The sequence below is a fragment of the Salvelinus fontinalis genome, unplaced genomic scaffold (assembly GCF_029448725.1).
Source record: "Salvelinus fontinalis isolate EN_2023a unplaced genomic scaffold, ASM2944872v1 scaffold_0004, whole genome shotgun sequence".
Classification (NCBI taxonomy): Eukaryota; Metazoa; Chordata; class Actinopteri; order Salmoniformes; family Salmonidae; genus Salvelinus; species Salvelinus fontinalis.
Window position 1 is genome coordinate 1,061,009 of NW_026600213.1, and position 62,148 is coordinate 1,123,156.

At 42.9% G+C, this 62,148-nt stretch overlaps 1 pseudogene; it reads right to left on the reverse strand.

Moving 5' to 3' along the window:
* Positions 1–31,409: 31,409 nt before the first annotated feature.
* On the reverse strand, positions 31,410–60,708 carry LOC129841952 (adhesion G-protein coupled receptor G7-like; annotated as a pseudogene).
* Between the last annotated feature and the right edge of the window lie 1,440 nt (positions 60,709–62,148).

Consider the following 62,148-nt stretch of genomic DNA (forward strand, 5'->3'; position numbering starts at 1 on the left):
AGAGTCAGAACAGAGGGAAAGAGAGAGAGAGGGAAGGTAGAGAGTCAGAACAGAGGGAGAGAGAGAGAGGGAGGGGAGAGAGTCAGAACAGAGGGAAAGAGAGAGAGGGAGGGGAGAGAGTCAGAATAGAGGGAAAGAGAGAGAGAGGGAGGGTAGAGAGTCAGAACAGAGGGAAAGAGAGAGAGAGATGGAGGGTAGAGAGTCAGAACAGAGGGAGGGTAGAGAGTCAGAACAGAGGGAAAGAGAGAGAGGGATGGTAGAGAGTCAGAAGAGAGGGAAAGAGAGAAAGCGAGGGTAGAGAGTCAGAACAGAGGGAAAGAGAGAGAGAGGGAGGGTAGAGAGTCAGAACAGAGGGAAAGAGAGAGAGAGATGGAGGGTAGAGAGTCAGAACAGAGGGAAAGAGAGAGGGAGGGGAGAGAGTCAGAACAGAGGGAAATAGAGAGAGGGAGGGTAGAGAGTCAGAACAGATGGAAAGAGAGAGAGGGGGGGGGGTAGAGAGTCAGAACAGAGGGAAAGAGAGAGAGGGAGGGGAGAGAGTCAGAATAGAGGGAAAGAGAGAGAGAGGGAGGGTAGAGAGTCAGAATAGAGGGAAAGAGAGAGAGGGAGGGTAGAGAGTCAGAACAGAGGGAAAGAGAGAGAGGGAGGGGAGAGAGTCAGAACAGAGGGAAAGAGAGAGAGAGGGAGGGGAGAGAGTCAGAACAGAGGGAAAGAGAGAGAGGGGGGTATAGAGTCAGAACAGAGGGAAAGAGAGAGAGAGGGAGTGTAGAGAGTCAGAACAGAGGGAAAGAGAGAGAGAGGGAGGGTAGAGAGTCAGAACAGAGGGAAAGAGAGAGAGGGAGGGTAGAGAGTCAGAACAGAGGGAAAGAAAGAGAGAGGGTAGAGAGTCAGAACAGAGGGAAAGAGAGAGAGAGGGAGGGGAGAGAGTCAGAACAGAGGGAAAGAGAGAGGGGGGGAGTCAGAACAGAGTGAAAGAGAGAGAGAGAGGGTAGAGAGTCAGAACAGAGGGAAAGAGAGAGAGAGGGAAGGTAGAGAGTCAGAACAGAGGGAGAGAGAGAGAGGGAGGGGAGAGAGTCAGAACAGAGGGAAAGAGAGAGAGGGAGGGGAGAGAGTCAGAATAGAGGGAAAGAGAGAGAGAGGGAGGGTAGAGAGTCAGAACAGAGGGAAAGAGAGAGAGAGATGGAGGGTAGAGAGTCAGAACAGAGGGAAAGAGAGAGAGGGAGGGGAGAGAGTCAGAACAGATGGAAAGAGAGAGAGAGGGGGGGTAGAGAGTCAGAACAGAGGGAAAGAGAGAGAGGGAGGGGAGAGAGTCAGAATAGAGGGAAAGAGAGAGAGAGGGAGGGTAGAGAGTCAGAACAGAGGGAAAGAGAGAGAGGGAGGGGAGAGAGTCAGAACAGAGGGAAAGAGAGAGAGAGAGAGTGAGGGGAGAGAGTCAGAACAGAGGGAAAGAGAGAGAGAGGGAGGGTAGAGAGTCAGAACAGAGGGAAAGAGAGAGAGAGGGATGGTATAGAGTCAGAACAGAGGGAAAGAGAGAGAGAGGGAGGGGAGAGAGTCAGAACAGAGGGAAAGAGAGAGAGAGGGAGGGTAGAGAGTCAGGACAGAGGGAAAGAGAGAGAGAGGGAGGGGAGAGAGTCGGAACAGAGGGAAAGAGAGAGAGAGAGCAAGGGTAGAGAGTCAGAACAGAGGGAAAGAGAGAGAGAGAGAGAGGGATGGGAGAGAGTCAGAATAGAGGGAAAGAGCGAGAGGGAGGGTAGAGAGTCAGAAGAGAGGGAAAGAGAGAGAGGGAGGGGAGAGAGTCAGAACAGAGGGAAAGAGAGAGAGAGAGAGGGAGGGGAGAGAGTCAGAACAGAGTGAAAGAGAGAGAGAGGGGGGGTAGAGAGTCAGAACAGAGGGAAAGAGAGAGAGATGGAGTGTAGAGATTCAGAACAGAGGGAAAGAGGGAGAGAGGGAGGGTGGAGAGTCAGAACAGAGGGAAAGAGAGAGAGGGAGGGTAGAGAGTCAGAACAGAGGGAAAGAGAGAGAGAGGGAGTGTAGAGAGTCAGAACAGAGGGAAAGAGAGAGAGAGGGAGGGTAGAGAGTCAGAACAGAGGGAAAGAAAGAGAGAGGGTAGAGAGTCAGAACAGAGGGAAAGAGAGAGAGAGGGAGGGGAGAGAGTCAGAACAGAGGGAAAGAGAGAGGGGGGGGAGAGTCAGAACAGAGGGAAAGAGAGAGAGAGAGGGTAGAGAGTCAGAACAGAGGGAAAGAGAGAGAGAGAGGGAAGGTAGAGAGTCAGAACAGAGGGAAAGAGAGAGAGAGGGAGGGGAGAGAGTCAGAACAGAGGGAAAGAGAGAGAGGGAGGGGAGAGAGTCAGAATAGAGGGAAAGAGAGAGAGAGGGAGGGTAGAGAGTCAGAACAGAGGGAAAGAGAGAGAGAGATGGAGGGTAGAGAGTCAGAACAGAGGGAAAGAGAGAGAGGGAGGGGAGAGAGTCAGAACAGAGGGAAAGAGAGAGAGGGAGGGTAGAGAGTCAGAAGAGAGGGAAAGAGAGAGAGCGAGGGTAGAGAGTCAGAACAGAGGGAAAGAGAGAGAGAGGGAGGGTAGAGAGTCAGAACAGAGGGAAAGAGAGAGAGGGGGAGGGTAGAGAGTCAGAACAGAGGGAAAGAGAGAGAGAGGGAGGGTAGAGAGTCAGAACAGAGGGAAAGAGAGAGAGAGATGGAGGGTAGAGAGTCAGAACAGAGGGAAAGAGAGAGAGGGGGAGGGTAGAGAGTCAGAACAGAGGGAAAGAGAGAGAGAGGGAGGGTAGAGAGTCAGAACAGAGGGAAAGAGAGAGAGAGAGGGAGGGTAGAGAGTCAGAACAGAGGGAAAGAGAGAGAGAGGGAGGGGAGAGAGTCAGAACAGAGGGAAAGAGAGAGAGAGAGCGAGGGTAGAGAGTCAGAACAGAGGGAAAGAGAGAGAGAGGGAGGGTAGAGAGTCAGAACAGAGGGAAAGAGAGAGAGGGAGAGGAGAGTCAGAACAGAGGGAAAGAGAGAGAGAGGGAGGGTAGAGAGTCAGAACAGAGGGAAAGAGAGAGAGGGAGGGGAGAGAGTCAGAACAGAGGGAAAGAGAGAGAGGGAGGGAGAGAGTCAGAACAGAGGGAGAGAGAGAGAGGGAGGGTAGAGAGTCAGAAGAGAGGGAAAGAGAGAGAGGGATGGTAGAGAGTCAGAAGAGAGGGAAAGAGAGAGAGCGAGGGTAGAGAGTCAGAACAGAGGGAAAGAGAGAGAGAGGGAGGGTAGAGAGTCAGAACAGAGGGAAAGAGAGAGAGAGATGGAGGGTAGAGAGTCAGAACAGAGGGAAAGAGAGCGAGGGATGGGAGAGAGTCAGAACAGAGGGAAATAGAGAGAGGGAGGGTAGAGAGTCAGAACAGATGGAAAGAGAGAGAGAGGGGGGGTAGAGAGTCAGAACAGAGGGAAAGAGAGAGAGGGAGGGTAGAGAGTCAGAACAGAGGGAAAGAGAGAGAGGGAGGGGAGAGAGTCAGAACAGAGGGAAAGAGAGAGAGGGAGGGGAGAGAGTCAGAACAGAGGGAGGGTAGAGAGTCAGAACAGAGGGAAAGAGAGAGAGGGATGGTAGAGAGTCAGAAGAGAGGGAAAGAGAGAAAGCGAGGGTAGAGAGTCAGAACAGAAGGAAAGAGAGAGAGAGGGAGGGTAGAGAGTCAGAACAGAGGGAAAGAGAGAGAGAGATGGAGGGTAGAGAGTCAGAACAGAGGGAAAGAGAGAGGGAGGGGAGAGAGTCAGAACAGAGGGAAATAGAGAGAGGGAGGGGAGAGAGTCAGAATAGAGGGAAAGAGAGAGAGAGGGAGGGTAGAGAGTCAGAACAGAGGGAAAGAGAGAGAGGGAGGGGAGAGAGTCAGAACAGAGGGAAAGAGAGAGAGGGAGGGGAGAGAGTCAGAATAGAGGGAAAGAGAGAGAGAGGGAGGGTAGAGAGTCAGAACAGAGGGAAAGAGAGAGAGGGAGGGGAGAGAGTCAGAACAGAGGGAAAGAGAGAGAGAGGGAGGGGAGAGAGTCAGAACAGAGGGAAAGAGAGAGAGGGGGGTATAGAGTCAGAACAGAGGGAAAGAGAGAGAGAGGGAGTGTAGAGAGTCAGAACAGAGGGAAAGAGAGAGAGAGGGAGGGTAGAGAGTCAGAACAGAGGGAAAGAGAGAGAGGGAGGGTAGAGAGTCAGAACAGAGGGAAAGAAAGAGAGAGGGTAGAGAGTCAGAACAGAGGGAAAGAGAGAGAGAGGGAGGGGAGAGAGTCAGAACAGAGGGAAAGAGAGAGGGGGGGGAGAGTCAGAACAGAGGGAAAGAGAGAGAGAGAGGGTAGAGAGTCAGAACAGAGGGAAAGAGAGAGAGAGGGAAGGTAGAGAGTCAGAACAGAGGGAGAGAGAGAGAGGGAGGGGAGAGAGTCAGAACAGAGGGAAAGAGAGAGGGAGGGGAGAGAGTCAGAATAGAGGGAAAGAGAGAGAGAGGGAGGGTAGAGAGTCAGAACAGAGGGAAAGAGAGAGAGAGAGGGAGGGGAGAGAGTCAGAACAGAGGGAAAGAGAGAGAGGGAGGGTAGAGAGTCAGAACAGATGGAAAGAGAGAGAGAGGGGGGGTAGAGAGTCAGAACAGAGGGAAAGAGAGAGAGGGAGGGGAGAGAGTCAGAATAGAGGGAAAGAGAGAGAGAGGGAGGGTAGAGAGTCAGAACAGAGGGAAAGAGAGAGAGGGAGGGGAGAGAGTCAGAACAGAGGGAAAGAGAGAGAGAGAGAGTGAGGGGAGAGAGTCAGAACAGAGGGAAAGAGAGAGAGAGGGAGGGTAGAGAGTCAGAACAGAGGGAAAGAGAGAGAGAGGGATGGTATAGAGTCAGAACAGAGGGAAAGAGAGAGAGAGTGAGGGGAGAGAGTCAGAACAGAGGGAAAGAGAGAGAGAGGGGGGGTAGAGAGTCAGAACAGAGGGAAAGAGAGAGAGGGAGGGTAGAGAGTCAGAACAGAGGGAAAGAGAGAGAGGGAGGGGAGAGAGTCAGAACAGAGGGAAAGAGAGAGAGGGAGGGGAGAGAGTCAGAACAGAGGGAGGGTAGAGAGTCAGAACAGAGGGAAAGAGAGAGAGGGATGGTAGAGAGTCAGAAGAGAGGGAAAGAGAGAAAGCGAGGGTAGAGAGTCAGAACAGAAGGAAAGAGAGAGAGAGGGAGGGTAGAGAGTCAGAACAGAGGGAAAGAGAGAGAGAGATGGAGGGTAGAGAGTCAGAACAGAGGGAAAGAGAGAGGGAGGGGAGAGAGTCAGAACAGAGGGAAATAGAGAGAGGGAGGGGAGAGAGTCAGAATAGAGGGAAAGAGAGAGAGAGGGAGGGTAGAGAGTCAGAACAGAGGGAAAGAGAGAGAGGGAGGGGAGAGAGTCAGAACAGAGGGAAAGAGAGAGAGGGAGGGGAGAGAGTCAGAATAGAGGGAAAGAGAGAGAGAGGGAGGGGAGAGAGTCAGAACAGAGGGAAAGAGAGAGAGGGAGGGGAGAGAGTCAGAACAGAGGGAAAGAGAGAGAGAGGGAGGGGAGAGAGTCAGAACAGAGGGAAAGAGAGAGAGGGGGGTATAGAGTCAGAACAGAGGGAAAGAGAGAGAGAGGGAGTGTAGAGAGTCAGAACAGAGGGAAAGAGAGAGAGAGGGAGGGTAGAGAGTCAGAACAGAGGGAAAGAGAGAGAGGGAGGGTAGAGAGTCAGAACAGAGGGAAAGAAAGAGAGAGGGTAGAGAGTCAGAACAGAGGGAAAGAGAGAGAGAGGGAGGGGAGAGAGTCAGAACAGAGGGAAAGAGAGAGGGGGGGGAGAGTCAGAACAGAGGGAAAGAGAGAGAGAGAGGGTAGAGAGTCAGAACAGAGGGAAAGAGAGAGAGAGGGAAGGTAGAGAGTCAGAACAGAGGGAGAGAGAGAGAGGGAGGGGAGAGAGTCAGAACAGAGGGAAAGAGAGAGGGAGGGGAGAGAGTCAGAATAGAGGGAAAGAGAGAGAGAGGGAGGGTAGAGAGTCAGAACAGAGGGAAAGAGAGAGAGAGAGGGAGGGGAGAGAGTCAGAACAGAGGGAAAGAGAGAGAGGGAGGGTAGAGAGTCAGAACAGATGGAAAGAGAGAGAGAGGGGGGGTAGAGAGTCAGAACAGAGGGAAAGAGAGAGAGGGAGGGGAGAGAGTCAGAATAGAGGGAAAGAGAGAGAGAGGGAGGGTAGAGAGTCAGAACAGAGGGAAAGAGAGAGAGGGAGGGGAGAGAGTCAGAACAGAGGGAAAGAGAGAGAGAGAGAGTGAGGGGAGAGAGTCAGAACAGAGGGAAAGAGAGAGAGAGGGAGGGTAGAGAGTCAGAACAGAGGGAAAGAGAGAGAGAGGGATGGTATAGAGTCAGAACAGAGGGAAAGAGAGAGAGAGTGAGGGGAGAGAGTCAGAACAGAGGGAAAGAGAGAGAGAGGGAGGGTAGAGAGTCAGGACAGAGGGAAAGAGAGAGAGAGGGAGGGGAGAGAGTCGGAACAGAGGGAAAGAGAGAGAGAGAGCAAGGGTAGAGAGTCAGAACAGAGGGAAAGAGAGAGAGAGAGAGAGGGATGGGAGAGAGTCAGAATAGAGGGAAAGCGCGAGATGGAGGGTAGAGAGTCAGAAGAGAGGGAAAGAGAGAGAGGGAGGGGAGAGAGTCAGAACAGAGGGAAAGAGAGAGAGAGAGAGAGAGGGAGGGGAGAGAGTCAGAACAGAGTGAAAGAGAGAGAGGGGGGGTATAGAGTCAGAACAGAGGGAAAGAGAGAGAGAGGGAGTGTAGAGATTCAGAACAGAGGGAAATAGGGAGAGAGGGAGGGTAGAGAGTCAGAACAGAGGGAAAGAGAGAGAGGGAGGGTAGAGAGTCAGAACAGAGGGAAAGAGAGAGAGAGGGAGGGTAGAGAGTCAGAACAGAGGGAAAGAGAGAGAGAGGGAGGGGAGAGAGTCAGAACAGAGGGAAAGAGAGAGAGAGAGAGGGAGGGGAGAGAGTCAGAACAGAGGGAAAGAGAGAGAGAGGGAGGGTAGAGAGTCAGAACAGAGGGAAAGAGAGAGAGAGAGAGGGAAGGTAGAGAGTCAGAACAGAGGGAAAGAGAGAGAGGGAGGGTAGAGAGTCAGAACAGAGGGAAAGAGAGAGAGAGGGAGTGTAGAGGGAAAGAGAAAGGGAGAGATTAGTCAGCAGTAATTATTCAGGACGACGTTCGTCTTTAAATGTACTTCTTTATTTCTCTCTAAAAAAAGGACACACACACGTGTTTATATCACCTTCTGGGGACACCTGTTCTCACACCACCTTCTGGGGACACCTGTTCTCACACCACATTCTGGGGACACCTGTTCTCACACCACATTCTTGGGACACCTGTTCTCACACCACATTCTGGGGACACCTGTTCTCACACCACATTCTGGGGACACCTGTTCTCACACCACATTCTGGGGACACCTGTTCTCACACCACATTCTGGGGACACCTGTTCTCACACCACATTCTTGGGACACCTGTTCTCACCACATTCTGGGGACACCTGTTCTCACACCACATTCTGGGGACACCTGTTCTCACACCACATTCTTGGGACACCTGTTCTCACACCACATTCTGGGGACACCTGTTCTCACACCACATTCTGGGGACACCTGTTCTCACACCACATTCTGGGGACACCACTTTCCTGACAACCTGGAGACAAGATGAAAATATCAACAAATCTTAAACAACATCTATAATAAATACACCCCTTCAAATGTAATTGATTCATTGAAATCGGGGTAGATGACATTGTGGGGACTGGGAAGGTGATCAATGTGGGGACACAAGAGGAAACTCCTTATTTGGTGTCAACAGGAAGTCCCATCTGGGGACCAAGTTCCGACCAACTAGTACCATCTGGGGACAATAGGCTGTTGTTTAGGGCACAAGGGGAAGATGGACTCTAATCTAGATCAGTTTGAATGGCCTTTCAGCATATCAGAACCCACTAGAGAATGGATTCTAATCTAGATCAGTTTGAATGGCCTTTCAGCATATCAGAACCACTAGAGAATGGATTCTAATCTAGATCAGTTTGAATGGCCTTTCAGCATATCAGAACCACTAGAGAATGGATTCTAATCTAGATTAGTTTGAATGGCCTTTCAGCATATCAGAACCACTAGAGAATGGATTCTAATCTAGATCAGTTTGAATGGCCTTTCAGCATATCAGAACCCACTAGAGAATGGATTCTAATCTAGATCAGTTTGAATGGCCTTTCAGCATATCAGAACCCACTAGAGAATGGATTCTAATCTAGATCAGTTTGAATGGCCTTTCAGCATATCAGAACCCACTAGAGAATGGATTCTAATCTAGATCAGTTTGAATGGCCTTTCAGCGTATCAGAACCCACTCGAGAATGGATTCTAATCTAGATCAGTTTGAATGGCCTTTCAGCATATCAGAACCCACTAGAGAATGGATTCTAATCTAGATCAGTTTGAATGGCCTTTCAGCATATCAGAACCACTAGAGAATGGATTCTAATGTAGATCAGTTTGAATGGCCTTTCAGCATATCAGAACCACTAGAGAATGGATTCTAATCTAGATCAGTTTGAATGGCCTTTCAGCATATCAGAACCCACTAGAGAATGGATTCTAATCTAGATCAGTTTGAATGGCCTTTCAGCATATCAGAACCCACTAGAGAATGGATTCTAATCTAGATCAGTTTGAATGGCCTTTCAGCATATCAGAACCCACTAGAGAATGGATTCTAATCTAGATCAGTTTGAATGGCCTTTCAGCATATCAGAACCCACTAGAGAATGGATTCTAATCTAGATCAGTTTGAATGGCCTTTCAGCATATCAGAACCACTAGAGAATGGATTCTAATCTAGATCAGTTTGAATGGCCTTTCAGCATATCAGAACCACTAGAGAATGGATTCTAATCTAGATCAGTTTGAATGGCCTTTCAGCATATCAGAACCCACTAGAGAATGGATTCTAATGTAGATCAGTTTGAATGGCCTTTCAGCATATCAGAACCACTAGAGAATGGATTCTAATCTAGATCAGTTTGAATGGTCTTTCAGCATATCAGAACCCACTAGAGAATGGATTCTAATCTAGATCAGTTTGAATGGCCTTTCAGCATATCAGAACCACTAGAGAATGGATTCTAATCTAGATCAGTTTGAATGGCCTTTCAGCATATCAGAACCACTAGAGAATGGATTCTAATCTAGATCAGTTTGAATGGCCTTTCAGCATATCAGAACCCACTAGAGAATGGATTCTAATGTAGATCAGTTTGAATGGCCTTTCAGCATATCAGAACCACTAGAGAATGGATTCTAATCTAGATCAGTTTAAATGGCCTTTCAGCATATCAGAACCCACTAGAGAATGGATTCTAATGTAGATCAGTTTGAATGGCCTTTCAGCATATCAGAACCACTAGAGAATGGATTCTAATCTAGATCAGTTTGAATGGCCTTTCAGCATATCAGAACCACTAGAGAATGGATTCTAATCTAGATCAGTTTGAATGGCCTTTCAGCATATCAGAACCCACTAGAGAATGGATTCTAATCTAGATCAGTTTGAATGGCCTTTCAGCATATCAGAACCCACTAGAGAATGGATTCTAATGTAGATCAGTTTGAATGGTCTTTCAGCATATCAGAACCACTAGAGAATGGATTCTAATCTAGATCAGTTTGAATGGCCTTTCAGCATATCAGAACCACTAGAGAATGGATTCTAATCTAGATCAGTTTGAATGGCCTTTCAGCATATCAGATATCACTAGAGAATGGATTCTAATCTAGATCAGTTTGAATGGTCTTTCAGCATATCAGAACCACTAGAGAATGGATTCTAATCTAGATCAGTTTGAATGGCCTTTCAGCATATCAGAACCCACTAGAGAATGTTGCCGGGCCTCTTTAGCATCAGATGCATATCAACCTGCAAGGTGTGCAAACACGCTTGATAAATAAATGCTTTATAAATAGTGCATAAACTATTGTAAACGATTAATTGCATGAAGAAATATTAATGGGAAAATATCAATAACAATAGTTATTTGTTTAGAGAGTCAAGGATATGTTTTGTATAATTCTACAGTCCTAGAAAACACAAAGACCTACAGCCTATTTCTGTTTCCCTGACAATAAAACACTACAGTGGAATCCATTTGATCAACTTTATGTATAGGTTCCATTAGTAACAGAGTTATAGCCATTAATATAATGTTTATTTATAGATTTGATTAGTAACAGAGTTATAGTATTAATAAAGTCTAGTTACAGCTTCTAACAGAAACTAACAGATAATAATATTAATACTTTAACCAGCCAGGTGAATTTCTTCTCTTTAAGTTTCGGGTCCACAGCTTCGGGGATTTGTGTGAACAAGCGCCAAAAACAAATCAGTTGCACTGCAAACAGTTTATGGGCCTTGTTTCCTGTACACCTGCCAACTTGACATTATGTCTTATTTTTATGGTTTAAAATAAAGGCTCCCGCCTTTATTTGTTCACTATTCCGAGAAGGCTCGTCTTCTTTGCAGTCAACAAGTCTGCCAGGGGTAATTAATGTGAAGAAGTTGACCATGGTCATATTCCTGCCTTTGTCCACGAGTTTCAACACTAGTATCTCACCCGCTGGCCTGGTTTCATCTTTCACCAGATAGGGAAAGACATTGAGCAAGTACTTGGTTTCGACCTTGGCGCAAACAAAAACTTAACTGAAATCACATGCACCATTATTCGTTTATTTCTGGTTGCTGGCGCCCATTCATCAATTAACAACAGAATAGCATATTTTAATGTTACGTTTATTATGTTACTAGTTTTTGCTTAGTAGCCAGAGCAATGCTGCCGAGTGGTCATGAGCTGAATGCAGGGACAGCACGAATATTCTTGGAAAAAGTTACATTTGAAAAAAAGAGCTGCCCCTCTTGAACTCAGTTATTTATCAAAGGTACGTGTCATAAAAGGTACGTGTCATAAAAGGTACGTGTCATAAAAGGTACGTGTCATAAAAGGTAAGTGTCATAAAAAGTGCAGAATATGCTTTTTCAGATACTATATAGAAATCACAATGTTTTACCTGCATGTGGCGGATTTGATAAAGCGATGCGCCCATCTCTTCATGTACAATTTGACAAATAATAGGCCTAATATATTGTCACTCATCCGACTGCCAATGTAAACGTGTCTACAGGCTAACTCTTATGTGTGAACATGTGGTATCGTTTCAGGTGTCGTTTCAATCAGCTGATCAGGTTGTCTGGCATCGATTGTTTCCCGCCCAATATGAATTATTTAGAAGGCCTAGTGCAACATTTAAAATGTTCTTATTTACAATAAACGTGATAAATATTAAAGAGAGTTGGAGTAAATAAAACAGTCCCATAACTGTTTTTTACAAAGTAAAATGTAAAAGTTATGGTATCAACCCACAAGTCATGCTGTCAAATTATTTACTGCTGATAAATACGCATAACAAACTCATCAATACACTATTGTTCAAATTAATTCAACCTCTTCACCCTCCTAATCACTCAGGCCTAATTTAAATGTAATTGTGAAGATGCACAATTATCTCACCATTCATCAGTTTGTCATTCACTCAGTCAGGAGAGTTGCATCAGCACCTGGCTGGGTACCAACTTCCTACAGCACATTGTCTCGGCGGATTCAGTTTTAAAAAGGAAAAAGGCTCTAAATACTTTTGCTTGAGATTTCAAAATTCTGACAAATGAACAGTGTAACATACAAACATTCCGGAAAAGTCAGGGAAGGATGAGGACAGATTTTTGATGGTCAGATTTTTTTATTTACAAAATCAAACAAACAGGGAGGCGGGCAGGCAGGAAGAGGGACAGACGGGCGGACAGGCAGGAAGAGGGACAGACGGGTGGACAGGCATACAGACACGTAGAAATAAGGGTACAGTATAGTTCCCTGGAGTACAAAAATATCAAATGTACATTCAGAGTTATGTATGCTGCTCTCACTTTCACTTTCTGTTCCTAACACATACTCATCTTCTGTTATTTCGATGTTGCTGATTGAGTCTTCAGAATCATATCCAAGCATTTGTTTGAGCTGAAATCATAAGAACAAATCAGAATTGATACATTTGTTTTACTGAATAGATTGTCTGATCACTGAAAACCTGACCTGTTTCACTCCAACATATCAACTCTTATTTACCAAACCAATAACTGTACAATCATGTCCTGATTATTTGTAATCATTCCATTACATATTTTGTAGGCTAATGCTCAGTACACACCCACAATCCCATGGGGCAGAGAGAGCCAAAGAACCCTTTTAGGTTCTAGATAGCGGTGTATAAAAATGACATCCACAGATTTTGGCCTGAGCTTAGGGGAGGGTAGCTGACTGATGGACATTCAGCATGAAACATATCCAATGGGGTGGGGGCAGGCAAAAGGGTTTACAAAACATTAGTCTTATTTAGAATAAAGAGGACTCCAAAATTGCACAATATACACTGCTCCAAAAAATAAAGGGAACACTTAAACAACACAATGTAACTCCAAGTCAATCACACTTCTGTGAAATCAAACTGTCCACTTAGGAAGCAACACTGATTGACAATAAATTTCACATGCTGTTGTGCAAATGGAATAGACAATAGGTGGAAATTATAGGCAATTAGCAAGACACCCCCAATAAAGGAGTGGTTCTGCAGGTGGTGACCACAGACCACTTCTCAGTTCCTATGCTTCCTGGCTGATGTTTTGGTCACTTTTGAATGCTGGCGGTGCTTTCACTCTAGTGGTAGCATGAGACGGAGTCTACAACCCACACAAGTGGCTCAGGTAGTGCAGATCATCCAGGATGGCACATCAATGCGAGCTGTGGCAAGAAGGTTTGCTGTGTCTGTCAGCGTAGTGTCCAGAGCATGGAGGCGCTACCAGGAGACAGGCCAGTACATCAGGAGACGTGGAGGAGGCCGTAGGAGGGCAACAACCCAGCAGCAGGACCGCTACCTCCGCCTTTGTGCAAGGAGGAGCAGGAGGAGCACTGCCAGAGCCCTGCAAAATGACCTCCAGCAGGCCACAAATGTGCATGTGTCTGCTCAAACGGTCAGAAACAGACTCCATGAGGGTGGTATGAGGGCCCGACGTCCACAGGTGGGGGTTGTGCTTACAGCCCAACACCGTGCAGGACGTTTGGCATTTGCCAGAGAACACCAAGATTGGCAAATTCACCACTGGCGCCCTGTGCTCTTCACAGATGACAGCAGGTTCACACTGAGCACATGAGCACGTGTGACAGAGTCTGGAGACGCCGTGGAGAACGTTCTGCTGCCTGCAACATCCTCCAGCATGACCGGTTTGGCGGTGGGTCAGTCATGGTGTGGGGTGGCATTTCTTTGGGGGGCCGCACAGCCCTCCATGTGCTCGCCAGAGGTAGCCTGACTGCCATTAGGTACCAAGATGAGATCCTCAGACCCCTTGTGAGACCATATGCTGGTGCGGTTGGCCCTGGGTTCCTCCTAATGCAAGACAATGCTAGACCTCATGTGGCTGGAGTGTGTCAGCAGTTCCTGCAAGAGGAAGGCATTGATGCTATGGACTGGCCCGCCCGTTCCCCAGATCTGAATCCAATTGAGCACATCTGGGACATCATGTCTCGCTCCATCCACCAACGCCACGTTGCACCACAGACTGTCCAGGAGTTGGCGGATGCTTTAGTCCAGGTCTGGGAGGAGATCCCTCAGGAGACCATCCGCCTCCTCATCAGGAGCATGCCCAGGCGTTGTAGGGAGGTCATACAGGCACGTGGAGGCCACACACACTACTGAGCCTCATTTTGACTTGTTTTAAGGACATTACATCAAAGTTGGATCAGCCTGTAGTGTGGTTTTCCACTTTAATTTTGAGTGTGACTCCAAATCCAGACCTCCATGGGTTGATAAATTTGATTTCCATTGATCATTTGTGTGTGATTTTGTTGTCAGCACATTCAACTATGTAAAGAAAAAAGTATTTAATAAGAATATTTCATTCATTCAGATCTAGGATGTGTTATTTTAGTGTTCCCTTTATTTTTTTGAGCAGTGTATTATTTCGAATTAACCTGTCTAGGATCAGCGTGGCGCTAGCGGCACACCCCCCCCCCCCCCACTGAAAAACCAGTGCCGCGAAATTCAAAAAAAATATTTTTTTAAAATATTTAACTTTCACACATTAAAGTCCAATACAGCTAATGAAAGACACAGATCTTATGAATCCAGTCAACATTTCCGATTTTTAAAATGTTTTACAGGGAAGACACAATATGTAAAGATGTACATCTATTACCTAAAAACACATTAGCATAATCCACCATCTTTTATTTGTCCACCAACACCAGTAGCCATCACCAATTCGGCTAAACTAAGATATTTATAGCCCCTAACCAACAAAAAAACTCATTAGATGACAGTCTGATAACATATTTATGGTATGGGATAGGTTTTGTTAGAAAAAAGTGCATATTTCAGGTAGACTTCATAGTTTACAATTGCACCCACCATCACAAATGGACTAGAATAATTACAATGAGCAACGTGTTTACCTAACTACTAATCATCAAACATTTCGTAAAAATACACAGCATACACGAATCGAAAGACACAGATCCTGTGAATACAGACAATATTTCAGATTTTCTAAGTGTCTTACAGCGAAAACACAATAAATCGTTATATTAGCTTAGCACATAGCAATTAGCAGCCCAGCATTGATTCTAGCCAAAGTGAGCGATAAAAGTCAACATCGCCAAAAGATATTAATTTTTTCACTAACCTTCTCAGAATTCTTCCGATGACACTCCTGTAACATCACATTACAACATGCATATACAGTTTGATCGAAAATGTTTATATTTAGCCACCAAAATCATGGTTAGACAATGTGAAATGTAGACAAGCTGGTAAAGAAAACGTCCTTGCGCCACTTAGACAGTGATCTACTCTTATACATAAATACTCATAAACGTGACTAAAAAATATAGGGTGGACAGGGATTGATAGACAATTTAATTCTTAATACAATTGCGTTATTACATTTTTTAATTTATCCTTACTTTTCAATACAGTTTGCGCCAAGCGAAGCTACGTCAAAAAACATGGCGTCCTAAGCCACTAAAATGTTTCGACAGAAACACGATTTATCATAATAAAAATGTCCTACCTTGAGCTGTTCTTCCATCAGTATCTTGGGCAAAGGATCCTTTCTTGGGAGAAATCGTCTTTTGGTGGAAAGCTGTCCTCTTGCCATGTGGAAATGTCAACTACGTTCGGGATGAACTGAAAAGCGTTCCCAACTTTTCACATCGTTGCAAAAATAAATGTCCCAAAATCGCACTAAACGGATATAAATTGCTATAAAACGCTTTAAATTAACTACTTTGTGATGTTTGTAACTCCTATAACGAGTGAAAAGATGACCGGAGAAATATAACAGGCTAAACTAATGCTTGGAACAGGAGAGGGTCGGTGTCTTCCACGCGCGTTACGCAGCAAGAAAAGACTTGCTAGCTAAAGGTTTTTTTCATTTGTAGGGCCTGTGAACGAGCAATCGAGCCCGTTGGAATCGTCATCACGTAAAGGCATCCAGGGGAAGACGTAAGAAGTGTCCGTATAGTCATAGCAACGACAGTGCCCGTTTAAATGACTTCAGAAAAGTGGCCAACGTTTCTCAAATCTGACTCCATGTCAGGGAAATTGCTGTAGAATGGGCTCTGTTCCACTTAGAGACAAAATTTCAACTCCTATAGAAACTATAGACTGTTTTCTATCCAATAATAATAATAATATGCATATTGTACGATCAAGGATTTTGTGGGAAGCCGTTTAAAAAATTAGCCACATTAGCATAAATAGTCTAAACAGCGCCCCCATCCCCAACAGGTTAATTGAAATTGGGCATAAAATAAATCAGAAACAACCAAAACAAACTACAAATGCATCCAACAAGTTAGTAGAGTCACAAGCTTGATGAAGCCATTGATAGTAATAAGGGATACATACTAAACAAGTTCTAAAATGGCTATTGAACAAATATCCCAACATTTCTCCTTAACACAAGTGGTTAGAACATGTGCAGGGATTAAAAAATATTAGCCATTTTGTGATATGCTGTAAGGATTGGGTTCAACTTCCATTTCAATTCAGAAAGTAAAGCAAATTCCAATTCCAAATTGAAAACCATTGAAGAGAAATTAAAAAACACAGTGTAGTGGTTGAAATGATTGGAATTGACCCCAACACTGTGTGATATACTGTATATGACTAGTTCAAGGTTAAATAAAAAAGTATACATTCAAAAAAAAATGTAGGATAATGTTGCTAAAAAAATACAAAAATAAATCACAAAAGAATTCTAAAATGTTGTGTCCAATGGTGTCTAATTTGAAAAAAATCTAAATATACACATTGCGAGATATTTATATATATATATTATATATATATTATATAATATATTTGATATTTAGCAAAATAGACAGACATACCTATATTTCCCCATAGGAAACAATGGGACGACCTCAGAGTTCCATGAGTCACTTCTTGTTGTGGTTGACCTTTTAACTACCAACGTGGGCAGGTCTCATTGCCAACAATAGCAATGCAGGCATTGTGATGCAGAACAATGGGCTGGGAATAGAACGTTCGGAAAGCCAGTTGGTGCCACGGTGCTCAGTAGAACTAATAGGAGATGGCATTGTGATGCAGAACAATGGGCTGGGAATAGAACGTTCAGAAGGTGAGTTGGTGCCACGGTGCTCAGTAGAACTAATAGGAGATGGCAGGGTGAAAAATGACCTAAAATAAGGCCTGTTTTTTTCACGATTACTTCAAAACTAAAGCAAGCAACTGGGACATATGGTAATATTATGAAACTGGGCTCCACGACGGATGCAATGAACTCATTTTTACCAGAAAAAAGCGTTGTTAAAAATGTCATTTGTCCAGCCTAATAAAGCCATCCCGAGTACAGATGACACCAGTAATGTCAGAGTTTTCAGTTAAGCTGAAAGATAGCTTTGCAACATGATTTGATGAGTTTAGTCTCCCCACAAAGGTAATGCAGTTTGTTAGGGATCCTTTCTATACCGATGCGACGGGGAGACTTCTCTGCGAATGCTAAGGTGCCAATGTCACATGACAAGGGTTCCCTCTACCTAGAGTTCGGAGACGTGCAAACATCTTATCTGAGGCACTTCAGTCTGTGGGCTGTGCAACGTTTTGGACTGAGCATATTATTGCAGAATAATTCCTAAACAGACACGTGGAAATCCAGCTTCTCTCACATGAAAACAAACACTGTTTCTTCCTGTCAAATGTGAATCTTCAGACCGGCGGGTTGCACTTTTCTGCTCTCTCCCAAAGTGCAATTTCTTCCATTCGAAGGGAAACACTTGTGTGTTTTTTATGTTCAAAATAAATTGTGTAAAACAGGAAAGAATGAAATTAAATAAATACAGAATGGAATGTGATGCTGGTCAGCTGACATATGCCATGCATAAAAGGTTTCCTATGTGTAAATAAAAATAAAAAACAAAGCTATGTATGAAGAATGTAATGCAGGTCAACTGTGTTATAAGTAGGCCAAAAAAGTGGTTCATACCGGTCTTAGGAAAAGCAATCGCATGTAAAAAATGTCTGGTTCAAAGTAAATAACTTTTTTCAAATCTGCCAACTGTAAGAATATAGTTGAATAGCCCTGATCTAGGTGAATACGCTAGGGGCTATAATAACTGGGGAGTTAGGCTGATAGACCATTTAAAGGGGGATCAACGATCGACTGTGGCCATCATTCAAGTTCTCTTACCTTGGGTTTGGGGCTGGAAGACACAGGCACGGTCTCCGCATCTTCTTTCAAGTTGGAATCTGATCCATCCGTGTCCATGCTGTTCTGAAAGGGTTGGGAGTTGTCATTCTGCAACGCGTCAATGAGCTGAAATCAGTCAAACAAGGCAAACAAAATAAACCTACGCGGCACAGAAATACTTCAATACTATTAGCTCCTTTAAAGTTGAGGTACAATCCAACAACAATTACCATAAAACACGACAAGTAACCAAGCACGGACACACTAATAGCCAAAAACATTCACACAAATATTAAATACAACAATATTCCTAAAGAATAATGTGTGTGTAGATTGTGTGTGTTGGAGTGTGAGAGTGGACATGTTTAACTATACTTGTGGGGACCAGAAGTCCACGCAGAATAGCAAACTGACAACCATTGGACCAACTGGGGACATTTGCAGGTCCAGACAAGGAATAAGGCTGTTTCTAGGGGGTTTAGGGTTACAATCAGCATTAGAATACAATGACTTACACAAACAATACAACTAAAGAATAATGTGGGTGTTACAATCAGCATTAGAATACAATGACTTACACAAACAATACAACTAAAGAATAATGTGGGTGTTACAATCAGCATTAGAATACAATGACTTACACAAACAATACAACTAAAGAATAATGTGGGTGTTACAATCAGCATTAGAATACAATGACTTACACAAACAATACAACTAAAGAATAATGTGGGTGTTACAATCAGCATTAGAATACAATGACTTACACAAACAATACAACTAAAGAATAATGTGGGTGTTACAATCAGCATTAGAATACAATGACTTACACAAACAATACAACTAAAGAATAATGTGGGTGTTACAATCAGCATTAGAATACAATGACTTACACAAACAATACAACTAAAGAATAATGTGGGTGTTACAATCAGCATTAGAATACAATGACTTACACAAACAATACAACTAAAGAATAATGTGGGTGTTACAATCAGCATTAGAATACAATGACTTACACAAACAATACAACTAAAGAATAATGTGGGTGTTACAATCAGCATTAGAATACAATGACTTACACAAACAATACAACTAAAGAATAATGTGGGTGTTACAATCAGCATTAGAATACAATGACTTACACAAACAATACAACTAAAGAATAATGTGGGTGTTACAATCAGCATTAGAATACAATGACTTACACAAACAATACAACTAAAGAATAATGTGGGTGTTACAATCAGCATTAGAATACAATGACTTACACAAACAATACAACTAAAGAATAATGTGGGTGTTACAATCAGCATTAGAATACAATGACTTACACAAACAATACAACTAAAGAATAATGTGGGTGTAGATTGTGTGTGTTAGTGTCACAGACTGTGTCTGTGTGCCATTTCACAGTCCCTAATGTGCCATGAGATGTTGTTTTATACAATTTTACAAAAATATTTTTTTTGAAAGATCATTTTGCTTTTTTTAAAATCCCAGCAGAAATAAATCTGATATTTAGTAACAAAATGAGCCCTTGCTCAATATTATCCAATGGGAGAATCTCTTTTCTTATAGCCCTGCCCATTAAGTGCTGTCAATCAATATCAGTAACATACCAGTTACTGCCAATCGGAGCTGCTAACAGGGGTACAAGGGTCTGTCTGCCTGCCTATTGGCTCTTTCAACGTGGATAGACCACACTGCCTGAACATGCTTTGGCTAAACTCAGCTGTGACTTAAAAAACAATGGACTCAGCTTTGACTATCATCAACATTTATCCTTCAACATGGCTCGTTTCGTAGTCTGCTGAGCATCATGATCTACTTTTACATAATGATGTTAGGTAGCTAAGAAAGGGTAGGGATAAAGAGGGAGGAGACACAACAAACCCAACACATACTGGTGTAAACTCTACATAATGATGTTAGGTAGCTAAGTAAGGGTAGGCCTAATGCTCTCAAGAGTATGAGAGTTTATAGGGAGGAGATAATTGCATTTCTCTGCAATTGCCGCCACAACAAACCCAACACATACTGGTGTAAATGATTACCGGGTCCTGTCAATACTAGTGTAAATGCTTGATGAGGAGTTTGTAGCTGAGGTTTGTTTATTGACATCATCAATCACTTGGACTTAACGTGGGACTACAGGGAGGATAAAACAGTTATTGACATGATTGACTGCTTTTCTTTTCTCCTCTGATATGCGTCCCCCCAAAACCTTTTCCCTACAGTGGGTAACTATAGAAGGCTGGGCTGGACAATACAGTGGGTAACTATAGAAGGCTGGGCTGGACAATACAGTGGGTAACTATAGAAGGCTGGGCTGGACAATACAGTGGGTAACTATAGAAGGCTGGCTGGACAATACAGTGGGTAACTATAGAAGGCTGGGCTGGACAATACAGTGGGTAACTATAGAAGGCTGGCTGGACAATACAGTGGGTAACTATAGAAGGCTGGGCTGGACAATACAGTGGGTAACTATAGAAGGCTGGCTGGACAATACAGTGGGTAACTATAGAAGGCTGGCTGGACAATACAGTGGGTAACTATAGAAGGCTGGTTGGACAATACAGTGGGTAACTATAGAAGGCTGGGCTGGACAATACAGTGGGTAACTATAGAAGGCTGGCTGGACAATACAGTGGGTAACTATAGAAGGCTGGGCTGGACAATACAGTGGGTAACTATAGAAGGCTGGGCTGGACAATACAGTGGGTAACTATAGAAGGCTGGGCTGGACAATACAGTGGGTAACTATAGAAGGCTGGCTGGACAATACAGTGGGTAACTATAGAAGGCTGGGCTGGACAATACAGTGGGTAACTATAGAAGGCTGGGCTGGACAATACAGTGGGTAACTATAGAAGGCTGGCTGGACAATACAGTGGGTAACTATAGAAGGCTGGCTGGACAATACAGTGGGTAACTATAGAAGGCTGGCTGGACAATACAGTGGGTAACTATAGAAGGCTGGGCTGGACAATACAGTGGGTAACTATAGAAGGCTGGCTGGACAATACAGTGGGTAACTATAGAAGGCTGGCTGGACAATACAGTGGGTAACTATAGAAGGCTGGGCTGGACAATACAGTGGGTAACTATAGAAGGCTGGCTGGACAATACAGTGGGTAACTATAGAAGGCTGGCTGGACAATACAGTGGGTAACTATAGAAGGCTGGACAATGGAAAAGGTCAAGGAAGAAAAATGGCAAGCAAACGTTGGCTAAGCTGGGGAGGCAGGTAGCCTAGTGGTTAGAGTGTAGGGACGGCAGGTAGCCTAGTGGTTAGAGTGTAGGGACGGCAGGTAGCCTAGTGGTTAGAGTGTAGGGACGGCAGGTAGCCTAGTGGTTAGAGTGTAGGGACGGCAGGTAGCCTAGTGGTTAGAGTGTAGGGGAGGCAGGTGGCCTAGTGGTTAGAGTGTAGGGACGGCAGGTAGCCTAGTGGTTAGAGTGTAGGGACGGCAGGTAGCCTAGTGGTTAGAGTGTAGGGACGGCAGGTAGCCTAGTGGTTAGAGTGTAGGGACGGCAGGTAGCCTAGTGGTTAGAGTGTAGGGACGGCAGGTAGCCTAGTGGTTAGAGTGTAGGGACGGCAGGTAGCCTAGTGGTTAGAGTGTAGGGACGGCAGGTAGCCTAGTGGTTAGAGTGTAGGGACGGCAGGTAGCCTAGTGGTTAGAGTGTAGGGACGGCAGGTAGCCTAGTGGTTAGAGTGTAGGGACGGCAGGTAGCCTAGTGGTTAGAGTGTAGGGACGGCAGGTAGCCTAGTGGTTAGAGTGTAGGGACGGCAGGTAGCCTAGTGGTTAGAGTGTAGGGGCGGCAGGTAGCCTAGTGGTTAGAGTGTAGGGACGGCAGGTAGCCTAGTGGTTAGAGTGTAGGGACGGCAGGTAGCCTAGTGGTTAGAGTGTAGGGACGGCAGGTAGCCTAGTGGTTAGAGTGTAGGGACGGCAGGTAGCCTAGTGGTTAGAGTGTAGGGACGGCAGGTAGCCTAGTGGTTAGAGTGTAGGGACGGCAGGTAGCCTAGTGGTTAGAGTGTAGGGACGGCAGGTAGCCTAGTGGTTAGAGCGTTGGACTAGTAACCGAAAGGTTGCAAGATTGAATCCCCGAGCTGACAAGGTAAAAATCTGTCGTTCTGCCCCCTGAACAAGGCAATTAACCCACTGTTCCTAGGCTGTCATTGAAAATAAGAATTTGTTCTTAACTGACTTGACGAGTTAAATAAAAGTTTAAAAAGTTGTTTTAAATACCAATAAGCTGGAGCACTAGCGCCAGGCCACAGCAAATGAATGGAATCAAACACTCGCAAAGGCCGTTTTGACTGGAGTGAAGCTTGGAGATCAATGTCACCTAAATGGCACCAAAAAAATGTATCCCTTTTTATTTTACCACTACAATCTGTTCTTAGGACGAAACTGAAAAATAACAACCCGTGTAGAAAGTAAACAGCTGCACCTCGATGGTGCCAGGTGTGCTTATGTCTGCATAACGAGGAAGAAAGAAAAACATTGCTATTTCTGGCTAGCGGTCAATGATATACACATTGTAACTTTGCAACAAGATTTGATGATTTTAGTCTCCCCACAAAGGTGATGCAGTTTGCTAGGGACCCTTTCTATACTGATGCAGTTTGCTAGGGACCCTTTCTATACTGATGCAGTTTGCTAGGGACCCTTTCTATACTGATGCAGTTTGCTAGGGACCCTTTCTATACTGATGCGGGGCGAGACGTGTCTGCAAAAGCTGACTTATTTTATTTAGCATATATTTTCTTAACTCTATTTCTTGAACTGCATTGTTGGTTAAGGGCTTGTAAGTCAGCACCTGTTTTATTCGGCGCATGTGACAAATAAAACTTGATGTTGATTCGCACGGGACTAGTACTTTCAGGAGACCAAAAAACATGAGGTTATTCTGGTTGGAATTAAAAATGACTGACATGGCAGATTTAGACAGGACAAAAATTACATATATGTTGTTTTGTGCTCGGGCACATAATTACATTACCCGACCTCTCCCCGTAAATCAACTTGTCGTCCTTAGCAGACACAAAAATACAAACATTAGGAGTTATTGTATTGTTCTAGTCAATTATTACGTAGAACAATCATTTTTTGGAGCCCCTGTCCTGCTATCAGCCTGTGATGTGTGTGTTGTAAAGCGCCTTTCTGATGGGCTCTGATGCTCTGCCACAGCCCCTGTCCTGCTATCAGCCTGTGATGTGTGTGTTGTAAAGTGCCTTTCTGATGGGCTCTGATGCTCTGCCACAGCCCCTGTCCTGCTATCAGCCTGTGATGTGTGTGTTGTAAAGTGCCTTTCTGATGGGCTCTGATGCTCTGCCACAGCCCCTGTCCTGCTATCAGCCTGTGATGTGTGTGTTGTAAAGTGCCTTTCTGATGGGCTCTGATGCTCTGCCACAGCCCCTGTCCTGCTATCAGCCTGTGATGTGTGTGTTGTAAAGTGCCTTTCTGATGGGCTCTGATGCTCTGCCACAGCCCCTGTCCTGCTATCAGCCTGTGATGTGTGTGTTGTAAAGTGCCTTGCTGATGGGCACAACGGCAGTAGGTAGTATACGGTGATATTGAAGCCCGGTGGGTTACCGGTGTATCCCTGTGTACTACCTACCGCTGTTTTGCCTTTGAGCAAGGGACTTCACCCCTAAGTGCTCTGCTCTGCCACAGCCCCTGTTCTGCTCCCAGCCTGTGACCAACAGGCAAAATAGTCACAGACATCTCTGCACTAAGAGACTGTTTTTGTAGAAACTGACAAACCCCTGGATGCTGAAACATAATCAACATTTTTAAAACACTGAAAAATCCCCTCAAATCAAAAAACGTGATCTAATGCATTGTATACATCTGGGGACCTACTGTATAAGAAAGCCCACAGGAAATGTCTGGTGTAGCGTTTAGTTTTGAACATCCTATTCTGGTCAGATGCAGGACTGAACTTTTCAGGAGAAGAGCAAATCCCTCATGAGTTGGGCTACTAAATGAGCCCACAAGAGCCTAACTACTGAGTTCTTATTGATAAGGTTTTTATTTCATATATTTGAATGTATTGTATATTTAGTTAACTTTTGATGTATGTAACAAGTGCACTGCATTCCAGTGCAATTGATGTTAGACTATAAATGTGTATTTGTGAAAGTGAAATAGTAAATGTGATAATAGAAAAAAATAAACTCATATTGATCTATGACTTTAGTAAAGTTCTTACCAGGTTTTGGGCTGGACGACAATTCAGTTTTGATGACCTGAATTAAGTGAACCAAGACAACAATTAGACATCAATTACATCTTAGTAGTTAAGAGACACTGTCTGCATCACAACATATTGCATGACAGGGTAGTGAATTGCTCATCCTCCCGGCTCTTCCAAGATGGGTGGTAATTTCATCTAGCATCTTAATAAAGAGAGTTCCTCTCCTGTGTTTAATGAAGATGGGTGGTAATTTCATCTAGCATCTTAATAAAGAGAGTTCCTCTCCTGTGTTTAATGAAGATGGGTGGTAATTTCATCTAGCATCTTAATAAAGAGTTCCTCTCCTGTGTTTAATGAAGATATTTGCAGCACAGGGTTTCTATTTCAGAAAAGGGGCAGAAAAGTCCCTGACGCGTTGTTTAACAAAGGAGTGCAGATGCTCTGATAGCAGTTGGTCTGAAGACTATTATTTTTCTTCACTGTTTAGGTCACGGACAAGGTCAAATTAGGATCTGGGCCTTAGATAGGCCAACAGTGCATATTGTGCCACCAACCATTAAAATGTCTCTCCATTTGAATGTTGTTGCTTTTTTAAGATCTCAAAAGGCAGAAATATGTTTATTTTGTTCTCATCAATCCTACTTACCACCATGTTCTTCCTTTCCATTGAACATCGAAAAGAAACACCTTTGCAGAATCATTGTACTGATCAGCTCGGACCTCGCCCTCCTGTTGTGTAAGCAGTTAATCTCTGATCTGAATCAGGAAACTAAGAGTTGGTGAGAACAGATCTGAATCAGGATACTAAGAGTTGTTTTAAACAGATCTGAATCAGGAAACTAAGAGTTGGTTTAATCTTGCTCTGATTTGTCATCCTGAGGGTCCCAGAGATCAAATGTAGTGTAGTTTTGTTTGATATTTTTTTATACATTCAAATGTGGAACTGGGTTCTACAGTTTGACCCCGCTGCTGTCTCTGGCTCCAAACCCATTAGGACCAGCCATCTAGATGAGTGAAGGTTAGTGTATTTTCTGTAGGGAAGATAATGATCCATCATTGATGACATTCCTGGAAGTGTGTAAACTAAAATGTTTAATTTCCATAGCATTTTTGTGTGTTCTCTATAGGTATGTACTTTAAAATGTATCAATTGACCAATCTGGCACATTTGGCAAAACTCCTGGCAGATTTGATACAAAATATGTTGTACTGATGTAATTCTTTACTGGATCAGTCTGAAACTTTGCACACACACTGCTTCCACCTGGTGGACAAAATCTAAATTACACCTAGAACATCACTAGATCATCTGGCCTTTCTCTTGCAAGATGATGCAACAACAAAAAATAGAAAACACATGTTTTTTTGTTTGTATTATCTTCTACCAGATTTACTATGTTATATTCTCCTACATTCATTTCACATTTCCACATGTGTTTCTGTTCAAATGTTATCAGGAATATACATATCCTGCTTGAGGTCCTGAGCTACAGACAGTTAGATTTGGGTATGTCATTTTAGGCGAAAATTGTAAAAAATGGGTCCAATCCGGTGTTTCTATGTCAAACAGTTTTGTTATATTTCTGTCTTCTGTGATGTACAGAAAGTCTAATATTAGGATGAAAACTCAAATTGGAATAGATTTCAACTCTATATCTGGTAAATCACAGGTGTCTTCTTGTTTTTAAGCCCATAACCATGTGTGTGTGTGGTGTGTACTTTTGTTTCAAAGTAGATTTGTTACCAATACGACCAAGAATCACTCTGTGTGACCCTGATTCAGCCCACTGCAGTAAAAGGTTAATACATTTTAAGTGTGGCCTCGGTAAAGACCAAACGTGGCCAGCAGGGGAAATTATGTAGCTTGACATCCCTACGCTACACTGTCTAAAGCTATTTTCTGAGATATTGTGTAAAATAGTGTTTTTTTCTCACATAAAATACTGAAACATTTGTTTCAAAGAGAACAATCAGTTTTATTCAAAACAGTTACATTTCAAAAATAACATACAGTGTGTATATACTGTATTTACTGTCACGGCCGTCAAAGGAGGAGACCAAGACGCAGCGTGGTATGCATACATTCTTCTTTAATATAAGAATGAACACTGAACAAAACTAACAAAATAACAAAACGAACCGTGAAGCTATACACATGAGTGCTGACAGGCAACTACACATAGACAAGAACCCACGAACACAAAAGGGAAAATGGCTACCTAAATATGATCCCCAATCAGAGACATCGATAAACAGCTGCCTCTGATTGGGAACCATATCAGGCCACCATAGACATATAAATCACCTAGACCTACAACAACCCTGGACATACAAAAACCCCTAGACAATACAACACTAACGGTCCCACCCTAGTCACACCCTGACCTAACCAAAATATAAAGAAACCAGAGATAACTCTGGTCAGGGCGGGACATTTACAAACATTTGCATAGCCAAATCTTTGGACAACAACTTCTGAGGGAATTCACAGTAAAAATACATTGATACAGAATGGTGTGTAATATACTGTATATTCTAGGCACTAGTGGAGGTATATGAGATATTTTACAACAGAGGTTGAACTTGCAACTCATCAGTTAGATACATGTGGGGAACAAGGTGGAAATGTCAGATCAGTGTCCAGCTGTGTGTTTGATTCTACTTATTCACTGTTGTCGCCTCACCGTAGACTGAACTTTTCGGTGTGAAGCGGGATCCCAGCACTAGAGACAGATTTCAAGGCACTTTACATATTTTTCTTGACAATTGCTGTTAATAATATAAATCTGCAAACCCTGTGGAGAGAGAGCAAAAACACAACGATGTTATCAAGTATTTTCAGGAACACAAGAGGAAGCGTTTCCATGATGTCACGACTCCGACCGAAGGTGGCTCTCCTTCCCGTTCGGGTGGCGCTCGGCGGTCGTCGTCGCCGGCCTACTAGCTGCCACTGATTCTTTCCTCCCCTCCTTGTATGTTTATTGGTTACACCTGTTATGCGTTTGTGGTGATTAGTTGGGCTTTATTAGTCAGCCGGCCCGCCTGTTTCTTTGTGCGGGTTTGTTTGTGATAACATTTGTGTATGTTGGAGACAAACGTGTTTGTTCCTGTTCGAGGGTTTTGCTGGACTGTTTTAGTCCCCGTGTTTGGGGCATTTGTTTTTCAGCACCCAGTGTTTCGTGGGGTGGCCTATGTCCGCCGTGTGTGCATTAAAGAGCACTACCTTGAACTCTCTGTTTCCTGCTCCTGACTTCACACCCACGACACCCAGATCGTTACACAGAAAGACCAGAGAGAGCAAAAACACACAGATGTTATCAAGTATTTTCAGGAACACAAGAGGAAGCGTTTCTATAAAGACCAACAGAATTTATTTATGTTTAGTAGGTGTCTATTTTTCAATCGTGTCTGGATTCTGTGGTACATTAGTAGACTAGTCTTTATATTTTACATTTGAGTCATTTAGCAGACGCTCTTATCCAGAGCGACTTACAGTAGTGAGTGCAGACATTTACTACCTGAGTGGTGGTGAGTAGACAGAAGGAGATGTTGAGTGTGGTGTACATGGTCTGGTTCTGTGTAATGAGCAACAGATAGCCCAGGATCCAGGAGAGACCGAGCACCACAGCCAGAGAAAAGCTACTGAGGAACTTCTTCTTCATCGATGTGTGTCTTGTACTGGAAAACATGCTTAGATTGCTGTAATACTGTGGTATAAGAACTGTATGCTTCCAATGACTGAGGGTTAGAGAATGGTGCTCATTAACAATGACTGAGAGGGTTAGAGAATGGTGCTCATTACCAATGACTGAGAGGGTTAGAGAATGGTGCTCATTACCAATGACTGAGAGGGTTAGAGAATGGTGCTCATTACCAATGACTGAGAGGGTTAGAGAATGGTGCTCATTACCAATGACTGAGAGGGTTAGAGAATGGTGCTCATTACTAATGACTGAGAGGGTTAGAGAATGGTGCTCATTACTAATGACTGAGAGGGTTAGAGAATGGTGCTCATTACTAATGACTGAGAGGGTTAGAGAATGGTGCTCATTACTAATGACTGAGAGGGTTAGAGAATGGTGCTCATTACTAATGACTGAGAGGGTTAGAGAATGGTGCTCATTACTAATGACTGAGAGGGTTAGAGAATGGTGCTCATTACCAATGACTGAGAGGGTTAGAGAATGGTGCTCATTACCAATGACTGAGAGGGTTAGAGAATGGTGCTCATTACTAATGACTGAGAGGGTTAGAGAATGGTGCTCATTACCAATGACTGAGAGGGTTAGAGAATGGTGCTCATTACCAATGACTGAGAGGGTTAGAGAATGGTGCTCATTACCAATGACTGAGAGGGTTAGAGAATGGTGCTCATTACTAATGACTGAGAGGGTTAGAGAATGGTGCTCATTACCAATGACTGAGAGGGTTAGAGAATGGTGCTCATTACCAATGACTGAGAGGGTTAGAGAATGGTGCTCATTACTAATGACTGAGAGGGTTAGAGAATGGTGCTCATTACTAATGACTGAGAGGGTTAGAGAATGGTGCTCATTACCAATGACTGAGAGGGTTAGAGAATGGTGCTCATTACTAATGACTGAGAGGGTTAGAGAATGGTGCTCATTACCAATGACTGAGAGGGTTAGAGAATGGTGCTCATTACTAATGACTGAGAGGGTTAGAGAATGGTGCTAATTACTAATGACTGAGAGGGTTAGAGAATGGTGCTCATTACTAATGACTGAGAGGGTTAGAGAATGGTGCTAATTACTAATGACTGAGAGGGTTAGAGAATGGTGCTCATTACCAATGACTGAGAGGGTTAGAGAATGGTGCTCATTACTAATGACTGAGAGGGTTAGAGAATGGTGCTAATTACTAATGACTGAGAGGGTTAGAGAATGGTGCTCATTACTAATGACTGAGAGGGTTAGAGAATGGTGCTCATTACTAATGACTGAGAGGGTTAGAGAATGGTGCTCATTACTAATGACTGAGAGGGTTAGAGAATGGTGCTCATTACTAATGACTGAGAGGGTTAGAGAATGGTGCTCATTACTAATGACTGAGAGGGTTAGAGAATGGTGCTAATTACTAATGACTGAGAGGGTTAGAGAATGGTGCTCATTACTAATAAACTGAGAGGATTAGAGAATGGTGCTCATTATTAATGACTGAGAGGGTTAGAGAATGGTGCTCATTACTAATAAACTGAGAGGATTAGAGAATGGTGCTCATTACTAATGACTGAGAGGGTTAGAGAATGGTGCTCATTAACAATGACTGAGAGGGTTAGAGAATGGTGCTCATTACCAATGACTGAGAGGGTTAGAGAATGGTGCTCATTACTAATGACTGAGAGGGTTAGAGAATGGTGCTCATTACCAATGACTGAGAGGGTTAGAGAATGGTGCTCATTACCAATGACTGAGAGGGTTAGAGAATGGTGCTCATTACCAATGACTGAGAGGGTTAGAGAATGGTGCTCATTAACAATGACTGAGAGGGTTAGAGAATGGTGCTCATTACCAATGACTGAGAGGGTTAGAAAATGGTGCTCATTACCAATGACTGAGAGGGTTAGAGAATGGTGCTCATTACTAATGACTGAGAGGGTTAGAGAATGGTGCTCATTACCAATGACTGAGAGGATTAGAGAATGGTGCTCATTACTAATGACTGAGAGGATTAGAGAATGGTGCTCATTACTAATGACTGAGAGGATTAGAGAATGGTGCTCATTACTAATGACTGAGAGGATTAGAGAATGGTGATCATTACTAATGACTGAGAGGGTTAGAGAATGGTGCTCATTACTAATGACTGAGAGGGTTAGAGAATGGTGCTCATTACTAATGACTGAGAGGGTTAGAGAATGGTGCTCATTACTAATGACTGAGAGGGTTAGAGAATGGTGCTCATTACCAATGACTGAGAGGCTTAGAGAATGGTGCTCATTACCAATGACTGAGAGGGTTAGAGAATGGTGCTCATTACTAATGACTGAGAGGGTTAGAGAATGGTGCTAATTACTAATGACTGAGAGGGTTAGAGAATGGTGCTCATTACTAATGACTGAGAGGGTTAGAGAATGGTGCTCATTACTAATGACTGAGAGGGTTAGAGAATGGTGCTCATTACTAATGACTGAGAGGGTTAGAGAATGGTGCTCATTACTAATGACTGAGAGGATTAGAGAATGGTGCTCATTACTAATGACTGAGAGGATTAGAGAATGGTGATCATTACTAATGACTGAGAGGGTTAGAGAATGGTGCTCATTACTAATGACTGAGAGGGTTAGAGAATGGTGCTCATTACTAATGACTGAGAGGGTTAGAGAATGGTGCTCATTACTAATGACTGAGAGGGTTAGAGAATGGTGCTCATTACCAATGACTGAGAGGGTTAGAGAATGGTGCTCATTACCAATGACTGAGAGGGTTAGAGAATGGTGCTCATTACTAATGACTGAGAGGGTTAGAGAATGGTGCTAATTACTAATGACTGAGAGGGTTAGAGAATGGTGCTCATTACTAATGACTGAGAGGGTTAGAGAATGGTGCTCATTACTAATGACTGAGAGGGTTAGAGAATGGTGCTCATTACTAATGACTGAGAGGGTTAGAGAATGGTGCTCATTACTAATGACTGAGAGGGTTAGAGAATGGTGCTCATTACTAATGACTGAGAGGGTTAGAGAATGGTGCTAATTACTAATGACTGAGAGGGTTAGAGAATGGTGCTCATTACTAATAAACTGAGAGGATTAGAGAATGGTGCTCATTATTAATGACTGAGAGGGTTAGAGAATGGTGCTCATTACTAATAAACTGAGAGGATTAGAGAATGGTGCTCATTACTAATGACTGAGAGGGTTAGAGAATGGTGCTCATTAACAATGACTGAGAGGGTTAGAGAATGGTGCTCATTACCAATGACTGAGAGGGTTAGAGAATGGTGCTCATTACTAATGACTGAGAGGGTTAGAGAATGGTGCTCATTACCAATGACTGAGAGGGTTAGAGAATGGTGCTCATTACCAATGACTGAGAGGGTTAGAGAATGGTGCTCATTACCAATGACTGAGAGGGTTAGAGAATGGTGCTCATTAACAATGACTGAGAGGGTTAGAGAATGGTGCTCATTACCAATGACTGAGAGGGTTAGAAAATGGTGCTCATTACCAATGACTGAGAGGGTTAGAGAATGGTGCTCATTACTAATGACTGAGAGGGTTAGAGAATGGTGCTCATTACCAATGACTGAGAGGATTAGAGAATGGTGCTCATTACTAATGACTGAGAGGATTAGAGAATGGTGCTCATTACTAATGACTGAGAGGATTAGAGAATGGTGCTCATTACTAATGACTGAGAGGATTAGAGAATGGTGATCATTACTAATGACTGAGAGGGTTAGAGAATGGTGCTCATTACTAATGACTGAGAGGGTTAGAGAATGGTGCTCATTACTAATGACTGAGAGGGTTAGAGAATGGTGCTCATTACTAATGACTGAGAGGGTTAGAGAATGGTGCTCATTACTAATGACTGAGAGGGTTAGAGAATGGTGCTCATTACTAATGACTGAGAGGGTTAGAGAATGGTGCTCATTACTAATGACTGAGAGCGTTAGAGAATGGTGCTCATTACAAAAATTGGCAGCTTGAAGTCAGGGTCCCTTTTGGATGGAGGGCAGCAAGCCAGCAACTGAGAGGTCACATGAATGAGTTAGAGACTGGGACTTTGTGACAGACAAAACAGGATGCCAGTGATTTGAATAACGTGGTATGAAGTTAACATGGTGGGTGGCATAAGTAAACAAGAAACCTTTCAACTTAATGGATCATTCTTTTTGTTTTGTTCAACTTTTTAAATTGCTCGTTGACATCGTTAAAAGCATGCAATACGAACATTGATAGGGAACAACTTTTACAGTATTTCGTTATAACATTTTATACAGCAATTGCCCCACATTGATATTGATAGTACAGTACAATACAGTACAGTTCACCTGAGAGATATCAATCACCTCCAGCTCGTGGCTTCAGCTATTCAGACTGTGCAGTGGTTTACAAACCAGCAAATATGTAGAGAAAATGACTCACAATTCCTCCTGCCTGTAACCCAGTTGATCAGCCACTCTGTAATGAATTCCTAAGGTGAGGGTCACCACCTCTAACCCAGTGGATCAGGCCCTCTGTAATGAATTCCTAAGGTGAGGGTCACGACCTCTAACCCAGTGGATCAGCCCCTCTGTAATGAATTCCTACGGTGAGGGCCACCACCTGTAACCCAGTGGATCAGCCCCTCTGTAATGAATTCCTAAGGTGAGGGTCACCACCTGTAACCCAGTGGATCAGCCCCTCTGTAATGAATTCCTACGGTGAGGGTCACCACCTGTAACCCAGTGGATCAGCCCCTCTGTAATATATTCCTACGGTGAGGGTCACCACCTGTAACCCAGTGGATCAGCCCCTCTGTAATAAATTCCTAAGGTGAGGGTCACCACCTGTAACCCAGTGGATCAGCCCCTCTGTAATATCAATCAATTTTATTTTATATAGCCCTTCGTACATCAGCTAATATCTCGAAGTGCTGTACAGACACCCAGCCTAAAACCCCAAACAGCTAGTAATGCAGGTGTAGAAGCACGGTGGCTAGGAAAAACTCCCTAGAAAGGCCAAAACCTAGGAAGAAACCTAGAGAGGAACCAGGCTATGAGGGGTGGCCAGTCCTCTTCTGGCTGTGCCGGGTGGAGATTATAACAGAACTATGCCAAGATGTTCAAAAATGTTCATAAGTGACAAGCATGGTCAAATAATAATCATGAATAATTTTCAGTTGGCTTTTCATAGCCGATCATCAAGAGTTGAAAAACAACAGGTCTGGGACAGGTGGCGGTTCCATAACCGCAGGCAGAACAGCTGAAACTGGAATAGCAGCAAGGCCAGGCGGACTGGGGACAGCAAGGAGTCACCACGGGCGGCAGTCCCGACGCATGGTCCTAGGGCCCAGGTCCTCCGAGAGAAAGAAAGAGAGAAGGAGAAAATTAGAGAGAGCCAAGATTTTAAAAATTTCCATAAATGACAAGCATGGTCAAATAATAATCAGGAATAAATCTCAGTTGGCTTTTCATAGCCGATCATTAAGAGTTGAAAACAGCAGGTCTGGGACAGGTAGGGGTTCCATAACCGCAGGCAGAACAGTTGAAACTGGAATAGCAGCAAGGCCAGGCGGACTGGGGACAGCAAGGAGTCACCACGGCCGGTAGTCCCGACGTATGGTCCTAGGGCTCAGGTCCTCCGAGAGAAAGAAAGAGAGAAGGAGAAAATTAGAGAGAGCCAAGATTTTCAAAATGTTCATAAATGACAAGCATGGTCAAATAATAATCAGGAATAAATCTCAGTTGGCTTTTCATAGCCGATCATTAAGAGTTGAAAACAGCAGGTCTGGGACAGGTAGGGGTTCCGTAACCGCAGGCAGAACAGTTGAAACTGGAATAGCAGCAAGGCCAGGCGGACTGGGGACAGCAAGGTGTCATCATGCCCGGTAGTCCTGACGTATGGTCCTAGGGCTCAGGTTCTCAGAGAGAAAGAGAGAACGAGAGAATTAGAGAGAGCATACTTAAATTCACACAGGACACTGGATAAGACAGGAGAAGTACTCCAGGTAACCAACTGACCCTAGCCCCCCGACACAAACTACTGCAGCATAAATACTGGAGGCTGAGACAGGAGCGGTCAGGAGACACTGTGGCCCCATCCGAAGAAACCCCCGGACAGGGCCAAATAGGAAGGATATAACCCCACCCACTTTGCCAAAGCACAGCCCCCGCACCACTAGAGGGAAATCCTCAACCACCAACTTACAATCCTGAGACAAGGCCGAGTATAGCCCACAAAGGTCTCCACCACAGCACAAACCAAGGGGGGGCGCCAACCCAGACAGGAAGATCACGTCAGTAACTCAACCCACTCAAGTGACGCACCCCTCCTAGGGACGGCATGAAAGAGCACCAGCAAGCCAGTGACTCAGCCCCTGTAACAGGGTTAGAGGCAGAGAATCCCAGTGGAGAGAGGGGAACCGGCCTGGCAGAGACAGCAAGGGCGGTTCGTTGCTCCAGAGCCTTTCCGTTCACCTTCACACTCCTGGGCCAGACTACACTCAATCATATGACCTACTGAAGAGATAAGTCTTCAGTAAAGACTTAAAGGTTGAGACCGAGTCTGCGTCTCTCACATGGGTAGGCAGACTGTTCCATAAAAATGGAGATCTATAGGAGAAAGCCCTGCCTCCCGCTGTTTGCTTAGAAATTCTAGGGACAATTAGGAGGCCTGCGTCTTGTGACCGTAGCGTACGTATTGGTATGTACGGCAGGACCAACTCGGAAAGATAGGTAGGAGCAAGCCCATGTAACGCTTTATAGGTTAACAGTAAAACCTTGAAATCAGCCCTTGCCTTAACAGGAAGCCAGTGTAGGGAAGCTAGCACTGGAGTAATATGATCAAATTTCTTGGTTCTAGTCAGGATTCTAGCAGCCGTATTTAGCACTAACTGAAGTTTATTTAGTGCTTTATCCGGGTAGCCGGAAAGTAGAGCATTGCAGTAGTCTAACCTAGAAGTAACAAATGCATGGATTAATTTTTCTGCATCTTTTTTGGACAGAACATTTCTGATTTTTGCAATGTTACGTAGATGGAAAAAAGCTGTCCTTGAAACAGTCTTGATATGTTCGTCAAAAGAGAGATCAGGGTCAAGAGTAACGCCGAGGTCCTTCACAGTTTTATTTGAGACGACTTTACAACCATCAAGATGAATTGTCAGATTTAACAGAAGATCTCTTTGTTTCTTGGGACCTAGAACAAGCATCTCTGTTTTGTCCGAGTTTAAAAGTAGAAAGTTTTCAGCCATCCACTTCCTTATGTCTGAAACACAGGCTTCTAGCGAGGGCAATTTTGGGGCTTCACCATGTTTCATTGAAATGTACAGCTGTGTGTCATCCGCATAGCAGTGAAAGTTAACATTATGTTTTCGAATAACATCCCCAAGAGGTAAAATATATAGTGAAAACAATAGTGGTCCTAAAACGGAACCTTGAGGAACACCGAAATGTACAGTTGATTTGTCAGAGGACAGACCATTCACAGAGACAAACTGATATCTTTCCGACAGGTAAGATCTAAACCAGGCCAGAACTTGTCCGTGTAGACCAATTTGGGTTTCCAGTCTCTCCAAAAGAATGTGGTGATCGATGGTGTCAAAGGCAGCACTAAGGTCTAGTAGCACGAGGACAGATGCAGAGCCTCGGTCTGACACCATTAAAAGGTCATTTACCACCTTCACAAGTGCAGTCTCAGTGCTATGATGGGGTCTAAAACCAGACTGAAGCATTTCGTATACATTATTTGTCTTCAGAAAGGCAGTGAGTTGCTGCGCAACAGCTTTTTCTAAAATCTTTGAGAGGAATGGAAGATTCGATATAGGCCGATAGTTTTTTATATTTTCCGGGTCAAGGTTTGGCTTTTTCAAGAGAGGCTTTATCACTGCCACTTTTAGTGAGTTTGGTACACATCCGGTGGATAGAGAGCTGTTTATTATGTTCAACATAGGAGGGCCAAGCACAGGAAGCAGCTCCTTCAGCAGTTTAGTAGGAATAGGATCCAGTATGCAGCTTGAAGGTTTAGAGGCCATGATTATTTTCATCATTGTGTCAAGAGATATAGTACTAAAACACTTAAGTGTCTCTCCCGATCCCAGGCCCTCGCAGAGCTGTGCAGATCCAGGACAGCTAAGCCCTGGAGGAATACGCAGATTCAAAGAGGAGTCCGTAATTTGCTTTCTAATGGTCATGATCTTTTCCTCAAAGAAGTTCATGAATTTATTACTGCTGAAGTGAAAGCCATCCTCTCTTGGGGAATGCTGCTTTTTAGTTAGTTTCGCAACAGTATCAAAAAGAAATTTTGGATTGTTCTTATTTTCCTCGATTAAGTTGGAAAAGTAGGATGATCGAGCAGCAGTGAGGGCTCTTCGGTACTGCACGGTACTGTCTTTCCAAGCTAGTCGGAAGACTTCCAGTTTGGTGTGGCGCCATTTCCGTTCCAATTTCCTGGAAGCTTGCTTCAAAGCTCGGGTATTTTCTGTATACCAGGGAGCTAGTTTCTTATGACAAATGTTTTTCGTTTTTAGGGGTGCAACTGCATCTAGGGTATTGCGCAAGGTTAAATTGAGTTCCTCAGTTAGGTGGTTAACTGATTTTTGTCCTCTGACGTCCTTGGGTAGGCAGAAGGAGTCTGGAAGGGCATCAAGGAATTTTTGTGTTGTCTGAGAATTTATAGCACGACTTTTGATGCTCCTTGGTTGGGGTCTGAGCAGATTATTTGTTGCAATTGCAAACGTAATAAAATGGTGGTCCGATAGTCCAGGATTATGTGGAAAAACATTAAGATCTACAACATTTATTCCATGGGACAAAACTAGGTCCAGAGTATGACTGTGGCAGTGAGTAGGTCCAGAGACATGTTGGACAAAACCCACTGAGTCAATAATGGCTCCGAAAGACTTTTGGAGTGGGTCTGTGGACTTCTCCATGTGAATATTAAAATCACCAAAAATTAGAATATGATCTGCTATGACTACAAGGTCTGATAGGAATTCAGGAAACTCAGAGAGGAACGCTGTATATGGCCCAGGAGGCCTGTAAACAGTAGCTATAAAAAGTGATTGAGTAGGCTGCATAGATTTCATGACTAGAAGCTCAAAAGACGAAAACGCAATTTTTTTTTTTGTAAATTGAAATTTGCTATCGTAAATGTTAGCAACACCTCCGCCTTTGCGGGATGCACGGGGGATATGGTCACTAGTGTAACCAGGAGGTGAGGCCTCATTTAACACAGTAAATTCATCAGGCTTAAGCCATGTTTCAGTCAGGCCAATCACATCAAGATTATGATCAGTGATTAGTTCATTGACTATGACTGCCTTTGAAGTGAGGGATCTAACATTAAGTAACCCTATTTTGAGATGTGAGGTATCACGATCTCTTTCAATAATGGCAGGAATGGAGGAGGTCTTTATCCTAATAAGATTGCTAAGGCGAACACCGCCATGTTTAGTTTTGCCCAACCTAGGTCGAGGCACAGACACAGTCTCAATGGGTATGGCTGAGCTGACTACACTGACTGTGCTATTGGCAGACTCCACTAAGCTGGCAGGTTGGCTAACAGCCTGCTGCCTGGCCTGCACCCTATTTCATTGTGGGGCTAGAGGAGTTAGAGCCCTATCTATGTTGGTAGATAAGATGAGAGCACCCCTCCAGCTAGGATGGAGTCCGTCACTCCTCAGCAGGTCAGGCTTGGTCCTGTTTGTGGGTGAGTCCCAGAAAGAGGGCCAATTATCTACAAATTCTATCTTTTGGGAGGGGCAGAAAACAGTTTTCAACCAGCGATTGAGTGCTGAGACTCTGCTGTAGAGCTCGTCACTCCCCCTAACTGGGAGGGGGCCAGAGACAATTACTCGATGCCGACACATCTTTCTAGCTGATTTACACGCTGAAGCTATGTTGCACTTGGTGACCTCTGACTGTTTCATCCTAACATCGTTGGTGCCGACGTGGATAACAATATCTCTATACTCTCTACACTCGCCAGATTTAGCTTTAGCCAGCACCATCTTTAGATTAGCCTTAACGTCGGTAGCCCTGCCCCCTGGTAAACAGTGTATGATCGCTGGGTGATTCGCTTTAAGTCTAATACTGCGGGTAATGGAGTCGCCAATGACTAGGGTTTTCAATTTGTCAGAGCTAATGGTGGGAGCCTTCGGCGTCTCAGACCCCGTAACGGGAGGAGTAGAGACAAGAGAAGACTCAGACTCCGACTCGCTACATAATGGGGAGAACCGGTTGAAAGTTTCTGTCGGCTGAATGAGCGACACCGGTTGAGCATTCCAACAGCATTTCCCTCCAGAAGCCATGAGAAAGTTGTCCGGCTGCGGGGACTGTGCGGGGGGATTTATACTAACGTTACTATCTGTACTTACTGGTGGCACAGACGCTGTTTCTTCCTTTCCTACACTGAAATTACCCTTGCCTAACGATTGCGTCTGAAGCTGGGCTTGTAGCACAGCTATTCTCGCCGTAAGGCGATCGTTCTCCTGTATATTATGAGTACAGCGACTGCAATTAGAAGACATCATGTTAATGTTACTACTTAGCTTCGGCTGTTGAAGGTGTTGACGAACCATGTCCAGATAAAGCGTCCGGAGTGAAAAAGTTGAATGAGGGAAAAAAGTTGCGATGGAAAAAACTAAAAATATAAACGGTAATTAAAAACAAAACAAAAAAACGTAAAGTTGTCAGCTAGCAAAGTAAAGTTGGCAGCAAAACGCACAGCAACAAAACGCACAGCAACACGTCTGCAGATTCAACCACGTTATTGCTTTCTGTCTCTCGCTTTTTTAATATATTCCTACGGTGAGGGTCACCACCACAACCGCAGGCCGTGCTAAAGGACAGAGAGTGTTGTTGTTATTTCCTGGTAGATTTGCATGCAGCCAGGTACAGAGTATATATTACACATACATCCTCTAAAGACAGAACATCACTATACAAGATGCTGTTAAGTTCTATTTCAGGATTATTATGGCCTGAAAATGTCACCTAGCATTCGTTTTGGTTCAAGGAGCCCAGGGCTAATGGCAGCCAAAGCTTCTGAAACAACTAAATACTGATGTTTCTCCATGCTGTCCTCCTCCATCCGATGGCCACGGTATAGGCAGTGAAGTGTGACGGACTGGTGGCTGTTTCTGACGTGTGGCGTACAGCGTGTTCCAGGTTAACGTCCCCAGCAGGAAGTACTGCAGCAGGACCGCCACTGCAGTACAGGGCCCTCTGTCCCACTCTGTGTGTGTGTCGTACAGCAGGAAGTACTGCAGCAGGACCACCACTGCAGTACAGGGTCCTCTGTCCCGCTCTGTGTGTGTGTCGTACAGCAGGAAGTACTGCAGCAGGACCACCACTGCAGTACAGGCCCCTCTGTCCCACTCTGTGTGTTATGTACAGCAGGAAGTACTGCAGCAGGACCGCCACTGCAGTACAGGGCCCTCTGTCCCACTCTGTGTGTGTGTCGTACAGCAGGAAGTACTGCAGCAGGACCACCACTGCAGTACAGGGCCCTCTGTCCCACTCTGTGTGTGTCAGACAGGGGGAGAACGTTGTCCTCCTGTATTTCAGGTTTCTGTTTATGAGGGTTGTCCACTCCCAACATGAAGAGGAGGGTGAAGACCAGGAGACAGACGCTCAATAAGGGGACCGTTGGGATGGTTTTGGGTGATTTCCTGGGGATGCGTAATAGACAACACTATGTTAGGGAAAGTAGAAGAGGAGCTATGGATGTGTTGGTTCATTAATAGTGGGTTTCATAATGGTTTCACCTGTCAAGTCCTGTTGGATCAGACAAAGGGCCTCTTTACTCTATTGAGCAGCACCCAATATGTTGAATTGGTTCTGGAACCCTGTATGTTCTGACCTGGTCTCCATCTGGAATGTTATTGTATATTATGAATTGGTTCTGGAACCCTGTATGTTCTGACCTGGTCTCCATCTGGAATGTTATTGTATATGTTGAATTGGTTCTGGAACCCTGTATGTTCTGACCTGGTCTCCATCTGGAATGTTATTGTATATTATGAATTGGTTCTGGAACCCTGTATGTTCTGACCTGGTCTCCATCTGGAATGTTATTGTATATTATGAATTGGTTCTGGAACCCTGTATGTTCTGACCTGGTCTCCATCTGGAATGTTATTGTATATTATGAATTGGTTCTGGAACCCTGTATGTTCTGACCTGGTCTCCATCTGGAATGTTATTGTATATTATGAAATGGTTCTGGAACCCTGTATGTTCTGACCTGGTCTCCATCTGGAATGTTATTGTATATTATGAATTGGTTCTGGAACCCTGTATGTTCTGACCTGGTCTCCATCTGGAATGTTATTGTATATGTTGAATTGGTTCTGGAACCCTGTATGTTCTGACCTGGTCTCCATCTGGAATGTTATTGTATATTATGAATTGGTTCTGGAACCCTGTATGTTCTGACCTGGTCTCCATCGGGAATGTTATTGTATATTATGAATTGGTTCTGGAACCCTGTATGTTCTGACCTGGTCTCCATCTGGAATGTTATTGTATATTATGAATTGGTTCTGGAACCCTGTATGTTCTGACCTGGTCTCCATCTGGAATGTTATTGTATATGTTGAATTGGTTCTGGAACCCTGTATGTTCTGACCTGGTCTCCATCTGGAATGTTATTGTATATTATGAATTGGTTCTGGAACCCTGTATGTTCTGACCTGGTCTCCATCTGGAATGTTATTGTATATTATGAATTGGTTCTGGAACCCTGTATGTTCTGACCTGGTCTCCATCTGGAATGTTATTGTATATTATGAACTGGTTCTGGAACCCTGTATGTTCTGACCTGGTCTCCATCTGGAATGTTATTGTATATTATGAAATGGTTCTGGAACCCTGTATGTTCTGACCTGGTCTCCATCTGGAATGTTATTGTATATTATGAATTGGTTCTGGAACCCTGTATTTTCTGACCTGGTCTCCATCTGGAATGTTATTGTATATGTTGAATTGGTTCTGGAACCCTGTATGTTCTGACCTGGTCTCCATCTGGAATGTTATTGTATATTATGAATTGGTTCTGGAACCCTGTATGTTCTGACCTGGTCTCCATCTGGAATGTTATTGTATATTATGAATTGGTTCTGGAACCCTGTATGTTCTGACCTGGTCTCCATCTGGAATGTTATTGTATATTATGAATTGGTTCTGGAACCCTGTATGTTCTGACCTGGTCTCCATCTGGAATGTTATTGTATATTATGAATTGGTTCTGGAACCCTGTATGTTCTGACCTGGTCTCCATCTGGAATGTTATTGTATATTATGAATTGGTTCTGGAACCCTGTATGTTCTGACCTGGTCTCCATCTGGAATGTTATTGTATATTATGAATTGGTTCTGGAACCCTGTATGTTCTGACCTGGTCTTCATCTGGAATGTTATTGTATATTATGAATTGGTTCTGGAACCCTGTATGTTCTGACCTGGTCTCCATCTGGAATGTTATTGTATATTATGAATTGGTTCTGGAACCCTGTATGTTCTGACCTGGTCTCCATCTGGAATGTTATTGTATATTATGAATTGGTTCTGGAACCCTGTATGTTCTGACCTGGTCTTCATCTGGAATGTTATTGTATATTATGAATTGGTTCTGGAACCCTGTATGTTCTGTCCTGGTCTTCATCTGGAATGTTATTGTATATGTTGAATTGGTTCTGGAACCCTGTATGTTCTGACCTGGTCTCCATCTGGAATGTTATTGTATATTATGAATTGGTTCTGGAACCCTGTATGTTCTGACCTGGTCTTCATCTGGAATGTTATTGTATATTATGAATTGGTTCTGGAACCCTGTATGTTCTGACCTGGTCTCCATCTGGAATGTTATTGTATATTATGAATTGGTTCTGGAACCCTGTATGTTCTGACCTGGTCTTCATCTGGAATGTTATTGTATATTATGAATTGGTTCTGGAACCCTGTATGTTCTGACCTGGTCTCCATCTGGAATGTTATTGTATATTATGAATTGGTTCTGGAACCCTGTATGTTCTGACCTGGTCTCCATCTGGAATGTTATTGTATATTATGAATTGGTTCTGGAACCCTGTATGTTCTGACCTGGTCTTCATCTGGAATGTTATTGTATATTATGAATTGGTTCTGGAACCCTGTATGTTCTGACCTGGTCTCCATCTGGAATGTTATTGTATATTATGAATTGGTTCTGGAACCCTGTATGTTCTGACCTGGTCTCCATCTGGAATGTTATTGTATATGTTGAATTGGTTCTGGAACCCTGTATGTTCTGACCTGGTCTCCATCTGGAATGTTATTGTATATTATGAATTGGTTCTGGAACCCTGTATGTTCTGACCTGGTCTCCATCTGGAATGTTATTGTATATTATGAATTGGTTCTGGAACCCTGTATGTTCTGACCTGGTCTTCATCTGGAATGTTATTGTATATTATGAATTGGTTCTGGAACCCTGTATGTTCTGACCTGGTCTCCATCTGGAATGTTATTGTATATTATGAATTGGTTCTGGAACCCTGTATGTTCTGACCTGGTCTCCATCTGGAATGTTATTGTATATTATGAATTGGTTCTGGAACCCTGTATGTTCTGACCTGGTCTTCATCTGGAATGTTATTGTATATTATGAATTGGTTCTGGAACCCTGTATGTTCTGTCCTGGTCTTCATCTGGAATGTTATTGTATATGTTGAATTGGTTCTGGAACCCTGTATGTTCTGACCTGGTCTCCATCTGGAATGTTATTGTATATTATGAATTGGTTCTGGAACCCTGTATGTTCTGACCTGGTCTTCATCTGGAATGTTATTGTATATTATGAATTGGTTCTGGAACCCTGTATGTTCTGACCTGGTCTCCATCTGGAATGTTATTGTATATTATGAATTGGTTCTGGAACCCTGTATGTTCTGACCTGGTCTTCATCTGGAATGTTATTGTATATTATGAATTGGTTCTGGAACCCTGTATGTTCTGACCTGGTCTCCATCTGGAATGTTATTGTATATTATGAATTGGTTCTGGAACCCTGTATGTTCTGACCTGGTCTCCATCTGGAATGTTATTGTATATTATGAATTGGTTCTGGAACCCTGTATGTTCTGACCTGGTCTTCATCTGGAATGTTATTGTATATTATGAATTGGTTCTGGAACCCTGTATGTTCTGACCTGGTCTCCATCTGGAATGTTATTGTATATTATGAATTGGTTCTGGAACCCTGTATGTTCTGACCTGGTCTCCATCTGGAATGTTATTGTATATGTTGAATTGGTTCTGGAACCCTGTATGTTCTGACCTGGTCTCCATCTGGAATGTTATTGTATATTATGAATTGGTTCTGGAACCCTGTATGTTCTGACCTGGTCTCCATCTGGAATGTTATTGTATATTATGAATTGGTTCTGGAACCCTGTATGTTCTGACCTGGTCTCCATCTGGAATGTTATTGTATATTATGAAATGGTTCTGGAACCCTGTATGTTCTGACCTGGTCTCCATCTGGAATGTTATTGTATATTTTGAATTGGTTCTGGAACCCTGTATGTTCTGACCTGGTCTCCATCTGGAATGTTATTGTATATTATGAATTGGTTCTGGAACCCTGTATGTTCTGACCTGGTCTCCATCTGGAATGTTATTGTATATTATGAATTGGTTCTGGAACCCTGTATGTTCTGACCTGGTCTTCATCTGGAATGTTATTGTATATTATGAATTGGTTCTGGAACCCTGTATGTTCTGACCTGGTCTCCATCTGGAATGTTATTGTATGTTATGAATTGGTTCTGGAACCCTGTATGTTCTGACCTGGTCTCCATCTGGAATGTTATTGTATATTATGAATTGGTTCTGGAACCCTGTATGTTCTGACCTGGTCTTCATCTGGAATGTTATTGTATATTATGAATTGGTTCTGGAACCCTGTATGTTCTGACCTGGTCTTCATCTGGAATGTTATTGTATATTATGAATTGGTTCTGGAACCCTGTATGTTCTGACCTGGTCTCCATCTGGAATGTTATTGTATATTATGAATTGGTTCTGGAACCCTGTATGTTCTGACCTGGTCTTCATCTGGAATGTTATTGTATATTATGAATTGGTTCTGGAACCCTGTATGTTCTGACCTGGTCTCCATCTGGAATGTTATTGTATATTATGAATTGGTTCTGGAACCCTGTATGTTCTGACCTGGTCTTCATCTGGAATGTTATTGTATATTATGAATTGGTTCTGGAACCCTGTATGTTCTGACCTGGTCTTCATCTGGAATGTTATTGTATATTATGAATTGGTTCTGGAACCCTGTATGTTCTGACCTGGTCTCCATCTGGAATGTTATTGTATATTATGAATTGGTTCTGGAACCCTGTATGTTCTGACCTGGTCTTCATCTGGAATGTTATTGTATATTATGAATTGGTTCTGGAACCCTGTATGTTCTGACCTGGTCTCCATCTGGAATGTTATTGTATATTATGAATTGGTTCTGGAACCCTGTATGTTCTGACCTGGTCTCCATCTGGAATGTTATTGTATATTATGAATTGGTTCTGGAACCCTGTATGTTCTGACCTGGTCTTCATCTGGAATGTTATTGTATATTATGAATTGGTTCTGGAACCCTGTATGTTCTGACCTGGTCTCCATCTGGAATGTTATTGTATATTATGAATTGGTTCTGGAACCCTGTATGTTCTGACCTGGTCTTCATCTGGAATGTTATTGTATATTATGAATTGGTTCTGGAACCCTGTATGTTCTGACCTGGTCTCCATCTGGAATGTTATTGTATATTATGAATTGGTTCTGGAACCCTGTATGTTCTGACCTGGTCTCCATCTGGAATGTTATTGTATATGTTGAATTGGTTCTGGAACCCTGTATGTTCTGACCTGGTCTCCATCTGGAATGTTATTGTATATTATGAATTGGTTCTGGAACCCTGTATGTTCTGACCTGGTCTCCATCTGGAATGTTATTGTATATTATGAATTGGTTCTGGAACCCTGTATGTTCTGACCTGGTCTCCATCTGGAATGTTATTGTATGTTATGAATTGGTTCTGGAACCCTGTATGTTCTGACCTGGTCTCCATCTGGAATGTTATTGTATATTATGAATTGGTTCTGGAACCCTGTATGTTCTGACCTGGTCTCCATCTGGAATGTTATTGTATATTATGAATTGGTTCTGGAACCCTGTATGTTCTGACCTGGTCTCCATCTGGAATGTTATTGTATATGTTGAATTGGTTCTGGAACCCTGTATGTTCTGACCTGGTCTCCATCTGGAATGTTATTGTATGTTATGAATTGGTTCTGGAACCCTGTATGTTCTGACCTGGTCTCCATCTGGAATGTTATTGTATATTATGAATTGGTTCTGGAACCCTGTATGTTCTGACCTGGTCTCCATCTGGAATGTTATTGTATATTATGAATTGGTTCTGGAACCCTGTATGTTCTGACCTGGTCTCTATCTGGAATGTTATTGTATATTATGAATTGGTTCTGGAACCCTGTATGTTCTGACCTGGTCTCCATCTGGAATGTTATTGTATATTATGAATTGGTTCTGGAACCCTGTATGTTCTGACCTGGTCTCCATCTGGAATGTTATTGTATATTATGAAATGGTTCTGGAACCCTGTATGTTCTGACCTGGTCTCCATCTGGAATGTTATTGTATATTATGAATTGGTTCTGGAACCCTGTATGTTCTGACCTGGTCTCCATCTGGAATGTTATTGTATATTGTGAATTGGTTCTGGAACCCTGTATGTTCTGACCTGGTCTCCATCTGGAATGTTATTGTATATTATGAATTGGTTCTGGAACCCTGTATGTTCTGACCTGGTCTCCATCTGGAATGTTATTGTATATTATGAATTGGTTCTGGAACCCTGTATGTTCTGACCTGGTCTCCATCTGGAATGTTATTGTATATTATGAATTGGTTCTGGAACCCTGTATGTTCTGACCTGGTCTCCATCTGAAATGTTATTGTATATTATGAATTGGTTCTGGAACCCTGTATGTTCTGACCTGGTCTCCATCTGGAATGTTATTGTATATTATGAACTGGTTCTGGAACCCTGTATGTTCTGACCTGGTCTCCATCTGGAATGTTATTGTATATTATGAATTGGTTCTGGAACCCTGTATGTTCTGACCTGGTCTCCATCTGGAATGTTATTGTATATTATGAATTGGTTCTGGAACCCTGTATGTTCTGACCTGGTCTCCATCTGGAATGTTATTGTATATTATGAATTGGTTCTGGAACCCTGTATGTTCTGACCTGGTCTCCATCTGGAATGTTATTGTATATTATGAATTGGTTCTGGAACCCTGTATGTTCTGACCTGGTCTCCATCTGGAATGTTATTGTATATTATGAATTGGTTCTGGAACCCTGTATGTTCTGACCTGGTCTCCATCTGAAATGTTATTGTATATTATGAATTGGTTCTGGAACCCTGTATTTTCTGACCTGGTCTCCATCTGGAATGTTATTGTATATTATGAACTGGTTCTGGAACCCTGTATGTTCTGACCTGGTCTCCATCTGGAATGTTATTGTATATTATGAATTGGTTCTGGAACCCTGTATGTTCTGACCTGGTCTCCATCTGGAATGTTATTGTATATTATGAATTGGTTCTGGAACCCTGTATGTTCTGACCTGGTCTTCATCTGGAATGTTATTGTATATTATGAATTGGTTCTGGAACCCTGTATGTTCTGACCTGGTCTCCATCTGGAATGTTATTGTATATTATGAATTGGTTCTGGAACCCTGTATGTTCTGACCTGGTCTCCATCTGGAATGTTATTGTATATGTTGAATTGGTTCTGGAACCCTGTATGTTCTGACCTGGTCTCCATCTGGAATGTTATTGTATATTATGAATTGGTTCTGGAACCCTGTATGTTCTGACCTGGTCTCCATCTGGAATGTTATTGTATATTATGAATTGGTTCTGGAACCCTGTATGTTCTGACCTGGTCTCCATCTGGAATGTTATTGTATATTATGAAATGGTTCTGGAACCCTGTATGTTCTGACCTGGTCTCCATCTGGAATGTTATTGTATATTATGAATTGGTTCTGGAACCCTGTATGTTCTGACCTGGTCTCCATCTGGAATGTTATTGTATATTATGAATTGGTTCTGGAACCCTGTATGTTCTGACCTGGTCTCCATCTGGAATGTTATTGTATATTATGAATTGGTTCTGGAACCCTGTATGTTCTGACCTGGTCTTCATCTGGAATGTTATTGTATATTATGAATTGGTTCTGGAACCCTGTATGTTCTGACCTGGTCTCCATCTGGAATGTTATTGTATGTTATGAATTGGTTCTGGAACCCTGTATGTTCTGACCTGGTCTCCATCTGGAATGTTATTGTATATTATGAATTGGTTCTGGAACCCTGTATGTTCTGACCTGGTCTTCATCTGGAATGTTATTGTATATTATGAATTGGTTCTGGAACCCTGTATGTTCTGACCTGGTCTTCATCTGGAATGTTATTGTATATTATGAATTGGTTCTGGAACCCTGTATGTTCTGACCTGGTCTCCATCTGGAATGTTATTGTATATTATGAATTGGTTCTGGAACCCTGTATGTTCTGACCTGGTCTTCATCTGGAATGTTATTGTATATTATGAATTGGTTCTGGAACCCTGTATGTTCTGACCTGGTCTCCATCTGGAATGTTATTGTATATTATGAATTGGTTCTGGAACCCTGTATGTTCTGACCTGGTCTTCATCTGGAATGTTATTGTATATTATGAATTGGTTCTGGAACCCTGTATGTTCTGACCTGGTCTTCATCTGGAATGTTATTGTATATTATGAATTGGTTCTGGAACCCTGTATGTTCTGACCTGGTCTCCATCTGGAATGTTATTGTATATTATGAATTGGTTCTGGAACCCTGTATGTTCTGACCTGGTCTCCATCTGGAATGTTATTGTATATTATGAATTGGTTCTGGAACCCTGTATGTTCTGACCTGGTCTTCATCTGGAATGTTATTGTATATTATGAATTGGTTCTGGAACCCTGTATGTTCTGACCTGGTCTCCATCTGGAATGTTATTGTATATTATGAATTGGTTCTGGAACCCTTTATGTTCTGACCTGGTCTTCATCTGGAATGTTATTGTATATTATGAATTGGTTCTGGAACCCTGTATGTTCTGACCTGGTCTCCATCTGGAATGTTATTGTATATTATGAATTGGTTCTGGAACCCTGTATGTTCTGACCTGGTCTTCATCTGGAATGTTATTGTATATTATGAATTGGTTCTGGAACCCTGTATGTTCTGACCTGGTCTTCATCTGGAATGTTATTGTATATTATGAATTGGTTCTGGAACCCTGTATGTTCTGACCTGGTCTCCATCTGGAATGTTATTGTATATTATGAATTGGTTCTGGAACCCTGTATGTTCTGACCTGGTCTTCATCTGGAATGTTATTGTATATTATGAATTGGTTCTGGAACCCTGTATGTTCTGACCTGGTCTCCATCTGGAATGTTATTGTATATTATGAATTGGTTCTGGAACCCTGTATGTTCTGACCTGGTCTCCATCTGGAATGTTATTGTATATTATGAATTGGTTCTGGAACCCTGTATGTTCTGACCTGGTCTTCATCTGGAATGTTATTGTATATTATGAATTGGTTCTGGAACCCTGTATGTTCTGACCTGGTCTCCATCTGGAATGTTATTGTATATTATGAATTGGTTCTGGAACCCTGTATGTTCTGACCTGGTCTTCATCTGGAATGTTATTGTATATTATGAATTGGTTCTGGAACCCTGTATGTTCTGACCTGGTCTCCATCTGGAATGTTATTGTATATTATGAATTGGTTCTGGAACCCTGTATGTTCTGACCTGGTCTCCATCTGGAATGTTATTGTATATGTTGAATTGGTTCTGGAACCCTGTATGTTCTGACCTGGTCTCCATCTGGAATGTTATTGTATATTATGAATTGGTTCTGGAACCCTGTATGTTCTGACCTGGTCTCCATCTGGAATGTTATTGTATATTATGAATTGGTTCTGGAACCCTGTATGTTCTGACCTGGTCTCCATCTGGAATGTTATTGTATGTTATGAATTGGTTCTGGAACCCTGTATGTTCTGACCTGGTCTCCATCTGGAATGTTATTGTATATTATGAATTGGTTCTGGAACCCTGTATGTTCTGACCTGGTCTCCATCTGGAATGTTATTGTATATTATGAATTGGTTCTGGAACCCTGTATGTTCTGACCTGGTCTCCATCTGGATTGTTATTGTATATGTTGAATTGGTTCTGGAACCCTGTATGTTCTGACCTGGTCTCCATCTGGAATGTTATTGTATGTTATGAATTGGTTCTGGAACCCTGTATGTTCTGACCTGGTCTCCATCTGGAATGTTATTGTATATTATGAATTGGTTCTGGAACCCTGTATGTTCTGACCTGGTCTCCATCTGGAATGTTATTGTATATTATGAATTGGTTCTGGAACCCTGTATGTTCTGACCTGGTCTCTATCTGGAATGTTATTGTATATTATGAATTGGTTCTGGAACCCTGTATGTTCTGACCTGGTCTCCATCTGGAATGTTATTGTATATTATGAATTGGTTCTGGAACCCTGTATGTTCTGACCTGGTCTCCATCTGGAATGTTATTGTATATTATGAAATGGTTCTGGAACCCTGTATGTTCTGACCTGGTCTCCATCTGGAATGTTATTGTATATTATGAATTGGTTCTGGAACCCTGTATGTTCTGACCTGGTCTCCATCTGGAATGTTATTGTATATTGTGAATTGGTTCTGGAACCCTGTATGTTCTTACCTGGTCTCCATCTGGAATGTTATTGTATATTATGAATTGGTTCTGGAACCTTGTATGTTCTGACCTGGTCTCCATCTGGAATGTTATTGTATATTATGAATTGGTTCTGGAACCCTGTATGTTCTGACCTGGTCTCCATCTGGAATGTTATTGTATATTATGAATTGGTTCTGGAACCCTGTATGTTCTGACCTGGTCTCCATCTGAAATGTTATTGTATATTATGAATTGGTTCTGGAACCCTGTATTTTCTGACCTGGTCTCCATCTGGAATGTTATTGTATATTATGAACTGGTTCTGGAACCCTGTATGTTCTGACCTGGTCTCCATCTGGAATGTTATTGTATATTATGAATTGGTTCTGGAACCCTGTATGTTCTGACCTGGTCTCCATCTGGAATGTTATTGTATATTATGAATTGGTTCTGGAACCCTGTATGTTCTGACCTGGTCTCCATCTGGAATGTTATTGTATATTATGAATTGGTTCTGGAACCCTGTATGTTCTGACCTGGTCTCCATCTGGAATGTTATTGTATATTATGAATTGGTTCTGGAACCCTGTATGTTCTGACCTGGTCTCCATCTGGAATGTTATTGTATATTATGAATTGGTTCTGGAACCCTGTATGTTCTGACCTGGTCTCCATCTGAAATGTTATTGTATATTATGAATTGGTTCTGGAACCCTGTATTTTCTGACCTGGTCTCCATCTGGAATGTTATTGTATATTATGAACTGGTTCTGGAACCCTGTATGTTCTGACCTGGTCTCCATCTGGAATGTTATTGTATATTATGAATTGGTTCTGGAACCCTGTATGTTCTGACCTGGTCTCCATCTGGAATGTTCTTGTTAAACTCAACCCTATGATGGACATGGAACATCCTAGTATGCTGATCCAGTTAAGCGCTTCATCGTATTTAACATCCCTCCTGAAAGACTGTAGAAAGAAAATGAATAAATACATTTCAACAGTGAGTTTCTGTGACAGTCATACTGTATAAAGTCATCAACCTCATGTGTCTGGATATGCTGTCTTAAAACATAGGTCAGTGGGTCCTAAACTATTATATATATATAATAATAATACAAATTTGTATAAAATATTATAATATTGTCATTGTCTCTCAAAATCATTGTAAAGTGGTTAACCTTAAAAATCTAAAACATAAAATTCATAAAAACATAAAATGAACTATAATTCTTCACGTTTTTTTTGCTGACATCTTTTTTGTTGCCCGTGCTACATCAGTCTGCTAATACAGGACTAGCAAACGCACAATACACTACTTTTGAGAAAATATTTATTCATATTATTTTGTAATTCAGATTTTTCAGGGGGGCTGCAGCTCCCTCAGCACCCTACATCCCACTGCTATTCTCATCACCCTACTTCCCACTACTATTATCATCACCCTACTTCCCACTGCTATTCTCATCACCCTACTTGCCACTGCTATTCTCAGTACCCTACTTCCCACTGCTATTCTCATCACCCTACTTCCCACTGCTATTCTCAGTACCCTACTTCCCACTGCTATTCTCATCACCCTACTTCCCACTACTATTCTCATCACCCTACTTCCCACTGCTATTCTCATCACCCTACTTCCCACTGCTATTCTCATCACCCTACTTCCCACTGCTATTCTCAGTACCCTACTTCCCACTGCTATTCTCAGCACCCTACTTCCCACTGCTATTCTCATCACCCTACTTCCCACTGCTATTCTCAGTACCCTACTTCCCACTGCTATTCTCATCACCCTACTTCCCACTACTATTCTCATCACCCTACTTCCCACTGCTATTCTCATCACCCTACTTCCCACTGCTATTCTCATCACCCTACTTCCCACTGCTATTCTCATCACCCTACTTCCCACTGCTATTCTCAGCACTCTACTTCCCACTGCTATTCTCAGCACCCTACTTCCCACTGCTATTCTCATCACCCTACTTCCCACTGCTATTCTCATCACCCTACTTCCCACTGCTATTCTCATCACCCTACTTCCCACTGCTATTCTCAGCACCCTACTTCCCACTGCTATTCTCAGCACCCTACTTCCCACTGCTATTCTCAGTACCCTACTTCCCACTGCTATTCTCATCACCCTACATCCCACTGCTATTCTCAGCACCCTACTTCCCACTGCTATTCTCAGCACCCTACTTCCCACTGCTATTCTCAGTACCCTACTTCCCACTGCTATTCTCAGTAGCCTACTTCCCACTGCTATTCTCAGTACCCTACTTCCCACTGCTATTCTCAGTACCCTACTTCCCACTGCTATTCTCAGCACCCTACTTCCCACTGCTATTCTCAGCACCCTACTTCCCACTGCTATTCTCAGTACCCTACTTCCCACTGCTATTCTCAGCACCCTACTTCCCACTGCTATTCTCAGTACCCTACTTCCCACTGCTATTCTCAGTACCCTACTTCCCACTGCTATTCTCAGCACCCTACTTCCCACTGCTATTCTCAGCACCCTACTTCCCACTGCTATTCTCAGCACCCTACTTCCCACTGCTATTCTCAGTACCCTACTTCCCACTGCTATTCTCACCACCCTACTTCCCACTGCTATTCTCAGTACCCTACTTCCGACTGCTATTCTCAGTACCCTACTTCCCACTACTATTATCATCACCCTACTTCCCACTGCTATTCTCATCACCCTACTTGCCACTGCTATTCTCAGTACCCTACTTCCCACTGCTATTCTCAGCACCCTACTTCCCACTGCTATTCTCAGTACCCTACTTCCCACTGCTATTCTCATCACCCTACTTCCCACTACTATTCTCATAACCCTACTTCCCACTGCTATTCTCATCACCCTACTTCCCACTGCTATTCTCATCACCCTACTTCCCACTGCTATTCTCAGTACCCTACTTCCCACTGCTATTCTCATCACCCTACTTCCCACTGCTATTCTCATCACACTACTTCCCACTGCTATTATCATCACCCTACTTCCCACTGCTATTCTCAGCACCCTACTTACCACTGCTATTCTCATCACACTACTTCCCACTGCTATTATCATCACCCTACTTCCCACTGCTATTCTCAGCACCCTACTTACCACTGCTATTATCATCACCCTACTTCCCACTGCTATTCTCAGCACCCTACTTCCCACTGCTATTCTCAGCACCCTACTTCCCACTGCTATTCTCAGCACCCTACTTCCCACTGCTATTCTCATCACCCTACTTCCCACTGCTATTCTCATCACCCTACTTCCCACTGCTATTCTCATCACCCTACTTCCCACTGCTATTCTCAGCACCCTACTTCCCACTGCTATTCTCAGTACCCTACTTCCCACTGCTATTTTTCAGTAGCCTACTTCCCACTGCTATTCTCAGCACCCTACTTCCCACTGCTATTCTCAGCACCCTACATCCCACTGCTGTTCTCAGCACCCTACTTCCCACTGCTATTCTCAGCACCCTACTTCCCACTGCTATTCTCAGTACCCTACTTCCCACTGCTATTCTCAGCACCCTACTTCCCACTGCTATTCTCAGTACCCTACTTCCCACTGCTATTCTCAGTACCCTATTTCCCACTGCTATTCTCAGCACCCTACTTCCCACTGCTATTCTCAGCACCCTACTTCCCACTGCTATTCTCAGTACCCTACTTTCCATTGCTATTCTCAGTACCCTACTTCCCACTGCTATTCTCAGTACCCTACTTCCCACTGCTATTCTCAGTACCCTACTTCCCACTGCTATTCTCAGCACCCTACTTCCCACTGCTATTCTCAGTACCCTACTACCCACTGCTATTCTCAGTACCCTACTTCCCACTGCTATTTTTCAGTAGCCTACTTCCCACTGCTATTCTCAGCACCCTACTTCCCACTGCTATTCTCAGCACCCTACATCCCACTGCTGTTCTCAGCACCCTACTTCCCACTGCTATTCTCAGCACCCTACTTCCCACTGCTATTCTCAGTACCCTACTTCCCACTGCTATTCTCAGCACCCTACTTCCCACTGCTATTCTCAGTACCCTACTACCCACTGCTATTCTCAGTACCCTACTACCCACTGCTATTCTCATTACCCTACTACCCACTGCTATTCTCAGTACCCTACTTCCCACTGCTATTCTCAACACCCTACTTCCAACTGCTATTCTCAGTACCCGACTTCCCACTGCTATTTTCAGCACCCTACTTCCCACTGCTATTTTCAGCATCCTACTTCCCACTGCTATTCTCATCACCCTACTTCCCACTGCTATTCTCAGCACCCTACTTCCCACTGCTATTCTCATCACCCTACTTCCCACTGCTATTCTCAGCACCCTACTTCCCACTGCTATTCTCAGCACCCTACTTCCCACTGCTATTCTCATCACCCTACTTCCCACTGCTATTCTCATCACCCTACTTCCCACTGCTATTCTCAGCACCTTACTTCCCACTGCTATTCTCAGCACCCTACTTCCCACTGCTATTCTCAGCATCCTACTTCCCACTGCTATTCTCAGCACCCTACTTCCCACTGCTATTCTCAGTACCCTACTTCCCACTGCTCTTCTCAGTACCCTACTTCCCCCTGCTATTCTCAGTACCCTACTTCCCACTGCTATTCTCAACACCCTACTTCCCACTGCTATTCTCAGCACCCTACTTCCCATTGCTATTCTCAGTACCCTACTTCCCACTGCTATTCTCAGTACCCTACTTCCCACTGCTATTCTCAGGACCCTACTTCCCACTGCTATTCTCAGTACCCTACTTCACACTGCTATTCTCAGCACCCTACTTCCCCCTGCTATTCTCAGCACCCTACTTCCCATTGCTATTCTCAGTACCCTACTTCCCACTGCTATTCTCATCACCCTACTTCCCATTGCTATTCTCAGTACCCTACTTCCCACTGCTATTCTCAGTACCCTACTTCCCACTGCTATTCTCAGGACCCTACTTCCCACTGCTATTCTCAGTACCCTACTTCCCACTGCTATTCTCAGGACCCTACTTCCCACTGCTATTCTCAGTACCCTACTTCCCACTGCTATTCTCAGCACCCTACTTCCCCCTGCAATTCTCAGCACCCTACTTCCCACTGCTATTCTCTGCACCCTACTTCCCATTGCTATTCTCAGCACCCTACTTCCCCCTGCTATTCTTATATCTTTCAGTCTAATATGGCTATTTACTTACTTTTCTAGCTCTTCATCAGAAGCTTTTTGAAGTAGGTAGGAGACCTAACTGTCCTCTCCAAGTTTAGCTGGAATTTAGGCTAAAAGGATTATAGACATATTTGTTGATGTTAGGCCTCGTCTTGCGCTGTGCAAAATATCAGATCTCAACAACGGTTGGAGAAGTGTTTAACATCCCCTTGGCTTAGGCTGCCACATCCTTATGATATGGAGGTATATTTCTTCATCAGCGCATCGTGACCACAAGACACGGGTAGGAATGTCTGACAAAACACTGGACAAATGTACTGGACAAAACAATGTTTTTTTCTAAATGACTGGTGTTTGAATTTGCTGATGAAATGCGGGACGTGGTAGTTTGGTTGTGGGACAAAGGGCCAATCTGGGACACGTGGTCACCCTATTCCCAGGTGAACGGCTAAGTCCACTACGGTATGAAACCACACACTACTGCAGAGATTTTACCTCCACACTAGATATGGTGAAAACAAGGTGTGGTGAAGCAGAGGCACAGAAACTCACATCAATACCTTGGACAGATAACACTGTGAAACTAAGAGTTGATACCACAGCTAGCAGATAACACTGGGAAACTAAGAGTTGATACTACAGCTAGCAGATAACACTGTGAAACTAAGAGTTGATTCTACAGCTAGCAGATAACACTGGGAAACTAAGAGTTGATTCTACAGCTAGCAGATAACACTGTGAAACTAAGAGTTAATTCTACAGCTAGCAGATAACACTGTGAAACTAAGAGTTGATTCTACAGCTAGCAGATAACACTGTGAAACTAAGAGTTGATACTACAGCTAGCAGATAACACTGGGAAACTAAGAGTTGATTCTACAGCTAGCAGATAACACTGGGAAACTAAGAGTTGATTCTACAGCTAGCAGATAACACTGGGAAACTAAGAGTTGATTCTACAGTTAGCAGATAACACTGTGAAACTAAGAGTTGATTCTACAGCTATCAGATAACACTGTGAAACTAAGAGTTGATTCTACAGCTAGCAGATAACACTGTGAAACTAAGAGTTGATTCTACAGCTAGCAGATAACACTGGGAAACTAAGAGTTGATTCTACAGCTAGCAGATAACACTGGGAAACTAAGAGTTGATTCTACAGTTAGCAGATAACACTGTGAAACTAAGAGTTGATTCTACAGCTATCAGATAACATTGTGAAACTAAGAGTTGATTCTACAACTAGCAGATAACACTGTGAAACTAAGAGTTGATTCTACAGCTAGCAGATAACACTGTGAAACTAAGAGTTGATTCTACAGCTAGCAGATAACATTGTGAAACTAAGAGTTGATTCTACAACTAGCAGATAACACTGTGAAACTAAGAGTTGATTCTACAGCTAGCAGATAACACTGTGAAACTAAGAGTTGATTCTACAGCTAGCAGATAACACTGGGAAACTAAGAGTTGATTCTACAGCTAGCAGATAACACTGGGAAACTAAGAGTTGATTCTACAGTTAGCAGATAACACTGTGAAACTAAGAGTTGATTCTACAGCTAGCAGATAACACTGTGAAACTAAGAGTTGATTCTACAGCTAGCAGATAACACTGTGAAACTAAGAGTTGATACCACAGCTATCAATCAATAGGAAACTAACTGAACCACTCAAAACCTCCCCAGCTTTCCAAATGGAAGTTAGTTGTGAGGGCCGAGATGCCCATTCATTTACTTTTGTTGGCTACATGTCGGGGGATGCTATTCACAAGGACATAGTGTTCTGTCTGATGATTCTCCAGCATGAAACTGCACAGAGGAAGCCATCCGATCTCATGGAAACTGTTTTTCATCAATATAGCCATGCAGCGCTGGAAAAAAACTAAACAGACTTTGTTGACTTTCTGTGTAATGAAAATATAATGTGTCTCCTTGCCTAGGTAAATGGCGGCAGGTAGCCTAGTAGTTAGAGCGTTGGGCCTCTAAACGAAAGGTCGCTGGTTCGAATACCTGAGCTGACAAGGTGAAAAAACCTGTGGATGTGTCCTTGAGCAAGGCACTTCACCTTAATGTGCTCCAGGGGCTGACCCTGTAGGTAGGCTGTCATTGTACATAAGAATTTGTTCTTAACCTCTTAGTGAATAGGGGGCGCTGTTATCACTTTGGGAAAAAATCGTGCACAAATTAAACGGCCTCGTACTCTGTTCTAGATCATACGATATGCATATTATTATTACTATTGGATAGAAAACACTCTGAAGTTTCTACTGCCTGTTGACATCTAGTGGAAGGCGTATGAAGTGCATACAGATCCATAAATATAAGGCAATTGAATAGGCAAGCCCTGACACAGAGCCCCATTTCAGAATTTTCACTTCCTGTTTGGAAGTTTGCTGCCAAATGAGTTCAGTTTTACTATTTGTGACGGTGGCTGCAATGTAAAACTACGATTTATACCTATAAATATGCACATTTTCGAACAAAACATAAATGTATTTTATAACATGATGTTTTAAGACTGTCATCTGATGAAGTTGTTCAAAGGTGAGTGATTAATTTTATCTCTATTTGTAGGTTTTGTGAAAGCAATGTTGGCGGTGAAAACATGGCGTTGTGTGTTTGGCTATTGTGGTGAGCTAACATAAATATATATTAATTTTCCCAGTAAAACCTTTTAAAAATCGGACATGTTGGCTGGATTCACAAGATGCTTATCTTTCATTTGCTGTATTGGACTTGTTAATGTGTGGAAGTTAAATATTTCTAAAAAATATTTTTGAATTTCGCGGAATGTTGTGGGTGTTCCGCTAGCGGAACCACGGGGCGAGAAAGGTTAACCTGTCTGGCTCCGGGGTTCCGCTAGCGGAACTCCTCCCACATTCCACTGAAAAATTCCACTGAAAAAAAATTCTATTTTTTTTTTTTGAAAAATGTAACTTTCACACATTAACAAGTCCAATACAGCAAATGAAAGACACACATCTTGTGAATCCAGCCAACATCTCCGATTTTTTAAATGTTTTACAGCGAAAACACAATATATATTTATGTTAGCTCACCACCAAATACAAAAAAGGACAGACATTTTTCACAGCACAGGTAGCATGCACAAAACCAACATAACTAACCAAGATCCAACCAAACTAACCAAGAAACAACTTCATCAGATGACAGTCCTATAACATGTTACACAATAAATCTATGTTTTGTTCGAAAAATGTCCATATTTGAGGTATAAATCAGTTTTACATTGCAGCTACCATCACAGCTACCGTCAAAAATAGCACCGAAGCAGCCAGAGTAATTATAGAGACCAACGTGAAATACCTAAATACTCGTCATAAAACATTTCTGAAAAATCGATGGTGTACAGCAAATTAAAGACAAGCATCTTGTGAATCCAGCCAATATTTCCGATTTTTTAAGTGTTTTACAGCGAAAACACAATATAGCATTATATTAGCTTACTACAATAGCCTACCACACTACCGCATTCATTCATCAAGGCACGTTAGCGATAGCAATAGGCACGTTAGCGATAGCGAATAAACCAGCAAAATATATTAATTTTCACTAACCTTCATAAACCTTCATCAGATGACAGTCCTATAACATCAGGTTATACATACACTTATGTTTTGTTCGAAAATGTGCATATTTAGAGCTGAAATCAGTGGTTATACATTGTGCTAACGTAGCATCCTTTTCCCAGAATATGCGGATATTGGAAACAGGAAATGGGTGTCACGTCATGCCAAGAGCTTTTATTCCACCTCAGATCAAGATAAACACTCCATTTCTTCTCTCACTCCCTATTGACATCTAGTGGAAGGTGTATGATGTGCATGTATACTAATATATATCAAGCCCATTTATAGGCAGGCCCTAGAACAGAGTATCGATTTCAGATTTTCCACTTCCTGTCAGGAAGTTTGCTGCAAAATGAGTTCTGTTTTACTCACAGATATAATTCAAACGGTTTTAGAAACTAGAGAGTGTTTTCTATCCAATAATAATAATAATATGCATATTGTACGAGCAAGAATTGAGTACGAGGCCGTTTAAATTGGGCACGATTTTCCCCCAAAGTGAAAATAGCGCCCTCTGTCCTCAACAGGTTAACTGACTTGCCTAGTTAAATAAAGGTTATATTTAAAAAACGAACAAAAAGTAATGACATATTTGGGAACCTGAAAAAACTGAACGCAAGCATGGAGGGGAAATACAAAAACATTCTACAGATGAGTGACCGATTCAGCAGAAAGACTTCTTTGTGATCCTGCCTCAGTTGACATGCCGGTAAGTGAAATGGAAAACTGATGGAGCCATCACATGACCTAATGCTGCAGATAACACATTTTGGTTCCTGACTCAAAGGGATTACTCTGCAGTCTCCCTCTGAGCATTACAACTCATCCTTTGCCAGCTCATATCTGTGTGAGGCTTTTGTTTAGTGCACTCGTTTGCATTGAAACCAAATAATGATACAGGTTGGAGATGACAGCCGAGATAAGGTGCACACTGTCAACCACAACCCTCTGACTTTGAGAACCGCCGACGCGTCATGTCTCTTATCTCACCATCTCATTAGTGGTGGTGAGGTAAGGGATATTATGTCAGACTGTCATAGCCCCACATTAACAGTATGTGATGGTGAGTTGAGAAGACAATCAGAAATACTGTTAGAATGTTTTGCAACTGACTACCATAGCCCCAAATAAAAGAGGAAACATTGGCTCTTAAATAAATTTACAAAATCACATGGGTCACGATTTTCAGATATTAAAATGGGGTCGTGGGTCAAAAAGCCATAGGTCAAAATGTGGTCAGTAAAAGGGAGATGAAAGCAGCTCACCATAAGCACAGCGAAGTTAGTGGTGTGATTACAGAAACACTGCAGGCCGTCTGCTGAGTTGTTGACTTTGTAGCAGCCAGTCTATCAATGTTCTACCACCTACACATGCAAAGTTATAGATGGAGGCCTTGGGGACAGCCTGAGAAGAGAAAAAAAAACAGTGCCTTCTTGTTCACTGATTAGAATATGCTTCCTTGTTCACTGAATAGAATATGCTTCCTTGTTCACTGATCAGAATATGCTTCCTTGTTCCTAATGGTGGATAGCGTGTCAAACTCATTCCATGGAGGGCCTAGTGTCTGCTGGTTTTGTGGTTTTCCTTTCAACTAAGACCTAGACAATCAGATGAGGGGAGTTCCTTACTTAATTATCAATCACGTTCAAGGGAGGAACGAAGGTCCACAGCCGCTTGGCCCTCCGTGGAATGATGTTGACACATGACCTACAGTGCTTTCAGTAATTATTCAGACTCCCTGACTTTATCCACATTTTGTTACGTAACAGCCTTATTCTAACATGGATTGAATAAAACATGTATCCTCAGCAATCTACACGCAATACCTCAATGACATCACAATACCCCATAACGACATCACAATACCCCATAACGACATCACAATACCCCATAACGACATCACAATACCCCATAACGACATCACAATACCCCATAACGACAAAGCGAAATCTTTTTTTTTTTTTTTACATTTTTGCAAATGCATAAAAATAATAAACAGAAATACCTTATTTACATGACTATTCAGACCCTTTGCTATGAGACTTGAAATTGAGCTCAGTTGCATCCTGTTTCCATTTATCATCCTTGAGATGTTTCTACAACTGATTTGGATCCACCTGTGGTAAATTCAATTGATTGGACATGATTTGGAAAGGTACACACATGATTTGGAAAGGCACACACCTATCTTTATGAGGTCCCACAGTTGACAGTGCATGTCAGAACAAAAAACAAGCCATGAGGTCGAAGGAATTGTCTATAGAGTTCCAAGACAGGATTGTGTTGCGGTACATTTCTGGGGAAGGGTACCAAAATTTTTTTGCAGCGTTGAAAGTCCCCACGAACACAGTGGCCTCCATCATTCTTAAATGGAAGAAGTTTGGAACCACCAAGACTCTTCCTATAGCTGGCCAGTCGGCCAAACTGAGCAAGGGAGGGGGGTGACCAAGAACCCCGATGGTCACTCTGACAGAGCGCCAGAGTTCCTCTGTGGAGATGGGAGAACATTCCAGAAGGACAACCATCACTGTAGCATTCCACCAATCAGGCCTTTATGGTAGAATGGCCTGGCGGAAGCCACTCCTCAGTAAAAGGCACATGACAGCCAGCTTGGAGTTTGCCAAAAGGCACCTAAAGGACTCTAAGACCACGAGAAAACAAGATTCTCTGTTCTGATGTGTTGGATTTGACATTTTGAACATTGAGATATTAAAGACATGATAGATCAGAAGAAGAAGAAGAAGGAGGGGTTGAGGTCAGGAGGTCAGATCCCCTGAAGGGAGTAATAAAGGTTTCCTGTTCCTGTGGAACCAGAAGAAGGAGGGGTTGAGGTCAGGAGGTCAGATCCCCTGAAGGGAGTAATAAAGGTTTCCTGTTCCTGTGGAACCAGAAGAAGGAGGGGTTGAGGTCAGGAGGTCAGATCCCCTGAAGGGAGTAATAAAGGTTTCCTGTTCCTGTGGAACCAGAAGAAGGAGGGGTTGAGGTCAGGAGGTCAGATCCCCTGAAGGGAGTAATAAAGGTTTCCTGTTCCTGTGGAACCAGAAGAAGGAGGGGTTGAGGTCAGGAGGTCAGATCCCCTGAAGGGAGTAATGGTTTCCTGTTCCTGTGGAACCATAAGATGTAAGGAATGGAGAGAAGGAGGCGTGTCTTAAGGGGGATATATATACCTGTGATGGGAGACATGTTGGCTGAATTACAGCTGTACAGAACCTTTGGGAAGAATTACACTTGGTTAAAGCTTCTCTAGTGTCTGTGAGTTGTTTACACTGAAAAATAAGAACCTAACAGTATGAATATTAGTTCAGAACCTAATGTTTTAGGGTCCATACACAGATCGGCTACATACTGAAGGTAATGTAGAAAATGCTTTAGCTAGCTAGATTCTTCACATCCACTGTTTCCCAGGTAGACAGCCCGGTTTGCTGGTTTTCTCAGGAGTCCCTATAACATTAAACAACACATATTACAATGTCATACTCACGTCATAATCCCAGCTAGCTAACTGGCAATGTTAGCTAGTCAGCTAACATGCTAAATAACGATTTTTGTAAATTAACCTTATGACAAAAAAATATGCACAATCATTTGTCTCCACATTAACTAACATATTCCTCTCAATTGTACATTTGTTGCTTGACTCGTTATGACGTTATAACTACTTACATTTGCTTCCCCCGTAATGTTTTGTCAGCCATCCTTGTTGAAGAAATTCACCAGGGACGGGTGGCTCACGTCAAAACCGTTATTGGAACCACTCGATATGATTGGTCATATAAAAACCTTGGGACCCAAATGCATAATGA